The sequence below is a fragment of the Hypanus sabinus genome, unplaced genomic scaffold (genome assembly GCF_030144855.1).
Source record: "Hypanus sabinus isolate sHypSab1 unplaced genomic scaffold, sHypSab1.hap1 scaffold_440, whole genome shotgun sequence".
Taxonomy (NCBI): domain Eukaryota; kingdom Metazoa; phylum Chordata; class Chondrichthyes; order Myliobatiformes; family Dasyatidae; genus Hypanus; species Hypanus sabinus.
In genome coordinates this window covers 131,218-203,306 of record NW_026781314.1, presented here as the reverse complement: position 1 = coordinate 203,306, position 72,089 = coordinate 131,218, and the positions used below count along the sequence as shown (strand labels likewise).

Below are 72,089 nucleotides of genomic sequence, written 5' to 3'. Positions count from 1 at the left end.
GGAGAGAGAGGGGGGGGAGAGAGAGGGGGGGGAGAGAGAGGGGGGGGAGAGAGAGGGGGGGGAGAGAGAGGGGGGGGAGAGAGAGGGGGGGGAGAGAGAGGGGGGGAGAGAGAGGGGGGGAGAGAGAGGGGGGGAGAGAGAGGGGGGGAGAGAGAGGGGGGGGAGAGAGAGGGGGGGAGAGAGAGGGGGGGGAGAGAGAGGGGGGGGAGAGAGAGGGGGGGGAGAGAGAGGGGGGGGAGAGAGAGGGGGGAGAGAGAGAGGGGGGAGAGAGAGAGGGGGGAGAGAGAGAGGGGGGAGAGAGAGAGGGGGGAGAGAGAGAGGGGGGAGAGAGAGAGGGGGGAGAGAGAGAGGGGGGAGAGAGAGAGGGGGAGAGAGAGAGAGGGGGAGAGAGAGAGGGGGGAGAGAGAGAGTCAAAACCACAGTGAGCTCATCGTCTTGTTCAGCCCGGAGAAAATCATGCAGGAAATTCATGCAGGTGGATAAGATGATGAGAGGCATTGGTCGTGTGGATAGCCAGAGGCTTTTTCCCAGGGCTGAAACCGCTAACACGAGGGGGAATAGATTTAACCTGCTTGGAAGTACATACAGAGGAGATGTCAGAGCCAAGTTTTTTAAGCAAAGAATGCTGTGTGTGCGGAATGCACTGCCAGCGACGGTGGTAGAAGCGGATACAATAGGGTCTTTTAAGAGACTCTTAGATAGGCACATGGGGCTTAGGAAAATAGGTGGCTATGCGGTAGGGTAATTCTAAGCAGTTTCTAGAGTAAGATAAATGGTCAGACCAGCAATGTGGGACAAAGTATCTGTAACGTGTTATCGATTTCTATGTTTCGATGAAATTTATGGGAAACCTATCCCACGGAGTGGTGATTAATTGCAACCTGTCATCTCAGGGAGAGTGAGAGGGGAACGGGAGGGGTAGATTTTGATATACTGATATGGAACAGAAACATGAGCAGGGACCAGATGGGCCAAGTGGCCTTTCTAGTGTACATTGTGAATGTGGTAGAGACAATAAGTACCTGAGACACGGGATTTGATACAGAACTGATTTATCTTTCACAGATACACAATATTAAACCGCAGTCTAGTATAAGGCTAACATCAGCAGAACAGACTCCCCCAATGCTCAGTGACCAGGGGTCAGTCCTGGGTGTGATGAGCAACCGCAAGAACTGCAGACTCTGACAGTAACAGTCCCTCATGGAACCTGCAGCTGCCTTCAGTCACCGTGATGGTTAAACATTTAACACGGAGCTGATTTGAACTTCCTCCCTGATGTAGGAGCGCTCAGACCGAAGATGTAGGGGAGAAGGAAAAAAAAGAGATAATAAAGTTGTTCGCACAGATAAGGATAAACAGAGAGGAAGAGGTGGAGAGTTTCTTAAATGCATCTATTTTAATGCTAGGAGCATTGTAAGAAAGGTAGATGAGCTTAGAGCATGGATTGATAACTGGAAATATGATGTTGTATTTATTAGAGAAACATGATTGCAGGAGTGGTGTGATGGGCAACTAAATATTCCTGGATTTCATTGCTTCAGGTGTGATTGGATTGGAGGGGCAGGTGTTGCATTGCTTGTCTGAGAAAATATTATAGCAGTGCTTTGACAGGACAGATTAGAGGGCTCGTCTAGGGAGCATTTTTCGGTGGAATTTTGGAATGGGAAAGGAGTAGTGGGGTTGTATCATAGACCACCTAATCGGGAGTGAGAATTGGAGGAGCAAATTTGTAAGGAGATAGCAGATACTTGCAGTAAGCACAAGGTTGTGATTGTGGGAGATTTTAATATTCCACACATAGAAACATAAAAAATAGATGCAGGCGTAGGCCAAAGTGAATAATGTCACATTTATCCACGTTAAATTGCATCTGCCTTGAATTTGGCCACTCATCTAACCTATCCAAGTCACCCTGCATCCTCCTTGCAGCTAACACTGCCGCCCAGCTTCGTGTCATCTGCAATCTTGGAGATCTTGCATTTAATTCCCTCGTCTAAATCAGTAATATATATTGTAAACAACTGGGGTCCCAGCACTGAGCCTTGCAGTACCCCACTGCTGACTGCCTGCCAATCTGAAAAGGTCCTGTTTATTCCCACTCTTTGCTTCCTGTTTGCCAACCAATTCTCTATCCACATCAATACCACACCCCCAATACCGTGTGCTTAAGTTTGCACTTTAATCTCCTGTGTGGGACCTTGTCAAAAGCCATTTGAAAATCCCAATATACCACATCCACTGGTTCTCCCCTATCCACTCTACTAGTTACATCTTCAAAAAATTCTATAAGATTCATCAGACATGATTTTCCTTTCATAAATCCATGCTGACTTTGTCGGATGATTTCACCTCTTTCCAAATGTGCTATTATCACATCTTTGATAACCGACTCTAGCACTTTCCCCACAACCGATGTCAGGTGAACCGGTCTATAATTCCCCGGTTTCTCTCTCCCTGCTTTTTTAAAAAGTGGGGTTACATTAGCCACCCTCCAATCCTCAGGAACTAATCCAGAATCTAAGGAGTTTTGAAAAATTATCACTACTGCATTCACTATTTCTTGGGCTACTTCCTTAAGCACTCTGGAATGCAGACCATCTTGCCCTGGGGATTTATCTGCCTTTAATCCCTTCAATTTACCTAACACCACTTCCCTACTAACATGTATTTCCCTCAGTTCCTCCATCTCGTTCCGCTACTATTTCCATGTGATTATTTATGTCCTCCTTAGTGAAGACAGAACCAAAGTAATTATTCACTTGGTCTGCCATGTGCTTGTTCCCCATGATCAATTCACCTTGTTTCTGACTAAGGGACCTACATTTGTCTTAACCAATCTTTTACTTTTCACATATCTATAAAAGATTTACAGTCAGTTTTTATGTTCTCTGCCAGCTTTCTTTTATAATCTTTTTTCCCTTTCCTAATTTGGCCCTTTGATCTCCTCTGCTGGTCTCTGAATTTCTCCCAGTCCTCAGGAATGCCACTTTTTCTGGCTATTTTACTACCCCTAATTTCCCTTGTCAGCCACGGGTGCACTACCTTCCCTGGTTTATTCTTTTGCCAAACTGGGATGAACACTTGTTGTAGTTCATCCATGCAATCTTTAAATGCTTGCCATTGCATATCCACAATCAACCCTTTAAGTATCATTTGCCAGTCTATCTTTGCTAATTCACATCTCATACCTTCAAAGTTACCCTTCTTTAAGTTCAGAACCTTTGTTTCTGAATTAACTATGTCACTCTCCATCTTAATGAAGAATTCCACCATACTATGGTCACTCTTACCCAAGGGGCCTCGCACGACAAGATTGCTAATTAACCCTTCCTCATTGCTCAATACCCAATCTAGAATGGCTGGCTCTCTAGTTGGTTCCTCGACATGTTGGTGCCGAAAACCATCCCACACACATTCCAAGAAATCCTCTTCCTCAGCACCCTTACCAATTCAGTTCACCCAATCTATATGTAGATTAAAGCCACCCATTACAACTGCTGTTCCTTTATTTTACGCATCTCTAATTTCCTGTTTGATGCCATCCCCAACCTCACTAGTACTGTTAGGTGGCCTGTAAACTAATCCCACCTGCGTTTTATGCCCCTTAGTGTTATGCAGCTCTACCCATATCGATTTCACATCCTCCAGGCTAATGTCCTTCCTTTCTATTGCGTTAATCTCCTCTCTAACCAGCAACGCTACCCCACCCCCTTTTCTTTCCTGTCTGTCGCTTCTGCATATTGAATATCCCTGGATGTTGAGCTCCCATCCTTGGTCACCCTGGAGCCATGTCTCTGTGATCCCAACTATATCATATACATTAATAAGTATCTGCACATTCAATTCATCCACCTTGTTACAAATGCTCCTCGCAGTGACACACAAAACCTTCAGGCTTGTTTTTACAACACTCTTAGCCCTTATACAATTATGTTGAAAAGTAGCCCATTTGATTTTTGCCCTGGACTTGCCTGCCTGCCACTTTTACTTTTCACCTTACAACTTTTTGCTTCTACTTTCATTTTGCACCCCTGTCTCTCTGCAGTTGTTCACATCCCCCTGCCACATTAGTTTAAACCCTCCTGAACAGCATTAGCAAACGCTCCCCCTAGGACTTGGAGGAGGGACAGCCCTCAGTGATTCCTGTGTATGCTCCCTGGAAGCCTCAAGAAATGATAATGATCATGAATCAGGCCCCAGATAGAAAAGAAAAACCAGCACAGTTTGCTCAGTGTGTCCACAGTACTATGCATATGTTTAATGCGACTCGGCAAGATTTAATCAGTCTCTGCTGCATGATTCTCTCAGCTGATAAAGGGCAGAAATGGAAGGCAGAATTGAGATACCAAACCTATCAGGAGTTACATGCAGGAAACCATAATGAGAATGAACAGACCGACCAGATCATTCAAGCCTTGGAAAGGGCTCTCCAGCAACCTGTAAACATCACTAAAGTACCTGGATGCAAACCTAACCCTGGGGAATCGGGACCAGACTATTGGGAGTGATTTGTGGCCTGCTACGGCACCTTCGTAGGAGACCAAGCCTTTAATGATGGGAATCTGTCCCCCCAGTTCAATGCCCTACTGCTCCAATGCTGACCAACTGAGTTAGCCAACATCATTAAAACAAATAATTTGGATTGGCTTGACAATGACCGAAATCAAACATGACGAGCTTTGACATATTACTGAGACCTGACTTTTGAACCTCGATCAACACCGAAGGGAACTAATACTAAAGGTGAATATTTTCAGTGGGAAGAAGGATGCGAACGGGCTACATCTGGGGATCAGAAATGGGAATAAAAACCTACCAAGGGACAGGTGGGGACAACAACTCGTTTAGAAATGGACAAGCAAGGATGCTTCCTACCGTGAGTACCACCCCTCAGGAAGAGCCCAGTGTAATATTGACAGGTGCTGGAATTTCAATTCCGTTTATGATTGATATGGGGCAAACACAACCACTCTCAAACAGGAAACAGTTTCGGAAAAGGGATTCCAGCTATCAGACGCTACAATCACTCTGTCTGGGTTCAGAGGCACGGAACGTACGTATTCACGTACCCAGCCATTGCAGGTGGAATTCCAGGGGAACCAGCGTGAGGTTTCAGTTACTGTCACCACCAGACGGGGGTTTAATCTTGCAGGGAGAGACTTGTTCTGTCCTTCGGAAGTTGAGATTCTATGCTCGGACAAGGATATCATGTTGGAACTGTGAACAACTGATAGCTTCCTCTGATCACCCAGTGGTGGGCACTTTATCTGGACTCCAGTGTATTTGAACCCCTTCTGCCAGTGGCCAGCTCTCATGTGACTCTGTGTTATGACCCTTCGTGGTGCTCAACTGAGGAAAGCCAATATTATGCACCCCGAGGGACAGAAATTCCCAGTCACGGTGATTGGAGAGGATAAAGGAAGAGACCGTACTGCATTTCTGGCCAAAGTTCCAGATTTCTTTTGGCGACAGACAGGACTGGTGGTTCCCAATACCACCGTTAGGGTTTGCCCTGGGTTCAAGCCAAAGAGCCTAGAGTCCATTGCCTACACCTTGCTGAAACAAGCCTCCAGCACCGAGGGAGACTGGCAAGACTTGGCTGTGGTCCAACTCCGATACTGGAAGGAGTCTGAGGTGAAGGCGGGACATCTGGTGAGACACACTTTTAATATTGACCGATCCCAAGACGCTATACCCCATCTCTGAGCAAATTCAGGCCATGAAGTCGGTCGCACCAACTGTCCCCCTGTCCAGATCACTGTGAAAGAAGGACAGACTCTCCCATCCATTCCACAATACCCCGTCTAGCCCATCCGGATCACAGTGAAAGGACATACTCTCCCATCCATTTCACAATACCCCCTCTAGCCCGTCCGGATCACAGTGAAAGGACAGACTCTCCCATCCATTCCACAATACCCCCTCTGGCCCGTCTGGATCACTGTGAAAGGACAGACTCTCCCATCCATTCCATAATACCCCCTCTAGCCCGTCCGGATCACAGTGAAAGGACAGACTCTCCTATCCATTCCACAATACCCCCTCTAGCCCGAATCAATTTTATGAGGATGGAAGCTCTTTTGTGGATCCAGCAGGGAAACGATGCGATAGTGACGGACAGTGAAGTAATTGAACAGGCCTCTTTTGAAGCAGCTGTCTCCGCGCAGAAGGCTGAGCTGTTTGCTCTGACTCGTGCTCTGTTGCTGGGGCAACAGACGAAAGTGGGAACGTTTACACAGATTCCCGTTATGCATTTGGGATTGTACATGACTACAGGGCTCTCTGGGAACATGGGGATTCCTGACTTCCTCTGGCCACCCCATTAGTAATGCCACCTTTGTAAACAACTTACTCACCGCTCTACAGCTACCTCGAGTTTTGGCTATTATGAAATGTGCGGCCCACACACGCATGTCCGACTGTGTCACTAAACACAATGCTCTAGCAGATCAAACAGTGAAAAGTGCGGCACTATCCTCAGTAGTTGTAGCTTCCTCGGGTTCCCCGTCAAGCAACCCTCCATGACTAAAGCAGAACGGGTTTGCCAGACATGTGGGAGGTAAATAATTTTCAGGGGGACGCCTCTGAGGAAGAGCGCAAACTGTGGTCCCAAATGGGGTGCCAGAAAGACCCTGACCTAGCTTTTTGGATTACCCCAGCGGGACAGGTTTGTGTTCCTACACAGTTTTTACCAATATTGGCTGATTATATACATGATTTACCACCCCTGGGAAAGGAGGGAATGGTTGGTAGCCTGCACCATGCACACCGGGTACGAGTCCCTTGACAGGTGGACGTTTTTCTGTCTACAATTTGATTTTATTGAATTACCAATGGCCCACACTTTGTGGTGAAAATATACGAAGGGGTATGTAACGAATTAGCTATCAAGCAACAATTCCACTGTGTACACCACCCACGGGCCGCTGGCAGAGTGGAAAGAGCCAACAGCATTCTGAAGACTAAACTGGCCAGACTAACGGTGGAGGCTGGACTCACTTGGTCGAAGGTCCTACCGTTAGCCCTATTCCACGTGGGTTACCCCATAGGGGAAAGCAGGGTTGTCACCAGTTTAAAACATCTATGAACGGCCCATGAGGATATCCTGGGGACCAAGACCTTGTGCACCATTGTTCCCAGAAAGCCTACCAGCAAAATTAGATATTGGAAGAGATGCGGAAATAAATATGCCAACTAACCAAAATTTTCCAAGCGTTACATTCACAGGTATGACAGGCTTACAAGGAAGAGAACTACCCAGCAGAGAGGAGTGACTATCCCACCATAGAACCTGGGAATTTATCCTGATCAGGAACTGGGATTGAGGGAAACTCAGACCTCGCTGGAGAGGACCATATGAAGTGTTACTGACCACTCCGACACTGTGAAACTGAAGGGGCAATACATTGAACAGACTGCAAAGATGTTACTGAAGGAACTGAGTAGAAGGACTCTCTCGGATTAAAGGAAATTGTATTGATTGATAGCGGAGAGTGATGAACCTCTAGGTTTCTTGCCGTGGATTGTCATTTTAAGAGATAGTGCCTGAGTGACATCAGTCGCCAGCTTTCTGGGGAAGAGAGGGGGGGAGAGAGGGGGGGGAGAGAGAGAGAGAGCACGAACGCGCGCTGGAACTATTTGACCACACATCGTGTTTACACTTCCCAGTTTGTTTCATTGAAGCAAGGATTATTCATCCTTGTCACTTTGTTTGATCCATTGGAGTGGATCTGTTGGTTTGGGAGTATCCTGTGAGGACCACTTGTGCTAGCCCTTGCCTGGGTGTGGTAATTCACTTGAAGAGGTACCCTTGTGACCAATCACTGTTGGTGATAATTCGTATAATCCAAATGGGAATGTTGTTGGAGTATCTCATGGCTACCACTTTTGTTAACCCTTAGCAGGATTCGGGTGTGTTCTGTGGTAAACACTTGTGAGAAGGGATATTCTGTGGAAATCACTGTCAGTAATACTTTGTGTGTTGGATCTGGATTGGGAGTACCTTGCGGAATCTAGCTGTGCGTTAACCCTTGCTTGGGTGGTCATTCCCTTTGAAGACTTATCCCTGTGAAAAGCTAATTTTGGTGATATTTTGTATGTGGATTTAGAGCAACGATGGATAAGACCTACAGCGACTGTTATCCTGTTTTACCACAGTGGAATTTGTGGAATTCAGTGTAGTTGCCTTCTCTCGACATTCACCTTGGATTAAAAATATCTCTCTCGTCATTTATTCCATGGCTTAACTGAACTTTTATACTTCACCATCTCAAGACTTTGAGCTTGGTATTCCCTGAGCTCATTGGTTTGGGAGTTATATTTACACATATGTGTACTCATAACACCTTTAACTTTAGATTATTTTGCTTAAGTTGTTATACAAGTAGATACTAATAAAGACAGCGCTTTTAACATCAAAACTAGACTCCAGGTGTTGTCTATAGCTGCTGGTTCATTTAAACCATTACGGGTGCGTAACAGTGGTGTTTGTGTTTATGTCTTTGAGAGGGCTCACCCCAGCATCCAGTTAAGATTTTCCTGTCTCTGTCACACTTATGCCAAATGGGTAGAACTAGGGGCCCTGACAGACACAGTGTTTTGACAGATGTATCTCAGGCCCCCAGCAAACAGAACTTCCTATACTGGGAAACATGCTTCCTGGTCATAACTGCAGGTGCCCAGCAGAGGAGAGGAATAACTGAGACTGAGCGATCTTTGATGATAGTTTTTCTCTCCTATGGAGTAGCCGGGAATTCGCAAGAGATAATCAATTTGGCTACAGCACTTGAGGAGCTGGCCACAACACTGCAGGGGCCCTGACAGAAACACAGGCCCAAGTAACAGAAATACCCACTGAAATGATTGCAATCTGGCAAACAGTCGTATAGAATCGTACAACTTTAGATTTTATCAAGCTGAGAAGGGGAAACCTGTGCTATTATTGACACAGAATGCTGCACCTCTATCCCTGATGTGTCTAATAACACTACATCTCTCTCCGAGCACACTGCTTAGGAGACTGACAGCATCAAGAAAGTAGGGCAGGATTTACACGGGTTCACGGAAGGGTCGAAATGGTGAGGTGATCTTCGAAGGCCTGTTTGTAATATGTGGGGCATGATATTGCATTATGTCCTAATAGTTGTACATCTCATTGTTATAGTTATTGTTGTATGCTGTTTTTCCCACTGAGAAGTCAAAGCTGTACTTGGTTGCTTACTCTGTAAAAAATTACTGTTTTGTTGCTCATGTAATGATCAAAAAGGAGGGAATAATGAAGTATGGTTTAACACTTCGTTAAACAATAGCAGCCTGTTTTTCTGAAAGAAACTGCTGATGATCAACAGATGTACTAAGCCATGCTGAGCCATATTTCTTCTTGAGGGTAGCTAGCTAGGGTTTCAGGACACTCATCACCTTGTGTGATCATGCACAGAGATAGGACAGATTCAGTCTGTTCTGTGTGTGTAAACCATTATGACTATTTTGTCATTTGTCTTTAGGGGCTCCAGCCTGTCATGTAGTAAATAACTTTGGTTCCAGCCTGTCTAGTGTGGGGAGTATCTGGATGGATATATCTGTGGTGAAGGGGAATTGCTAGTCAGTTAGTGGATAGGGTGGGAACAGTAATTGACTGTTCCTGTTTGAGTGACTAACTGAGTAGGTACTTGAAATAAAGAGTTTGTACTATTACAGTCTCTGAGAGACTCTCTCCGGATTCGATTTGGGAGTGGTTTTAAAGGGCTGGGCTGCTGGAAGAACAGTACCAGACCTGGACTAATTGCAACTGGGTCTGACAGAGGCATAACTGGTTCTTCAGTCTCACTCCAGCTGTTTCCTACCTTCCCTTGTACAGGTATGTAATGTCTAAAGGACTAGTGTTTGAATGAATGAGACTCACCAAACTTTCTCCTGACTGAATCACTGGAATCTCCAAGTCAGATGGGTCCTCTCCAGTTGATGCTCTCAATCCTGGGGCTGGTTCACATGTTGCTGTTCCCTTGTCTTCAGTCGTGGGTTTTCTTCCAATAAATCTCTCACTGCAGGTCTAACTTTAACATGAAAGATAATGAAGCACATTAACAATAAAAAGCAGAACCAAACATTTCTGCTTAATGTTACTAAGAACAAAACTCACTGAAATTTAAACGTTGAAGGCAGATATAATGATCTCAGTGAAGAATCTTTTATTGTCCCTCACATGATACAAAAGAATATGGGATAAAAAGGAGCCATCATTCAGACATGGTAAGACATAAGGTACAGAATTAGGTGATTTGATCCATCTGGTCTGTCCCACCATTTAACCACGGCTGATTTTTATTCCAACACCATATTCCTGCCTTCCTCCTGTAACCCTGAAGCCACTTAGCAATCATGAATATATTAATCTCTGTCATAAATATACCCAAATCGCAGCCTCAACCAACCTCTGTGGAAACAAATTCCACACTTCGGACACCTAATGGCAAAAAAAAATTCGCAACTGAATTTTAACGAGAAGCATCTTTATTCTGAGACTGTGCTGTCAGATCACAGACTCTCCGTCTAATGGAAACATCCTCTCCATGTCCACTGTATCCAGGCTGTTCAGCATTCGGTAGGTTTACTTAACCAAAGCTCGCCTCCACAAACCCCACCGTCCCTCTGAACTCCATCCAGCACAGGTCCAGAACCATCAAATGCTCCTCATACATAAAGCCGATCATTCCTGAGATTATTCATGTGAACCTCATTAGCAACAACTGTACTGAACACATTTCCAGCAATAACAGACAAACTGGTTCCAGGATAATTGACAGGGAAAAGTTGTGCTTTCTTTACTGTTCTACTATCACAGATCGAGTCATTTCCATTTCCAGGTTAAATGTAATAAAAAGAAAGTGGAATTACCAGAAACACTCAGCAGGTAAGGAACAGCTGCGGGGAGGGGAACAAACTTTACAATTCAGGTTAATGACGTTTCGTCAGAATGACTTCAAACATTTAGCAACTTGAGATTCTGCCTGATTTCCACCGAGTGACAAACTGGTGACAGTGAGGGGTCCCCTCACACAGTTTGAACACCAGACTCACGGGTCTATTTCTACTGTTGTAAACACGGAAAAGCCGGTCCGGAGACGTCAGAACACACCGCAGCTACTGAATTAATTATACAAAAATGACAAAGATAGAAGAAACAACAAGCACTTTGTTATATATACTTTGATCCTCACCAAATTTTTATCAACACACTATAGAGAATTTCCCATCCGGACACTTCACGCTTTGCATGGTAACTGCGAGGATCTGCACAGTCCTTTGGATCCAGATCAGTCCTCGGTAAAGCAGGCAGTGAAATCAAAGATTCCCACAACCTGGGACGTTCTCCTTTCTCACCCAGCACAGTCCGGGAGAAGACACAACAGCCAGAAAGCTCCAGGACAAATGCGAGGAGCCTCTGGAAGCGGGGCGAGTTCGGGAAGTTAATGGGACTCGGTGGGCAAAATCACACCACGTGACCTTGCATCACAAAGCGGAGGGCGGGGCGAATCTGCGGCACACAGTCTCAGGTGACCTGTCGGCGGGACTTCCATTTCAATTCTGCGGAAACAGACAGCCTGGGCTCCTGGTTTGGATCGTTCAATGCAGATTAAGTGAAGTCGACACATTTCTGACGAGCCCAGATAGTTGGGAAACAAATGAATTCCTGGCCCTCAGTTCGGGGCTCACGGCCAACATCGGATCTCCCCGCTCGGGATCGGTCTCAATAGTCACTGATGGGAAAGTGATATCTTCAGCCCGCAGACAGTGATCCCGACGGAAGAGACGAAAGTCTTTCCCGATAACACAGCCGACCTACTTCAACTCTGAGCGGAGAGGATAACACCGTCCAGCCGGAGACTGTGAACATGCGCGGAGAGATTGTTACATCATCGGGAGGCGGGGCCTCTGAAACAGACGCGCGGCATCTGCGGTTAAATGGGAGGGGCAAACGGGATCACGTGTCGGGATTGGTGACACCTCCCGCCCCCCCCCCCCCCACCCCCAGGCAGAGACTCCAACTACTCATTAGTCTGTGGAAAGAAGCAAACTTGCCGCTCACATCTCCTCTCACCTTAAATTTATTAGACATTTCAACCCCCAGGAAAAATATATCGTCTGTCCACTCTATCTATTCCTCTCGTAATCTTATAAACGTCAATCCAGTCTCACCCCAGCCTGCGCCGCTCTGGAGAAAACAACACGTTTGTCCAGCCTCTCGTTATAGCTCATGCCCTCTAATCCAGGCAGTGTCCTGGTATACCTCTTCTGCGCCCTGTCCAAAGCCCCGACATCCTCCCGAGAATGGGGGAGACCAGAACTGTATGAAACACTCCAGATGTGGTCTAACTAGTTTTATAAAACTGTGTTACGAGCTGCAACGTTTTAGAAACGAACCAGCAGCAATAGAGTTCACAGCGGAGTCTGGTTTTGATGTTAAAACCATTCTCTTTATTAGTGTATAGTAACTTAATGAAATAAAGGAAAGTTGACAGTGTTAAGTGTATATATGTGTAAATGTAATTCCCAGACTATCGAGCCTGAGGGGACAAAGCTTAGATTCCTGAGATGGTAAAGTAGGAATGTTCAGTAATACACGGAATGATGGGACAGAGATATTTGTGATCCAGGGTGAAACGTAGAGAAAAGGCCATTACTTCAAAATAATCGCCGTCGAAGTTTTTATCCGTTGAATCCGTCCACGTACGAGTTATCAGCGAAAGTGACCTGTCACAGGAATACCGTCTTCCCGGGGTTACCACACAACATACCCAGGCAAGGGTTAACACAAGATATTCCATAACCCACTCCTATTGATTATACGAAGTGACAGCCACAGACGTTCGTTGTGTTTCCGTGTACCGATGATCAACCCACTCTTGTGGGCAGAGGAGAGTTCCAATCCTCAGCTGCGACTAACTGAAGCGATCAGCTTTTCCAGTCTCTCTCTCTCTCTCTTTAGACTGGCCGACTGCCTGTCTGCAGATCGCTCTCTCTCTCTCTCTTTTATGGTTCAGTCCACAGTCAGCGCTGTCAGCCTGTGACTGACGTCATAGTCCCGCCTCCTTGGAGTCTAAGATCCCTCTGATCATCGACACTGTTCATAGTTTTACATTTAACAGTGTACTGTCGCATACATTCGACCTACCGATCTGCCAAGATGATCATCACTAATCAAATCTCACTGAGATTTCTCAGGTCCTGTTGAATTTATTGACAAGTGCACCAATACGGGAAGGTACAGGTACAGAGAAACATTGACTTATGGCAGCATCACAGGCAAATACATTCAGATAACACACGGAACATAAGTTATACGATTCTCTGCCAGTAACAATCTGTAAATATGTTTTAAGTCATTAGCGATGTATAAAATACATTGTGTCATGACAAATATTAAAATGTGCATTTTGTCTCAATAACAGACTTGGAAATGTTGAATTTGGTCCCTGTCTCCATTCCTCCTGTAATCCACAACCAGCTCCTTTGTTTTTGTCATAATGAGGGAGAAATTGTTTTCTTGACACCACTGTGTCGGGGTGATGACTTCTTCTCTGTAGGCTGCCTCATTATTATTTGAGATTAGGCCAGTCAGTGTAGTGTCGTCAGCAAATTTAGTTAGCAGATTGGAGCTGTGGGTGGCGACACAACTCATGGGTGCACAGAGTAAAGGAGGGAGGAAGAAGACAACCCTGTGGGGTATGTGTGCTGAGGGTCAGAGAGAGAGAGAGAGAGGTGAGAGAGCCCACACTTACCACCTGCCGGCTATCTGACAGGAAATCCAGGATCCAGCTACACAAGGCAGGGTGAAGGCCGAGGTCTCTGAGCTTCTTGTCGATACTTCACGCCTTGGTATGGCTACTGCTCTGCCCATGACTGCAAGGAACTGCAGAGAACTTTGGAGAGCAGTGAACATCAGAGAAACAAGCCTCCACTCCATGGACTCTCCCTACACTCCCCCTCCCTCGGAAAAGCTGGCCACGTACTCAAAGACCCTCACAACCTGGACATCCTCGCTGCAAATCCGCTCCCACATCGGGGAAGAGATACAAAAGCCTTAAAGCGCGAACCACCAGGCTCAAGGACGATTTCCTGTCTGTGGTTATAAGCCAAATGAATGATAAAATGGACTCGGCCTCACAATGTAACTCGACGTGACCCTGCACCATATGTCTATCTGCACTGCACTTTCTCTGCAGCTATAATGCTTTGTTACATTGTTGTCTTGTCATTTTCATTTTTAGAATTACTAGTACATAATCTTCTACAGCTACAGAATGAAACAAGACTTCAATAGATTAATATGTATATAATTAATAAAGTTGAAGGAAAAAACTAATCGTAAAATATAAAAATGGAAAATATATATAGGAAAAGGAAGGAAATAAAGAACCCCATCTAACTTGGGGTGAACCCACTAACAACAAAAAAGGGAAAAAACCCATTAGGAATCAACCCCCCGGAGCAATACGTTTAACCATCATCTAAATATAAAAATAGAATCATCAACCGCCATTTCATATTTATAATAAAATAAAATTGGAAGGAAACCATATAGCATATTACAAATTAAATGATAATATTTGGCAAAGAACTCTATCTTCTCTCAAAATCGAATCGAGGATCAAAAGTTCTCCTATTTTTTTTTCAAACTAAGACATAAGATTCCTTGAGAAAACCATTCAATTAATGCAAGGGAAGAAGTATCTTTGTATCTTAATAAAATAGCTCTTCTTGTCAATAGTGTAACAAATGCAATTACATGTTGATCTGAAGATGAAATACCCTGAATATGATGTGGAACTATACCAAATAGAACAGTCAACCTATTAGGTTGTAAATTCATTTTCAGAGCTTTAGATCTTATTGGAAATAAAGACTTCCAAAACGATTTTAATGATGAACATGCCAGAACATATGTGACAAAGTAGCTACTTCAGTTTTATATATATATCACAGCATTTGTCTATACTAGGAAATATTTTCGATAGTCTCTCCTTTGTTAAATAATAACGGTGAACAATTTTAAATTGAATTAAACAATGGAATATAGAAGAACAATTTCCGTTTTTCAAAACTTGAAGCCAATCTTCATTAACAAAGATCATATGAAGTTCTCTCTCCCAATCTTGTTTAATCTTTAGTGATATGTTCTCATTTGTAACAAAAATAAGTTATACATTCTGCCAATGGAAACTTTCTCTAAGGGATTCAATTTCAAAATGGTATCTAACAAATCAGATTCTTGTAAATATGGAAACTTAGGTAAGCATTGTTGTAAAAAATGTCGAAACTGAACATATTCCAGAAAAATGTGTATGAGCGAGAGAAATTTTGTCAATTAGCCCTTCAAAGGTCATCAATCGACCATCACAAAATAAATCTCTAAAAGAATGGATCCCTTTATTGTTCCATAGGAGAAAAATGGGGTCAGTTGTTGAAGGTTTAAATGAAAAGTTTCGATATAAAAAACTAGACAACTAAATTGTTTCAAATTTAAAAAATTACGAAACTGAACCCAAATCCGTAGGAATAGTTTAATAACCGGGTAAAGATTTAAATTTGGAATTTTGGAGAGCTGTAAAGGTAATGGAGCTGCTAATATTGAAGTTAAATGAAATTGTTTAACAGCTTTTAATTCCAAATCAACCCATAATGATTTTTGTTTCTTATCAAGCCAATATAACCAAAAACATAATTGTCTAATATTCACAGCCCAATAATACAGTCTTAAATTAGGAAGTGCAAGTCCACCATCTTGTTTAGATCTTTGTAAATTATACTTATTAATTCGTGGTCTCTTATTGTTCCAAATAAAGGAAGAAATAAGAGAGTCAATTTGATCGAAAAAAAATTTAGTTAAAATGATAGGTATACCAAACAAGGCAGTAAGGGGATTTGGGTCAAATTGGACCCAAAAAAGTTGTGAAAAGGTATGGAATACTTCCCGCCAAATCTTTTCAATTGTAGGGCCAAACCAAATGATATGAATTAAAGAGGCATCAGCAGAGTTGCATTTATTACAAAGTGGAGAAACATTCGGGTAAAAACTGGAGAGCTTCTGTTCAGAATCGTAAGCTCTATGAACCACTTTAAATTGTAGAAGAGAATGACGAGCACAGAAAGATGATTTATTAACCCGTTTAAGAATTTTATTCCATCTATCATCAGAAATCTGACAATTTACGTCATCCACCCAAGCTCTTTTTATTTTATCAAAGAAGTCTTGTCTAGACTCAATCAACAAGTTATAGATACCGGTAATAGAACCATTTACAAAGGTGTCCTGGTAAACCTCTTCTGCGCCCTCTCCAAAGCCCCGACATCCTTCCGAGAATGGGGGCGGCCAGAACTGTATGAAACACTCCAGATGTGATCTAACTAGTTTTATAAAACTGTGTTACGAACTGTAACGTTGTAGAAACGAACCACCAGCAATAGAGTTCACGGTGCAGTCTGGTTTTGATGTTAAACCCATTCTCTTTATTAGTATCTACTTATAACATAGTAATTTAACGAAATAAAGCAAAGTTAGCAGTGTTATAGATGTGTAAATATAACTCCCAGACTATCGAGCCTGAGGGAACAAAGCTTGAGTCTTGAGATGGTAAAGTAGGAAAGTTCAGTAATCCACGGAATAAATGATGGGAGAGAGATATTTGTAATCCAGGGTGAAACGTAGAGAAAAGGCCGTTACTTCAAAATAACCGTCGGCGAAGTTCTTATCCGTTGAATCCTTCCACATACGAGTTATCAGCGAAAGTAACCTGTCACAGGAATACCGTCTTCCAGAGGTTGCCACACAACATGCCCAGGCAAGGGTTAACACAAGATATTCCACAATCCACTCCTATGGATTATACGAAGTGACAGCCACACACATTCGTTGTGGTTCCGTGTACCGATGATCAACCCACTCTTGTGGGCATAGGAGAGTTCCAAGCCTCAGCTGCGACGAACTGAAGCGATCAGCTTTTCCAGTCTCTCTCTCTCTCTCTCTCCCTCTCCCCCTCTCCCCCTCTCTCCCTCTCTCCCTCTCTCCCTCTCTCTCTCTCTCTCTCTCTCTCTTTAGACTGGCCGACTGCCTGTCTGCAAATCTCTCTCTCTCTCTCTCTCTCTCTCTCTCTCTCTCTCTCTCTCTCTCTTTAGACTGGCCTGTCTGCAGATCGCTCTCTCTCTCTCTCTCTCTCTCTCATGGTTCAGTCCTCAGTCAGCGCTGTCAGCCTGTGACATGACGTCATAGTCCCGCCTCCTCACGCCGGCGCTCTTAAAGAAACAGTCACAGTACGACTGCAGGCTCGTAACAGGCGCAACACAACTTCCCGACTTCTGAACTCAATGCTTCAACTAATAAAGACAACCATGCCATTTGCCTTCTTAACCACCCGATCAATCTGTGCAGTCTCTTTCAGGGAGCGATGAACTTGGAGTCTAACATCCCTCTGATCATCGACCCTGTTCAGGGTTTTGCATTTAACAGTGTACTGTCTCATTCATTCGACCTACCGAGCTGCCAAGATGATCATCACTAATCAAATCTCACTGAGATTTCTCAGGTCCTGTTGAATTTATTGCCAAGTGCACACGTACGGGAAGGTACATGTACAGAGAAACACTGACTTGTGGCAACATCACAGGTAAGTACATTCATATAACACACAGAACACAAATTATACGGTTCTCGGTCAGTAACGATTTGTAAATATGTTTCATATTATTAACGTTATATAAAATACACTGTGTCATGATCAATATTAAAAGGTACATTTTGTGTCAATAACAGACTTTGAAATGTTGAGTTTGGTACCTGTCTCCATTCCTCCTGTAATCCACAACCAGCTCCTGTGTTTTTGTCACAATGAGGGAGAGGTTGTTTTCTTGACACCACTGTGTCGGGGTGATGACTTCTTCTCTGTCGGCTGCCTCGTTATTATTTGAGATTAGGCCAGTCAGAGTAGTGTCGTCAGTAAATTTAATTAGCAGATTGGAGCTGTGGGTGGCGACACGTCATGGGAATACAGAGATTAAAGGAGGGGGCAAGGAGACACCCCTGTGGGATATGTGTGCTGAGGGTCAGCGAGACCGAGGTGAGGGAGCCCACTCTTACCACCTGGCGGCGATCTGACAGGAAGTCCAGGATCCAGCGTTACAAGGCAGGGTGAAGACCGAGGTCTCTGAGCTTCTTGTCGATACTTCACGCCTTTGTATGGCTACTGCTCTGACCATGACAGCAAGGAACTGCAGTGAACTTTGGAGAGCAGAGAACATCGGGGAAACAAGCCTCCCCTCCATGGACTCTTCCTACACTTACCCTCCCTCTGAAAAGCAGGCCATGTACTCAAAGACCCTCACAACCTGGACATTCTCGCTGCAAACCCGCTCCCCCATCGGGGCGAGATACAAAAGCCTTAAAGCGCGAACCACCCGGCTCAAGGACGGCTTCCTGTCTGTGGTCATAATCCAAAAGAATGATGAAATGGACTCGGCCTCACAATGTAACTCGACGTGACCCTGCACCATATGTCTATCTGTACTGCACTTTCTCTGTAGCCATAATGCTTTGTTACATTGTTGTTTTGTCATTTTCATTTTTCATTTTTATAATCTTTTTTACCAGTACATAATCTTCTACAGCTATAGAATGAAACAAGACTTCAATGGATTAATATGTATAAAATTAATAAAGCTGAAGAAAAAAAAACTAATCGTAAAATATAAAAATGGAAATTATATATAGGAAAAAGAAGGAAATAAAGAACCCCATCTAACTCGGGGGGAACCCACTAACAACAAAAAAGGGAAAAACCCTTTAGGAATCAACCCCCCGGGGCAATCCGTTTAACCATCATCTACATATAAAAATAGAATCGTCAACCGCCATTTCATATTTATAAAAAAATAAAATTGGAAGGAAACCATATAGCATAATTCAAATTAAATGATAATATTTGACAAAGAACCCCATCTTCTCTCAAAATCGAATCGAGGATCAAAAGTTCTACTATTTTTTTTCAAACTAAGACATGAGATTCCTTGAGAAAACCAACCAATTAATGCAAGGGAAAAAGTATCTTTGTATTTTAATAAAATGGCCCTTCTTGTCAATAGTGTAACAAATGCAATTACAACTAGATCTGAAGATGAAATACCCTAAATATGATGTGGAACTATACCAAATAGAAAAGTCCATCCATTAGGTTGTAAATTCATTTTCAGAGCTTTAGAACTTGTTGGAAATAAAGATTTCCAAAACGATTTTAATGATAAACATGCCGGAACTTATGTGACAAAGTAGCTACTTCAGTTTTACATCTATCACAGCATTTGTCTATACTACGAAATATTTTAGATAGTCTCTCCTTTGTTAAATAATAACAGTGAACAGTTTTAAATTGAATTAAACTATGATTGGCACATATAGAAGAAGAATTTCCGTTTTTCAAAACTCGAAGCCAATCTTCATTAACAAAGGTCATAATAAGTTCTCTCTCCCAATCTTGTTTAATCTTTAGTGATATGTTCTCTTTTTGTAACAAAAATAAGTTATACATTCTGCCAATGGAAACTTTCTCTAAGGGATTCAATTTCAAAATGGTATCTAACAAATCAGATTCTTGTAAATATGGAAACTTAAGTAAGCATTGTTGTCAAAAATGTCGAAACTGAACATATTCCAAAAAATATGTATGAGCGAGAGAAAATTTGTTAATTAAATCTTCAAAGGTCATCAATCGACCATCACAAAATGAATCTGTAAAAGAACGGATCCCTTTATTTTTTCCATAGGAGAAAAATGGGGTCAGTTGTTGAAGGTTTAAATGAAAAGTTTCGATATAAAAATCTAGACAACTGAATTGTTTCAAATATAAAAAATTACGTAACTGAACCCAAATCCGTGGGGATTGTTTAATAACCGGGTAAAGATTTAAATTTGGAATTTTAGAGAGCTGTAAAGCTAATGGAGCTCCTAATATTGAAGTTAAATGAAATTGTTTAAAAGCTTTTAATTCCAAATCAACCCATAATGGTTTTTGTTTCTTATCAAGCCAATATAACCAAAAACATAATTGTCTAATATTCACAGCCCAATAATACTGTCTTAAATTAGGTAGAGCAAGTCCACCATCTTTTTTAGATCTCTATAAATTATACTTATTAATTCTTGGTCTCTTATTGTTCTAAATAAAGGAAGAATTAAGAGAGTCAATTTGATCGAAAATTTTTTTTAGTTAAAAAGATAGCTATATCAACCAAGGCAGTAAGGGGATTTGGGTCAAATTGGACCCTAAGAAGTTGTGTAAAGGTATGGAATACTTCCCGCCAAATCTTTTCAATTGTAGGGCCAAACCAAATCATATGAATTAAAAAGGCATCACCAGAGTTGCATTTATTACAAAGTGGAGTAAAAACTGGAGAGATTCTGTTTAGAAACGTAAGCTCTATGAACCACTTTAAATTGTAGAAGAGAATGACGAACACAGAAAGATGATGTATTAACCCGTTTAAGAATTCTATTCCATCTATCATCAGTAATCTGACAATTTAGGTCATCCTCCCAAGCTTTTTTTATTTTATCAAAGAAGTCTTGTCTAGAATCAATCAACAAGTTATACATACCGGTAATAGAACCATTTACAAAAGTGTCCTGGTAAACCTGTTCTGCACCCTCTCCAAAGCCCCGATATCCTTCCGAGAATGGGGGCGGCCAGAACTGTATGAAACACTCCAGATTTGGTCTAACTAGTTTTATAAAACTGTGTTACGAACTGAAACGTTTTAGAAACGAACCAGTAGCAATAGAGTTCACACCGGAGTCTGGTTTTAATGTTAAACCCATTCTCTTCACTAGTATCTACTTATGACATAGTAATTTAACGAAATAAAGAAAAGTTAGCAGTGTTTAGTGTATAGATGTGTAAATATAACTCCCAGACTATCGAGCCTGAAAGAGCAAAGCCCAGAGTCTTGATATGGTAAAGCAGGAAAGTTCAGTAACCCACGGAATAAATGATAGGAGAGAGATATTTGTGATCTATGGTGAAACGTAGAGAAAAGGCCGTTACATCAAAATAACTGTCGACGAAGTTCTTATCCGTTGAATCCGTCCACATACGAGTTATCAGCGAAAGTGACCTGTCACAGGAATACCGTCTTCCAGGGGTTACCACACAACACACCCAGGCAAGGGTTAACACAAGATATTCCAAAACCCACTCCTATGGATTATACGAAGTGACAGCCACACACATTCGTTGTGGTTCCGTGTACCGATGATCAACCCACTCTTGTGGGCATAGGAGAGTTCCAAGCATCTGCTGCGACTAACTGAAGCGATCAGCTTTTTCAGTCTCTCTCTCTCTCTTTAGACTGGCCGACTGCCTGTCTGCAGATCGCTCTCTCTCTCTCTTATGGTTCAGTCCACAGTCAGCGCTGTCAGCCTGTGACATGACGTCATAATCCCGCCTCCTCACGCCGGCGCTCTTAAAGAAACAGTCACGGTACGACCACAGGCTCGTAACAGCCGCAACACAACTTCCCGACTTCTGAACTCAATGCTTCAACTAATAAAAACAACCATGTCATTTGCCTTCTTAACCACCCGATCAATCTGTGCAGTTTCTTTCAGGGAGCGATGAACTTGGAGTCTAAGATCCCTCTGATCATCGACACTGTTCAGGGTTTTGCATTTAACAGTGTACTGTCCCATACAGTCGAACTACCGAGCTGCCAAGATGATCATCACTAATCAAATCTCACTGAGATTTCTCAGGTCCTGTTGAATTTATTGCCAAGTGCACAAGTACGGGAAGGTACAGGTACAGAGAAACACTGACTTGTGGCAGCATCACAGGGCAAGTACATTCAGATAACACACGGAACACAAGTTATATGAGTCTCTGTCAGTAACAATCTATAAATATGTTTTATGTCATTAACGATATTTAAAATACATTATGTCATGATCAATATTAAAATGTGCATTTTGTGTCAATAACAGACTTGGAAATGTTGAATTTGTTCTCTGTCTCCATTCCTCCTGTAATCCACAACCAGCTTCTTTGTTTTTGTAACAATGAGGGAGAGGTTGTTTTCTTGACACCACTGTGTCGGGGTGATGAATTCGTCTCTGTCGGCTGCCTCGTTATTATTTGGGTTCCGGCGGATCAATGTACCGTGGTCAGCAAATCTACCTAGCAGATTGGAACCCGCCACTGCAGCCCCAGAGTGCACTATGTACTGATTGCAAAGCCACGAAATTGCATGTGAATAGCCTCCCCTCCCCCAACTCCACTCTTTCTGCGTCACCAGCAGACTGGGGCATCTCACATCTCGCTGCCTCCGCCAGGACATTAAACTGTGAACAACTGTGATCAGGGACTGCTCTCTGGGGTACTCCAAACGCTCACTCCTTCCAGTCTGAAAACGACCCACTCATCCAGACACACACTACCGGCAGTTTGTCGATCTCCAACGAAAAAGCCTAATCACCTACTCCCGATGTTCAATACCATTGCTGACTCTGAGTTTGCCACCGTCAAATGCCGGGAGGAACATAATAATCAGAAAGTCTCTGGTCACAGCCGTGTAAATAAAATGTGATCTCAGTGGGTGTGTGGCGCATGCTCAGAATGCGAAGGAGTCAGACAAACTGAGCCACGTCACAGACTGATGAAGGGGAGGAATGATCAATTTTGATACAGAGAGGGAAGCGGAGAGTTTGATGTTGTGCCTGATGCCGGAACTGTGGCCAGTTAGAAGATGAAGTCTTCTCCCCTCAAATTGTTTTGAGTTGCGACATTGTTTTTCTCAGAAGGCACCATGGAGAATAAAATTATCTTAACTGAAATGTTCTCCTTTACGCACTGACGTGGTTTGTAAACTTTTAACAGTTTAGAAAAGTCAAAGGATTTGTGTATGGGAATCACAAACACAACAGCACGTTCGTTCCGTTGTATCTGTCAGTTCACCAGCGCTTGAATGCCGCCGATCCTTGAATGTGGAGGCGGAAATGCGGGAGAAGACAGCGCTCCCAGCGCTACAGGGAGAGCACGATCACGTATCCATGTCCGTGACCTGATTGGATACACCGCCATGACTTTCAGAGCACTGTGGCGTCATTCTCTGGCTCTCATTTTGGAGCGAAGTGGCCGTTCACCTGCTCCGTGTGTGCGAAGGGGCTCATTGTGACACCTTGTGATGCTCCGGTGAGTTCACAATAAATAGAGGCCACATTTCTGTCCGGAGTGAGCAAAGAGTTTTACTCAATCATCCCAGCTGCTGCAACACCAGCAACTTCACATCAGGGAGGAAGTTCAAATCAGCTTCGTGTTAAATGTTTAACCATCACGGTGACTGAAGGCAGCTGCAGGTTCATGAGGGACTGTTACTGTCAGATTCTGCAGTTCTTGCGGCTGCTCATCGCACCCAGGACTGAACCCTGGTCACTGAGCATTGGAGGAGTCTGTTCTGCTGATGTTAGCCTTAGACCGGACTGGTGCTTAATATTGTGGATCTATGAAAGGTAAATCAGTTTGTATCAAATCCCGTGCCTCAGGTACTTACTGTCTCTACCACAATCACTATGTACACTAGAGAGGCCACTCAGCCCATCTGGTCCCTGGCCATGTTTCTGTTCCATATCAGTTTATGAAAATCTACCCCTGCCGTTCCCCTCTCACTCTCCCTGAGATGACAGGTTGCAAATAGTCACGACTCCGTGGGATAGGAGATTTCCCTTGAATCCCAGAGAATCACAGAAATCTTGAACACATTACAGACTTTTGGCCCACAATGTTGGCCCGACCATGTAACTTTGTCTCTAACCTGCCTAGAATTACCCTACCGCATAGCCACCTATTTTCCTAAGCTCCATGTTGTACCTATCAAAGTACCTCTTAAAAGACCCTGTTGTCTTAAAAGACACTGTTGCTGGCAGTGCATTCCATACACCACCACTCTTTGTTTAAAAAATCTTTGCTCTGACATCTCCTCTGTACCTACTTCCAAGCAGCTTAAACCTATTCCCCCTCGTGTTAGCCGTTTCTGCCCTGGGAAAAAGCCTCTGACTATCCACACGACCAATGCCTCTCATCATCTTATACACCTGCATGAATTTCCTGCATGATTTTCTCCGGCTGAACAAGACGATGAGCTCACTGTGGTTGTGACGTTGTTCAGGGCTCCGGACGAAGTTGGTTAAACTCCTTCTTCCCCGCTCTTTTCAAAGTTTTGGGTCATTCTCACTAATTTCAAAGGTCTTCGCTTCGAACTGCTGGGTTGTTCCAATGAACCTCTGAAGCCTGACAGCAGACTAGCGAGTGAATGGAGCAGAGTCAGAGACTTCGCTTCGAACTGCTGGGTTGTTCCAATGAACCTCTGAAGTCTGACGGCAGACTAGCGAGTGAATGGAGCAGAGTCAGAGACTTCGCTTCGAACTGCTGGGTTGTTCCAATGAACCTCTGAAGCCTGACAGCAGACTAGCGAGTGAATGGAGCAGATTCAGAAACCAAGATGCTAGTCAGGGATTTGGGGCTCCAGAAAGAGATGGGGCCTGGAGTTTACAAGGAGGAGGAAGAAGACAAACCGAACCTGCAGGATGTGGCTACAAATGAAAGATCAGACACATTTAAAAACTGCTTGATTGAGAAAAAAAAGGTGGTTAATTTCTGCAAAATACTGGAAATCAACAGATCAGGAAGCAATTGTGGAGAGGAATAAATGCACAACGTTTAGGCTGAGCCCCTTCAGCATGCCTAGACTGTGTACTCCTCTGCTTAGTTGCTAGCTGAACTGCACAGTTCCTCCAGCATCGTGTGTGTGTGTGTGTGTGTGTGTGTGTGTGTGTGTGTGTGTGTGTGTGTGTCTGTGTGTGTGTGTGTGTGTGTGTGTGTGTGTGTGTGTGTGTCTGTGTGTGTGTGTGTGTGTGTGTGTGTGTGTGTGTGTGTGTGTGTGTGTGTGTGTGTGTGTGTATTTCTAGCAACTGCAGAATCTCTTGTGTTTTATATCTGCCTTTGAAAGAGGGTTGTCCGAGAGGCTTTAGTTAAATGGAATGCCTGTTGATATTGAGTACATTGTTTTTGGGAGCTGCTTTCTACTTTAAAACAGCTACTGAGTTTTCTACACAGAAAAAACCCTGCGGTGTGGACATGAAACCGGTGCTAGCAGGAATGTTTAATGGCACCTCGCTTACCCATGAACCCCTCGGTTTAAAATTTCGCTGCTTCAGAAGCAACGATCATATGCGCAGGCATCAAGGTCGATGACGTCACCAAATAGCACGCATGCGCGCTGTACACAAAGGCGCTCCGGAGGATCGGTAAAGGTAGGAATGATTTTTCGGGTTGATATCTTAAATACCCACTGAGGGACATTTGCTGTGAACTCCGGATATCGTAGTCCGCAATCCTGGGACTCGCCTGCTCTCCTCCCTCTCTCTCAGCCCCACGATCCGTACACGGGCCCCGGGGAGCTTCCGGCTGAAGAGGAAATGGGAACCGATGGACAGGTGATGGACAGAGCTGAGCTCCAGCTATCTAAATGCAAGGATTAGGAACTCGGAGAAAGGGAACAAAATCTTTTGCATCACCAGTTGAGAAAATCACCTTTGTTCTTTCTCCAATCGTAAACAAGTGAAAATCTGCAGATGTTTGAAATCCAAGCAACACGCACAAAATGCCGGAGGAACTCAGCATTAGTACTCTTTTCTGTAGATGCTGCCTGGCCTGCTGAGTTCCTCCAGCATTTTGTGTGTGTTGCTTCTTCTACCTCCTCTCGTTCTGCACTTTTCTACCGGTGAGGACATGTTTTGTCCCATTCTCTCTGGGTACATAATGATATCAAACACCTTTGTCCTGGGCAACAAGCAGCTTTCACATAACAAATGTGCCAGACCAGTGAGACAGAAAGACTACTGCCCTTCCCTTTATGTTCACTGGCATTGCCACATTGAGTTCAACACCATCTCTCACTTGGGGGAGGGTTCAGGGGAAATATGTATATACAATACAGAAACTGGTGTTACCTGTGTGTATTGTGGCGATGCAAAAGTTGTTGGAGAATTGACAAGTGGGAAGAAGTGGAGTGATATTTGGAAATCTGACATTTTAAAGTATCATTTAGCAAGCAAATCACATCTGGACGGTGTGCAAAAGCTCTAGTGAGAAAATCCTTCATAACCTGCAACAGGCCTGCTACATAGTTTGTGTGAGAGTGCAGATAACTCGATCAAACCCAGAGGAGATCAAAGGTTCTATCAACGGTGATTTGCTAGTTGTTAAAATAAATAACTCCCTGTGTAAAATTCAGTATGCTCGTCTTGTTGTCAGTGGGTAAAAATTGCACAGCACAAGGTGTTTCGGCACACCGGTCATTACAAATTAGACGGGACATTGGTGGGAAGGAGGGGAGACTTCCAATGTCCCTGATACCATCACCTACAAGATGTGCATCCAGCTGCAGCTTGTAACCCTGAGCTTTAAGGAGCTGAAGCTGGAAATGGATGAATTCTGGATCATCTGGGAGTCAGAGGGGTTGATAGTTATGACATCAAGAGAGGTGAGTTACACCCAAGGTGTAGGACACATTAAACGAGTGAGAGTCAGGAAGGGGAATGGGGTTAAATAGCCATCACAGAGTACTCTTGGGGTCATCTCATACAACAACAGGTAGAACACTTTCTAAACTGTAGGGGGGATTACCAGGCAGAGAAAAGTCAAATGGTTGATAGGGGATTTGTTAGTTTGGGAATTAAAACTAGGCAAGATCTAATATCCTAGTGGTAAGGCTTGCTGTTGCTACTGTGTGGTGGAGAGGGTGTGTGGTGAAACCAAATTTGCAGGGGGAATTGGAGTCAGAATGCCAGAACAGATAGTGAAGTGGGTGAAATGAATTGACTTATATCATTCATATACATGAGGAGTAGAAAAGTTTATGTTACTTCTCCATCTAAATGTGTAATGTTTGTCCATAGGACAGTCATTATATCAGTAACACAATTGTATCAGCATAAATTAAATTGTTGGCCTGGTGGAAGGAGTGGTCCAGGAGCCTGCTGGTCCTGGCTTGTACGCTGCCGTACCGTTTCCCGGTTGGTAGAAGCTGGAACAGTTTGTGGTTGGGGTGACTCAGGTCCACAATGATCATTCAGGACTTTTTACGCACCTGCCTTTGTAAATGTCCTGAATCATGGGAAGTTCACAACTGCAGATGTACCGGGCTGTCCACACCACTCTCTGCAGAGTCCTGCAATTGAGGGAAGTAAAGTACCCATACCAGGCAGCGATGCAGCCAGTCAGGACGCTCTTAATTGTGCCCCTGTAGAAAGTTCTTAGGATTTTGGACCCATACCAAACTTCTTCAACCATCTGAGGTGAAAGAGGTTTACGGACACGTACCACACAGCCGATATGTACAGACCACATGAGATCCTCGGTGATGTTAATGCCGAGGAACTTAAAGCTGTTCACTCTCTCAACCCCAGATCCATTGATACCAATAGGGGTTAGCCTATCTCCATTCCTTCTGTAGTTCACAACCAGTTCCATTGTTTTTGTGACTTTGAGCTCTAGTGAGAAAATCCTTCATAACCTGCTACAGGCCTGCTGCATAGTTTGTGTGAGAGTGCAGCACTGGCTGCTTTCTTGACACCCAGACAGACGTTGCTCAGACCTCAGATAGAGTCAGCAGACGAAAGGTTGAGCATGGTGCAATGACTGTGCTGAGCTGTGTATATCACAATGCACAAAGCATCGTAGGAAAGCCCGATGAGCTCAGGACAGGGAATTGTGATATTGTAGCCATTATTGGGACTTGGTTGCACCCAACACTCAGAGATTTAGAGGAACGAACTTTGCAGAGATTGCCGTCAATGCCAAGAAACAAAGTTTGATAGAGGAAGTGATTTTAACTTTTCATATATTGAGTGGGACTCCCATATGTAAAAGAACTAGATGGGGTAGCGTTTATCAAATGTGCCCTTAATCAGTACGTAAAATTCCCAACATAGAAGTGTGCAATAAACTTTTAGGAAATGATCCAGTGTAAGTGACAGAAATTAGTGTATGGGAACACTTTGTAATGACATAAGGTTCCAAGTAAATATGGAAAAAGAGAGGTCTGGACCATGGGTTGATATTCTAAACTGAAGAAAGTTCAATTTTGATGGTATCAGAAAGGATCTGACAAGTGTGGTTTGGGACTGGCTGTTTCCTGGCAATGGAGTTGATCACAAGTGAAGATTTGAGGGTGCGGAGTTTGCATGTGCCTGCCAAAATAAAAGTTGAATGTTAACTGGTGCAGGTAACCATGGTTTTCAAGAGATACTGAGGCCGCTGAAATCTTGTTCCTCTAAATGGCTCAGGCTTTTGGGTGCTACCAAGAGTCATTAATGACTAGAATATCATAATGCCATGCCCTGAGCTCATCCAACTTTTTTTTCAGTCATCTTCTGCTGGCTTTTAAAAGCTTCCCAATAATTTCCTCTATGATTTTCTCTCTCTATTGATTTTATGGCCACGGTTGTGTTCTCCTGCCGTTCCAATGCTTCCACTTCTTTGGGATGTGTCTACCATTCATCTCTCAAATTGCTCCAGAAACTCCAGCCATTGCTGCTACGTTGTCACTCCTACCTTTTCCCTTCCAAACAAGCTTCAACAGCTTCTCTGTCACAGAAACATGGAGGAGTTCCGTACAGAAACAGGCTATTTGGCCCATCTAGTCAATGCCATTAAAAAACACTTAAGCTGTCTAATGCAACTACCTGCAACGGGACTATTGCCCTCCATACCCCTACCATCCAGGCTCCCATCCAAACTTCTGTTAAATGGTGAAATCGAGCTCATATTCACCACTTGTGCTGTGATCTCATTCCACACTCTCACAACCATTTCAGTAAAGAGCTTTTCCACATGTTCCTGTTAAATATTCACCTTCTCCACTTACCCATGACCTCTTCTTATCATCCCACCCAGACTCAGTGGAAAAAGCTCCTTGCATTTACCCTATCTATACCCTCATAATTTTGAACCCTTCTAACAAATCCTCAAGGCAGTGTTTAATTTCCTTGTTTATGTTTCAAGCCTTTTTCAGGTGTATAAGATGATGAGGGGCATTCAGCGTGTGGATCGCTAGAGGTTTTTTTCCCAGGGCTGAAATGACTAGCATGAGGGGGCATAGTTTTAAGGTGGTTGGAAATAGGAACCGAGGGGATGTCGGGGTAAGTGTTTTACACAGAGAGTGGTGGGTGCGTGGAGTGCACTGCCGGCTATTTGTGTGAGAGTGCTTCAGTTACTGTGGGAACAGGGAATCATACCAATGGAGATAGTCAAACTGAGCCAGGTAACAGATTGGAGATGGGAGAAATGCCCCATTCTTATAGAGACAGGATGAGCATCAGAGAGTCATTCCAGATGCCAGCACTGTGCCCATTTAGAAGATGATTTCACGATCCAGCTTGGGTTGAACTTTACTGTAACAGTGTGATGCCAGATCACACCTTGACAAATCAAGTAATCTCATCTGAAATGTTATCCTACACTCATTTATGGACTTTGTTAATTTTTTTACAGGTTAAAAGTGACAAGGAAGTTGTCTATGGGAATCTTGAACACAACAGCCAGTTTTGCTGTCTCTGTCCAGATATTTAAGAAGTGGAACAAGGGATTCACTCTGTCATCCTTCCTGTTCAGACTGTGGGGAGTGATTCACTGGATCATCTGACTGATTGGTCTTCCTATCATTTTACACAGGGGAAAGGCCGTTCACCTGCTCAGACAGTGTGGAGGGATTCACTCGGTCATCTCAACTGAAGGTACATCAGCGAGTTCACACTGGGACAAGGCCATTCACCTGTTCTGTATGTGAAAAGGGTTTCAGACGGTCTTCCCACCTGTGGACATACCAGTCAGTTCACACTGGGCAGAGGCTGGTCACCTGCTGAATTTGTGGGAAAGGATTCACTTAGTCATCTGTTCTAATGGCTCACCAGCGAGTTTACACTGGGGAGAGGCCATTCACCTGTTCAGTCTGTGGGAAGGGATTCACTCAGTCATCTGACCTAATGGATCACCAGCGAGTTCACACTGGGGAGAGGCCGTTCACCTGTTGGGACTGTCATAAGGGATTCACTTGTTCATCTAAACTGAATGTTCACCAGCGAGTTCACACTGGGGAGAGGCCATTCACCTGCTCAGACTGTGGTAAGGGATTCACTCGGTCATCCGACCTACTCACACACCAGTCAGTTCACACTGGGGAGTGGCTGTTCACCTGCTCCGACTGTGGGAAGGGATTCACTAGGTCATCCGACCTGCTGGCACACCAGTCAGTTCACAGTGGGGAGAGGCCATTCACCTGCTCAGACTGTGGGAAGGGATTCAGTCGGTCACCCGACCTGCTGGCGCACCAGTCAGTTCACACTGGGGAGTGGCCATTCACCTGCTTAGACTGTGGGAAAGGATTCACTCGGTCATCTAAACTGAAGGAACATCAGAGAGTTCACACTGGAGACAGGCCGTTCACCTGCTCAGACTGTGGGAAGGGATTCACTCGGTCATCTAAGCTGAAGGAACATCAGAGAGTTCACAATGGGGAGAGACCGTTCACATGCTCAGAGTGTGGGAAGGGATTCATTCAGTCATCCCACCTACTGGTACACCAGTTAGTTCACACTGGGGAGCAGCCGTTCACCTGCTCAGACTGTGGGAAGGGATTCACTTGCCCATCTAAACTGAAAGTACATCAACGAGGTCACACTGGGGAGAGGCCATTCACCTGCACAGAGTGTGGGAAAGGATTCACTCAGTCATCACATCTACAAGTACATAGGTCAGTTCACACTGGGGAGAGGCCATTCACCTGCTCAGACTGTGGGAAGGGATTCAAATCGTCATCTCATCTGAAGGTACATCAGCGACTTCATACTGGGGAGAGGCCATTCACCTGTTCAGACTGTGGGAAAGGATTCATACAGTCATTCCACCTACAAACACACCAGTCAGTTCACACTGGGGAGAGTCCATTCACCTGCTCAGACTGTGGGAAAGGATTCACTTTTCCATCTCAAGTGAAGGTACATCAGCAAATTCACACTGGGGAGAGGCCATTCACCTGCTCAGACTGTGGGAAAGGATTCACTCAGTCATCTCATCTACAGAGACATCAGCGAGTTCACACTGGGGAGAGGCCATTCACCTGCTCAGACTGTGGGAAAGGATTCACTCAGTCATCTCATCTACAGAGACACCAGCGAGTTCACACTGGGTAGAGACCGTGCCTGGCCAAACTTAATAAATCTCGCTGGGTGAATACTGCGTGATATGTCCCCTGTTACATTTTAGTACTCTGACATAAACAGTACACAATATGTGATCAAACAATTGAGCTTTATAATTCCAACTTTGACCATAGTGTTAGTAAAGAAAACAATAATAAAAGAAAAAGGGCATGCTCTCTTCATTCGCATCTTCTCATCACTCCCCAGCAAAAGACCACGAAAAACTCTCTTCCAGACACACATGTTTTGTCGTTGGACAGCCCCACACTCCAAAAACCTGTCCTCCCCAGTCATAAGAGAAACATTGCTGCTACAGAGAAACCATTACCTCAGCAGTGAAACATTACTGAGAAGCCATTACATTAGCAGTGTTACACTTGTGACACACTGCTGAGTTCACACTGGGGAGACAGTTTCAGGAAACTGCATGCTGGATATTTGTCCATCACCGTTGCTGAATGCTATTTTGAGAGTGACTATCGGTGCTGAACTCTGCAATTATTGCTGCTGTTCACCACACCCAGTTCTGCACTCTGGTCACTGGGCATTGGAGGAGTTTCTTCGGCTGCATATTCACCTCTAATGTAACTGGAGTTTAATACTGTATTCTGGATCTGTGATAAATAAACCAGTTCTCTTTTAAACTCTGTCTCCAGAACTTAGTGAACTTATAACACAACTAGTGTACAATAGAGAGTCAACTCAGGCCTGCTGAACCCTGCAAGTGATTCTCTTACATGGCAGTCCTTTTATATCCTCCCTTGTTGATCACCTCTTGCTCTCCCTGTGGGATGGGTTCCAAACAGTCACCACTCTGTGGGTGAAGAGGTTTCCCTTGAATTTCCTGCAGACTGAAGTGGAGTTGACTGCAGTTCTGTCTGAGATGTTCTTTGCCCCTCCAATCTCTGGGCTGAGGAAGAAAGACTTTGGGAGTTAACCTCCTTATTTAGGGCTCATTTCACCATTATGGGTCATTTTCCATGCTTCTGAAGGGTTGTTGAAAACTCTACTGTACTCTAAAGACAGAAAGCAGAATGGAAAACCATTTGTTGGATGTCCAATGAAGCTGGGTCAGAAACCAGAGGCAGGTCCGCTCAGGGCAGAGTTTGGGGCTCTGGATGATGGTCGGGGTCAGAACGTATGATGAGGAGAAGGGAATCAGCAACGAGGTGTGGCAATGAATGACAGAGTAGCAACACATGGAAGCTGATTGACAGAAAAAGTCATTTATTTGTCTAACTGGTGACATAAACAATATCTCTTGTAAGGTGCTCCACTGGTCGAGGAACACGTGTGTTTTGGGAATTGTTATATCTATTGAGGGAGTTGTTCCTGCTTGGTAATCCTGAAATATTATATCCAGATGTTTATTATGGATTGTCCTATCTGAAATAATAATATATTCATTATCATATAAATTGTACTTTTTGACTAAAAATGTATTGGGCTTGAATTTATGGTGCCTTTATGAAGTGATGGAGGGCATTCATGAGTTTGTAGTTTAAAGCAAGATTTTGGTGAATGATATTTGCCACTGGATTGTACCTTTTTAAGCAATCCGATTGAGTTAAACTGCTGCAGGATCCTGGAATGTGTTGGATTGTGTCTGGTTTCTCTTTGCCTTTTCTGCACTTACTGCTTTGTTTGTTTGTATTTCATGAAGTTTCGATTTGTTTTCCCTTTGTTACCCACCTCGTCCTGTATTTCCGCAAGGAACCCCTCTGCTTCTGGGAAGAGGTGTCCTAACTCTCAGTCAGGAACTGGAGTTTAATATTCTGGATCTCGGACAAATAAACCAGTTCTATTTTAAACTCTGTGTTTGGTGCTTAGTGAATTTACAACACAACTATTGTCCTCAGGCCTGCTGAACCCGGCCAGTGAATCTGTTCTACATCAGTCCATTTAAATCTTGCCCTTTTGTTCATCTCTCACTCTCCCTGTAATGATGGGTTCCAAACAGTCACCACTCTCTCGGTGAAGAGGTTTCCCTTGAATTCTTTGCAGACTGAAGAAGTCGAGATGACTGCAGTTATAATCTCTGGGCTGATGAAGAATGACATTGTTCGTTAACCTCCTTAATCACAACTTATTTCCACATTATGACTCATTTTCCCTGCTTCTAAAGGGTTGTTGGAAACACCACTGTCCTCGAAAGACTTAAATTGGCATGGGAAGCCTAGTTGGATGTTCAAAGGAGCAGGGTCAGAAACCGGAGGTGCACAGAGCAGAGTTTGGGACTCTGGACGGGGTAAGAACGTATGATGAGGAAAAAGGAATCAACAGTGGGGCGTGGCAACGAATGACAGAGTAGCAACATTTTGACGCTAATTGGCAGACGAAATAATTTGGTTATCTGACTCACGAACAATGCCTGTGGTGGAGGCACATGTGTGAGTTGAGAATGGTTATACCTATTGAGGGAGTTATTCCAGCTTGTTTATCCTGTAATATTATATCCAAATGGTTACTTGAGATTTTCCTATCCGAAATAATGTATTGATTATCATGTAAGTTGTGAGATTATGTCCTTTACTGAATCAGGCTTGAATTTATTGTGCCTCAGTGAAGTTACCGTGGTCATTCATCAGTTTGTATTTAAAGCAAGATTTAGGTGAGCGATATTTGCCACTTGATTGTACCTGCGTAAGTAATCAGATTGAGTTAAACTGCTGCAGGATCCAAGGAATGTGTTGGATTGTGTCTCGTTTCTCTTGGCATTTTCTGCACTTACTGCCTTGTTTGTTTGTATTTCATGAAGTTTCAATTTGTTTTCGTTTTGTTACCCACCTTGTCCTGTATTTCCGCAAGGAATCCCTCTGTTTCTGGGAAGAGGACTCCAACTCTCAGTCATGTGCTCGATGCTTCCTTGTCACCATCGAGTCTGCTCAGATTGTTGGGATGTGTCCCATGGAGGGTCATACTCATTCCACTGGTTAACGTTTTCTTGCATAATGATGATTCATTATTCTGAGTTGGCCTCTCATGTACAGTGGCGTGCAAACGTTTGGGCACCAGTGGTCAATATTTCTGTTACTGTGAATAGCTAGGCGAGGAAAAGATGACCTGATTTCCAAAAAGCATAAGGTTAAAGATGACACATTTCTTAAATATTTTAAACAAGATTACTTTTCTTTATTTCCATATTTTACAGTTTCAAAATAACAAAAAAGGAAAAGGGCCTAAAGCAAAATTTTGGCACCCTGCATGGCAAGTAACACTTCCTTTGGCAAATATCACAGCTTGTAAACGCTTTTTGTAGCCAGCTAAGAGACTTTCAATTCTTGTTTGGGGGATTTCTGCCCATTCTTCCTTGCAAAAGGTGTCTGCTTCTCTAAGATTCTTGGGCTGTCTTGCATGTATTGCTCTTTTGAGGTCTATCCACAGATTTTCGATGATGTTTAGGTCGGAGGATTGTGACGGCCATGGAATGATGAAGTTAAAATGGAACTTTGGAGTTCTCTAGATTTCTAGCATTTGCAGGTCCTCCTGTTTCCCAGATATTTATATGTTTCCTAAAAGAACAAGCTGGTAGTGGGTTTGTGCTGCTCAGTTGGTAAAATGTCAAATAAAATCATTAGAAATAGGTGGCATAGTGTTGGGCGGTGTAGAATTAAGCAACAGCAAATGTATGAAAAAAAACCCTGATGGGAATTGTATAGAGAACTCCAAACAGTAGTAAGTATGTGGTCCACAAATTACAATGGGAGATAGAAAATGCGTGCCAAACGGGCGACGTTATAACAGCCATGGGGGATTGTCATGTAGGTGATTACGAAAATTAGGATGGTGTTGGTCTCAAGAGGAGAAATTCCTAGAATGCCTACAAGATGTTTTTTTGTAGCAGCTCATGGCTGAGCCCACTTGGGGATCAGCTATTCTGGATTGGGTGTTGTAATGAACAGGAATTAATTAGGTTACTTAAGTTTAAATAACCCTTAGGGGCAAGTGATCTTTACATGATCAAATTCACCCTGACATGAGGGAAGGAGAAAATAAACTCAGATGTGGAAGAAAGAGAATTGGAGAGGCATGAGAGTGGAATTGGTCAAAATTGATTTGGAAAGAACACGGGCAGGAATGAAAACAGAACAGCAATGACTGGAATTTCTGGAAGCAATTCAGAAGGCACAGGATATATACATCACAAAGAGGAAGTTGTATTCTAAAGGTAAGTTTACAAAACCGTGGCTGATTCGAGAAACCAAAGACAACATAAAAGCCAAAGAGAAGGCATAGAGCAAAAATTACTGGGAATTTAAGAGGATTGGAAAGCTTTTAAAAACCAGCAGAATGCAACTAAAATAATTAAGAAGGAAAAAATAGAATACATAGGTGCGCTAGCCAGTAATATTCAAGAGTGTCGCAGAAAAGTACTACGGATCAGTCGGACTCAGAAAGCATCTGCTTTAGAAATCTTTATTGGCACATGATATCTGGAGAGTACAGGCTCCTAAAAGTGGAGCTCCGCGGCTCTGCCCAACGGAAGATTACACTCACATTTATACCCCAAGCATACGTGACAAGAAGCCGTTAAACCTGAAGGAGGAACTCCCGCAATTCTACCGAATAGCGAAATAGCAAAAATATGTCCTTGAGCAGCTAGACATTTTACTTAAACGTTGGTTCTCAAAAAAATATGTCAGGCAAACTGGCTCAACCGCAGACATATGAACATTCTCAGAACAAAGAAGTGCAAATACATTTATTTTTACCTCTTGGTTGCGAGGCATATTTCAGTCACACAGAGTACATTAGTTACAGATAAATAAATGCAGACTTCGAATTCACATTTTAAAACAAATCATTAGTCCCTCAATGCCCATTCCAATGTAAGGCCTTGATATTTTCTTCCACAGTTCCCTCCTTTTTAATCAAAATCAGACATACTTTATTGATCCCGAGGGAAATTGGGTTTCGTTATAGTCACACTGTTATATATTTCGCTATAAATAAATAAATAAATAAATAAATAATAGGTAAATTATTACAAGTGGAAATGTCCAGGACCAGCCTATTGGCTCAGGGTGTCTGACCCTCCGAGGGAGGAGTTGTAAAGTTTAATGGCCACAGGCGTGAATGACTTCCTATGAAGCTCTATGTGCATCTCGGTGGAATGAGTCTCTGGCTGAACATACTCCTGTACTTAACCAGTACATTATGAAGTGGATGGGATACATTGTCCAAGATGGCATGCAACTTGGACAGCATCCTCCTTTCAGACACCACCGTCAGAGAGTCCAGTTCCACCCCAACAACATCACTGGCCTTACGAATGTTGATTCTGTTCGTGTCTGCTACCCTCAACCTGCTGCCCCAGCACACAACAGAAAACATGATAACACTGGCCACCACCGACTCTTAGAACATCTTCAGCATCGTCCAGCAGATGTTAAAGGACCTCAGTCTCCTCAGAAAGTAGAGACGGCTGTGACCCTTCTTGTAGACAGCCTCAGTGTTCTTTGACCAGTCCTGTTTATTGTCCATTCATATCTTCTAAATTAACATTTCTTACCGGGGTATTTCCTCCTCCTTCTCATAAGGGGGTTAATATCCATGGGGAAATAGTCTCTCCTTCCCTGGGTACACCTCTTCACTCCACCAGTGCTCCTTGCTGGCTGCGTCATTCATTATTTGAGGTACCATAGGGACACCTTTAGAGACAGACCAGGCTCTTTTCATTAATTGATAACAGCACAATCGCAATGCTTCACATACACATAACCCTAAAATACATATCATCGCCACTATAATTGTTCCATGCGTTATCCAGCTTCCCCAGCCAGAAAACCATCCCTCTATTATTTCCCACGATTTTCTTACTAGGGCAATGAGGCCATAAAAGAGGGGCTGTAGCCAGGAAAATATTCCTTCTCCTAACACTGACTTAACCCACTTAAAGAAATCCCAGCCAACTGGAGGGGCTTGAGAGTTCAGTTTGTGCATTCCATCTCGCAGCTGGGTCATATGTTCTAACACGTGGGTCATATTTTCTGAAGCATCGGGTATGTAGGTGCAGCATTCTTTCCCTACTAACGCACAGACCCCTCCTTCCCAGGCTAGTGCTTCCTCTCCACTTTCCTTTTTCTTTGTACTTGCCCTTCGACGCTGTTAGATAATCAATCAATCCCACCCCCATTATGATTATTACCCCTACTTCTTTCACGTTAGTCCTCTGCTGAGAATATATTTTGTTCATAACCACTCACTATGTATATAACATGAGGTGCTGGTAAGAATAGATTTATGTTCCAGTCTCCCATTAGCACTTGGTTCCTGGTTCTCAGCACCGTTCCTCTCTCTCCCGGGGAAGATGTCACTCGTTCAGTGTTTTGTTTCGTCCTCGTCGTGGTGCAACTTGCACCTGCTGGTATGTGTTTAATCAGGTTTTTTCCTTCATCTTAATGGCTGTACGGGTCGTCAGCAGCGCTAGGAGGTGGCCTTTCCACCCGGGAGATAAAAAATCTTTAATCATTGATCTCACATATCTGCCGGCTTAACGCAGGATGTTACCTTCAGTTAAAGGTGGCTGGGCTTGACGGACACTCTCATACAATTTCTCTGCCTCCTGACACAAGGCCTGTGCGTATTTCAGTGTCTTCTCATCACATCATATTAGGGCTACCATCACTGGTGTGTCATAGGCCGCCCCATCAAAATTTCATGAGGGGCAAGTCCTGTATTTCTGTTCTTCTGATTTTGCAGAGTGTACGTTACTAAGAGCACTGCCTCTGGCCATCCGAGACCGTTTTTCTGACAACTTTTGTCAAAGCCCCTTTTATTCCCCCGTTTGCTGCATCCACCATACCCAAGGACTGAGGCTGGTAGGGGATACGCAATTTCTTCTGGAACCCCAAGGCTTTCTTCAGTCCCTGTACTAATTTATTTGTAAAATGGGTTCCCCTGTCGCTATTTATCCCTGGGGAAATTCCAAACCTAGGTATATATTTTTTTCATCAATATGCTCACCGCAGTTCTTACATCATTCCTCCTAGTTGGATCGGCCTCCGCCCATCTGAAAAACACGTCTATTATTCGCAGTATATATTTAAACCTCCTTTCACAGGCATATGTACAGGTCAATTTGCAGGGGCGTGCCACTGTTAAGTGATGACATGCTGCATCCCTCCTCTGGCCATGTGCCAGGCGAGCCGGGGGCAAAAATAAACTATGCGGGCACAATACTCGGCCGTCTGGGTGACGCCATAGCCCAGTATTCCGGTAACGTGCAGATCGGCTCCAGGCACATTTCTCTTGCTGTGAGGCAAGATTTTGGGCTTCCTGTAACTGCTGGACGTCGATACACACAGGGAGCTCCTTCCCTCCCGATCCAACCCGAGGGGTCTGTACCGCAGGTTGTCCCTGAAGGGCCACCTGTTTAGCTGCCATGTCTGCATTTCTCTTGGAGACCTCATTCTGGGATGAGGTGTGCGCCTCGCACTTAATTATCACTAAAGTCTGTGGCAAGTGTACAGCTTCTGAAGCGAGGGAGGCGTGTTGAATCGCTTTCCCCGAGGAGCTGATGAATGCTTTATTTTCCCACAATTGTTCAAAGTCATGTGCTTCCCAAACGCATAACGTGAGTCGGAATAAACATCGGCAGCTTTTCCTTCGGCCAAAACGCAAGCGAGCTCGGGTAACGGCAGAGAGTTCCGCCGCCTGCGCTGATGATCCTGTTGTCAAGGCGGAAGCTTCTGTTACCTCGTGGGGAGTTACTACAGCATACCCTGCCAGCAACAGATCATCTCTAGGGCGGTGCAAAGAGCCGTCTGTGAAAAGAATTAAATCAGGATTATCAATAGGGTCGCTTTTCCGGTCTGGTGGGGGAGTAGTAGTCGCTTCCACTGCGAACAGAGAGTTAATGCCATCCCCATCCTGTTGTGCAGATGGTGACATAACAAAAGTAGCTGGATTAATAGCCGGAGATCTTTTGTACGTTCAGTTGCATCGAGAGAGAAGAATCAGCTCATAACCTGTCCTTCTAGCCGTGGTAAAATGCTGAGTAGCCGCTGAATTCAACAGCATTACAGCAAGAGGTACCATCACAGTACACGGGCGATCCAATGCAAAAGGAATAGAGTTTTCTACTATTGCATTAAGGTCATGGTTGGCTTTGTCCCTTTCGGGTGGCCATTCCACGATGAGGCTCTCCGTTTTCAATGTACCCCCCCCCCCCAGACAAGTTGTTGCTTAACTTCGACAGAAGCACAATTGAAACCATCCTGGCCAAAAGCGCCACGGTGTGGGTATGACAGCTGCACAGCCGCTGAGCGACAAAACCTGCATCGCGTGGTGAAGGCGGCCCAGAGAATTGTCAGGATGGAGCTCCCAGGACTGGACACCGTCTATTCCAGCAGACTCAGGAGGAAAGCAATCAGGTTAACCGGAGACACCACACACCCCGGCCACTCCCTGTTTGACCCGCTGCCGTCCGGCAAAAGGTTCAGTACAGTAAAAACCAGCACAAATAGACTGAGAAGCAGCTTCTACCCCAGAGCCGTGGCCTCCGTCACACCAGTTCCACAGAGCAATGACTGAAACTATGAGCACGCACAAGGAATCAAATACTTGCACTAACGGCACTTTGTGCATTACTGTGACATTCTGCTGCTGCTGCAACTTATTTTCTGCTACTTAACCATTTAATACTGTTTTTATATTACTGCCTTGTTTTTATCTACCGCTTTGTTTGCCGGAGAGGAAGCCAGAGTTTCAGTGTACCTATGTATAATGACAATAAAGATCATTCAATGCAGCAGAACGCACTACTGCATCCCTCTCCCGGTATTCGGGAATCCACTGTCGACAGCGCCCTACTATGCCCAGGAAACAAGGAACGTCATTTTTGTTTTGTTTTGGGGACCGGGATCTTCTTTATTGCTTTTATTCGATCCCTTCCCAAACTTCGCCAAACTTCACTGAGCAGGAATCCAAGGTATTGGACAGTCTTTTGGCAAAACTGCATTTTCTCCACAGCCACCCTGTGCCCTCTTCCCGCCAAAAGTTCAAGGGGTGTTAAAGAATCTGTCAGACATTGTGGCCCTGTAGCAGATGCTGTCAGGATGTTGTCGGCATACTGAATCAGCGTGGAATATTCAGACAGCTTCCATTCGGCAAAATTATTTTTAACTGCTGCAGCATAATCTGCGGGGCTTTCGGTATATCCCTGGGGCAGACGTGTCCACGTGTATTGCGCATTCCTATAAGTAAAGGCAAATAAATGCTGGCTATCCTCGTGCAAATGTGTGGATAAAAATGCTGAGCACCGATCGACTACAGTAAAGGTAATCGCTCCCACAGGTATTGACGTAAGCATAATGTTGGTGTGCGGCTCCAGCGGAGCAATAGGGATGAATATCTTGTTAATGGCTCTGAGGTCCTGCACAAAATGGCACTCATTACTCCTGCCCGTTTTTTTTTTGAATAGGTAATATAGGGTTACACAGGCTTTATGTTTTCACTAGCACCCCTTGCTGAGATGAGTCAGTTACTGGAACGAAACCTTCTTCAGCTTCAGTCGCCATACGGTACTGTTTAATACAGAACAGTGGCACATTCTTTTTTTTAGGTTAACTTTATGCGCCGGAGCGGTTTGGGTCTTTCCCACATGATGTTTTATGTTGGGCTCAGAGGTTCCCTACACCCGCTCTGAGGCTCTAGCGGGAAGTACAGGGTCTTCTGCTGGTGGTGGTTGCTTTTCAAAAGATGTTTCCCAGCTCTCGGACTTTATCATTTTTCTGCCCTCCTTTTCGTTATAGAATTCTATTCGCGATTCTTGTCCCAATACCGGCAGAGTTATAATATAAACAGCATTGTTTTTTTTTTCTGGCCAATCGTTTTATCATCCTCCCGATATCTTTAGGCTTTGCTGGTGGCTTTATGGCCACTGTCAAATGAGGCATTGAGGTCGGAATCATTTCTCCTAATCTTCCACTAAAACTACTAGGAGCCTTAATCCCTCGGGACCAATATACACACACGGTATTGCCTTCGCCTTTACCGTTTACATAAGCGTGCACAGTTTGGGTCAGTCTGTAAACAGTAATAGACGGTGCAATGGAGCTGCTTCTTTTCCCGGCTGCTGTTAATCAAGAATTGCAGATTTTACATGTAGGGGTTGGCCCGTCCTATCAATGTGTCAGACAGTCTCTGAACCTGACAAGCATAGGGATTGCTATCTAGCTGCCGACAGTAGAGTATGGGTCCTGAACTGTCCTTTTCTCGCCCGTTCATTAATTTTAGCATTTCAGGGATCCTAATTTGAGGGAGCTCCGTGTAAATACCTTCAGCTGTACAGTGCAGCGTTGCCCCTAATTTATAAATGGCCTGTGGTCCCAGCAGGGGAAACGGGGCTGTTTTAGATACAATGAAGGTGTCTGTTAAAAGCGCATCCTTCATTCTGTTTTTCTCTCTTCCTGCTTTTTTTTTGCTTTTTCTGGCGTTTTTCCCCCTCTGGTCCTGCTGACACTTCCTTCAATTCCTCTTTCCTGAGACCCTACTCTCGTCAGGGTGATGTCTGCCCCGCTGGGGGGTGTCAGCTGCCTGAATCTCTGGCATGGGGGCTGCAGGGAGTGGGTACGGGTCGTCCCAAGGCCGTCGTCGTCATTATTAAATTGTCTATTTCACTATTGGGTGCCAATGGGGCATTGGCCGGTACGGGGAGTTGTGGATAAAGTCCAGAGGCAGGTTTCTTTTCAGCCCTTTTAATCTCCTTTTCTTTGGAGGTTGGTGTCGTTTTAACAACCTCCTTCAATCGTTTAAATCGTCTTAACATGTAATCAGCATCCCAATTTGGGTCGCCGTCCCCATTTCGGGTGGCGTCCTCCCAGAACTGGATTAGTCTCAAATTAAAATTTCCCCCAGAAGGCCAATCTCCATGTGACCACACATGCAAACCACTACCGAATGTAACCGCATGAGGATCAACTCAGGTCTCTCTGATTACCAGTTCCGCTGGGGATCCAGGAACCGCCGACGAAGCTCTTATCCGCTGAATCCGACAACATACGAGTTATCAGCGAAAGTGACCTGTCACAGGAATGCCGTTTTCCAGGGGTTACCACACAACATAGCCAGGCAAGGGTTAACACAAGATATTCCAAAACCCACTCCTATGGAATATACGAAGTGACAGCCACACATTCGTTGTGGTTCCGTGTACCGATGATCAACACACTCTTGTGGGCATAGGAGAGTTCCAAGCCTCAGCTGCGACTAACTGAAGCGATCAGCTTTTCCAGTCTCTCTCTCTCTCTCTTTAGACTGGCCGACTGCCTGTCTGCAGATCGCTCTCTCTCTCTCTCTTTTATGGATCAGTCCACAGTCAGCGCTGTCAGCCTGTGACTGACGTCATAGTCCCGCCTCCTTGGAGTCTGAGATCCCTCTGATCATCGACACTGTTCAGGGTTTGGCATTTAACAGTGTACTGTCTCATACATTCGACCTACCGAGCTGCCAAGATGATAATCACTAATCAAATCTCACTGAGATTTCTCAGATCCTGTTGAATTTATTGCCAAGTGTACAAGTACGGGAAGGTACAGGTGCAGACAAACACTGACTTATGGCAGCATCACAGGCAAGTACATTCAGATAACACACGGAACACAAATTAAACGATTCTCTGTCAGTAACAATCTGTAAATATGTTTTAAATCATTAACGATATGTAAAATACATTGTGTCATGATCAATTGTAAAATGTGCATTTTGTGTCAATAACAGACTTGGAAATGTTGAATTTGCTCCCTGTCTCCATTCCTCCTGTAATCTACAACCAGCTCCTTTGTTTTTGTCACAATGAGGGAGAGGTTGTTTTCTTGACACCACTGTGTCGGGGTGATGACTTCTTCTCTGTAGGCTGCCTCGTTATTATTTGAGATTAGGCCAGTCAATGTAGTGTCGTCAGCAAATTTAATTAGCAGATTGGAGCTGTGGGTGGCGACACAAGTCATGGGTGCACAGAGAGTAAAGTAGGGGGCAAGAAGTCAACGCTGTGGCGTATAAGTGCTGAGGGTCAGAGAGACAGAGGTGAGGGAGCCCACTCTTACCACCTGCCGGCGATCTGACAGCAAGTCCAGGATCCAGCTACACAAGGCAGGGTGAAGGCCGAGGTCTCTGAGCTTCTTGTCGATACTTCACGCCTTCGTATGGCTACTGCTCTGCCCATGACTGCAAGGAACTGCAGAGAACTTTGGAGAGCAGAGAACATCAGAGAAACAAGCCTCCATTCCATGGACTCTTCCTACAGTTCCCCTGCCTCGGAAAAGCAGGCCACGTACTCAAAGATCCTCACAACCTGGACATTCTCGCTGCAAACCCGCTCCCCCATCGGGGAAGAGATACAAAAGCCTTAAAGCGCGAACCACCCAGCTCAAGGTCGGCTTCCTGTCTGTGGTCATAAGCCAAATGAATGATAAAATGGACTCGACCTCACAATGTAACACGACGTGATCCTGCACCATTTGTCTATCTGCACTGCACTATCTCTGCAGCCATAATGCTTTGTTATAGTGAGTGTTTTGTCATTATCATTTTTCATTTTTAGAATCTTTTTTACTAGTACATAATCTTCTACAGCTATAGAATGATACAAAACTTCAATAGATTAATATTTATAAAATTAATAAAGCTGAAAAAAACTAATCGTAAAATATAAAAATGGAAAGTATATATAGGAAAAAGAAGGAAATAAAGAACCCCATCTAACTAGGGGGGAACCCACTAACAACAAAAAAGGGAAAAAACCCATTAGGAATCAACCCCCCGGAGCAATACGTTTAACCATCATCTACATATGAAAATAGAATCATCAACCGTCAGTTCATATTTATAAAAAAATAAAATCAGACGGAAACCATATAGCATAATTAAAATTAAATGATAATATTTGGCAAAGAACCCCATCTTCTCTCAAAATCGAATCGAGGATCAAAAGTTCTACTAATTTTTTTCAAACTAAGACATAAGATTCCTTGTGAAAACCATTCAATTAATGTAGGGGAAGAAATATCTTTGTATTTTAATAAAATAGCCCTTCTTGTCAGTAGTGTAACAAATGCAATTACATGTTGATCTGAAGATGAAATACCCTGAATATGATGCGGAACTATTCCAAATAGACCAGTCAACCTATTAGGTTGTAAATTAATTTTCAGAGCTTTAGAACTTGTTGAAAATAAAGATTTCCAAAACGATTTTAATGATGAACATGACCAGAACATATGTAATAAAGTAGCTACTTCAGTTTTATATGTATCACAGCATTTGTCTATACAAGGAAATATTTTAGATAGTCTCTCTTTTGTTAGATAATAAAGATGAACAATTTTAAATCGAATTAAACAATGGTTGGCACATATAGAAGAAGAATTTCCGTTTTTCAAAACTCGAAGCCAATCTTCATTAACAGAGGTCATAGTAAGTTCTCTCTCCCAATCTTGTTTAATCTTTAGTGATAAGTTCTCTTTTTGTAACAAAAATAAATTATACATTCTGCTAATGGAACCTTTCACTAAGGGATTCAATTTCAAAATGGTATCTAAGAAATCAGATTCTTGTAAATATGGAAACTTGGGTAAGCATTGTTGTAAAAAATGTTCCATCTGAACATATTGCAAAAAATGTGTATGAGCGAGAGAAAATTTGTTATTTAACTCTTCAAAGGATCCCTTCATTTTTCCATAGGAGACAAAATGTGGTCAGGTGTTGAAGGTATAAATGAAAAGTTTCGATATAAAAACAAGACAACTTAATTTGTTGTTTTTTTTTGAAAAAACGAAACTAAACCCAAATCCGTAGGGATTGTTTAATAACCAGGTAATAATTTAAATTTGGAATTTTAGAGAGCTGTAGAAGTAATGGAGGTCCTAATATTGAAGTTAAATGAAATTGTTTAACAGCTTTTAATTCCAAATCAACCCATAATGGTTTTTGGTTCTTATTGTAAAGGGGGTTTCTTCTTTTTTCTTTGTTACTGTTGTGAAAGGGTTTCTTTTTGTTAACTAGCAGGAATGCTAATTTACTGATACCGAGAATGGTATTCCTTTGTAAACCAAATGGGGATTAATGTTCTTTCTTCTGAGTCTGTAAGCTTTTGTTGACGGGCTTTTGGGCAGATCGGCGCGAGGGGGTCGAGAGAGAGGACGCAATGCTCTAAGCTGGGCGAGGATCGGACCCCAAAGGGGAGTCCGCGGCCGGGAGATTCGAGGAGGGGGGGGGGTGAAGCTAGATGTGCTTGGTTGACCACTTGGATGGTCCTGAGCTGTTTGGAGAGTCGAGGAGTTCGGAGGGTCCTGAGCTGCGAGTCGAGGAGTTCGGAGGGGATCGAATGGTGGCCAGAAGACTTCAGAAATTGAGCTCCAACGGTTGTGCACGAAGTGGTTTGGACTTTGATAAGTTTGGCGCCTTTTCTTTAATTTTCTCTTCATATATACTGTATCGTTATTAATCACTTAGTTATAGTAACCTTTATAAATTGTACTCATTTAATCGCATATGGTGTACTGTCTTTTTTTGGGTGAGGCGGGGACATCACACAGCATCCACACCAGCTGATTACCCAGTTTGGCGGGGCCGAAGGCTGCTCCCCCTAGACGAAACGAGCTGAGCGAGCCTGAGGCGACCCAGGGGGTTACATTATCAAGACAATATAAACGAAAACATGATTGTCTAATATTCACAGCCCAATAATACAGTCTTAAATTAGGAAGTGCAAGTCCACCATCTTTTGTAAATGATACTTATTAATTCTTGGTCTCTTATTGTTCCAAATAAAGGAAGAAATAAGAGAGTCAATTTGATCGAAATTTTTTTTAGTTAAAATGATAGGTATACCAAACAAGGCAGTAAGGGGATTTGGATCAAATTGGAGCCTAAAAAGCTGTGAAAAGGTATGGAATACTTCCCGCCAAAACTTTTCAATTGTAGGGCAAAACCAAAAGATATGGATTAAAGAGGCATCAGCAGAGTTGCATTTATTACAAAGTGGAGAAACATTCGGGTAAAAACTTGAGGGCTTCTGTTTAGAAATGTAAGCTCTATGAACCACTTTAACTTGTAGAAGAGAATGACGAGCACAGAAAGATGATTTATTAACCCGTTTAGGAATTTTATTCCATCTATCATCAGAAATCTGACAATTTAGGTCATCCACCCAAGCTTTTTTTATTTAAACTAAAAAGTCTTGTCTGGAATCAATCAACAATTTATAGATACCTGTAATAGAACCATTAACAAAAGGTTTTACATTTAAAAGATCGTCCAGTAAATTTTTATGAGGACCTAGCGGAAAAGTAACTAATTGGAAACGTAGAAAATCTCTAATTTGAAGATATCTGTAAAAATGTGATTTTGGGAGTGCAAATTTATTTAACAATTGGTCAAATGACCAATTACTGCCTTGCCCCTTACTGCCTTGTTTGGTATTATTGCAAATGAACATATAACTTTAAATATTCCTAACGTACAGGTTTTATTTTTTCCCTCTCCTTTAGCAAGGAGAGCAATCTTGCTTAAATGGAAGGAGTCTACCCCTCCTACACATCTTCAATGGCTACGTGATATTATGTGGTATTTAAATTTAGAAAAGATCCGCTGCTTAGTCTTAAATTCGAAACAATCTTTTTATGATATCTGGGGACCTTTCCTAAATTACTTTTCCAATTTATAAAGTTTAACAGTGCACAGAATGTTATGTATATTTTTATCTTCTCTTCTTAAGTGATTTTTTTTTTCTTTTTTCTAATTATCCATTGTCATCTATCAATTTTTTTCCTTCGGTAGTTATTAGGGGGTTGATTTTTTATATATAAAAAATTTCTTTTATGATGTATGACACATCTTTAAATTTTTGATCACAGAGTGGTATACCTTTATGTGTTATGCTATAACATTTTGATCAAGTTTATTACAATATATGAAAGTACACATGTTGAGACGTATCTATGTGTTGCACTGTGTACATCTTTTTTTTCTGAATAAAAATATTGTAAGAAGAAAGAAAAAGACAGGCATATTTTAGAAAATATATAAAAAAATTAGGTACAATCATCATTTTCACAGCATGAATACGACCTATTAAAGAAAGAGTAAGTGGATTACATCTAGAAAATAGTTGTTTCATGGAGTCGATTAAAGGAACTACATTCGCTTTATAGAGTTCTTTATATTTTTTAGTAATTACAATACCTGCATATCTAAATGTATTAACAATTCTAAAAGGAATATCATTATATATACTAACATGGACAGTTAATGGAAACAATTCACTTTTATTCAAGTTAAGTTTATATCCTGAAAATTCACCAAAATCTTTGTGCTTCCAAACGATTAGGAATTGATTCCTCAAGATTTGAAATAGAAACCAAAAGATCATCTGCATAAAGGGAAATCTTATGTATAGTTCCATTCATAGAGATACCGAGAATATTTTTAGCTTCACGTAGTGTTATAGCTAAAGGCTCCAATACAAGTTTAAAAAATAAAGGGCCTAATGGACATCCCTGTCTAGTGCCACGAGAAAGTGAGAAAAAAAGGAAGGCCTGCAGTTATTAGTCATGACGAGCTCAAGGACGGCTTCCTGTCTACAGATACAAGCCAAATGAATGATAAAATGTACCCGACCTCACAATGTAACTCGACGTGACCCTGCACCATGTGTCTATCTGCACTGCACTTTCTCTGCAGCCATAATGCTTCGTTGCAGTTATTGTTTTGCCGTATATCAGCTCAATGCACTGTTGTAATGTATCGATCTGTGTGGATGGTCTGTCAGGCAAGATATTCACTGTATCTCAGTACGTGATAAGAATAAACAAATTACACATTTTAATTTTGTGGAAATATTAGACAGACTGAGCTTCTGCTCTGGAACCACAGAAGGAAACTGAACTGTTGTCATTTCTGTGGAAAGCAAATAAATGGAAAAGGCTTCAATCTCACATTACGATCTGCGGTAACTGGGATCAGGTGACCTGTGGTGGGTCTCCCATATCAATATCAGAATCAGGTTTAATAACACCGGCATATGTCATGAAATTCGTTGTCTCTGCGACAGCAGTAGAACCTAATTCACAACAATAGATTTTAACAATTGTGATTTAAAATAAGAATATAAATATTACATAGTTAAATGATATATATATAGTACAAAATGAAAAATGATTTAATAAACTATTTTAATTGTTTGCAACTATTTGACTGACTGGGTTGTTGCTTTGGAAGTAGTGGAGTGAAGCTTAACTGAACTGTACACATTTATGAGAAGCTCAGAGAAATAGAAAAGGCTAAATTCTCACATAAATGGGTCAGACACCCAAAAACATCGGCTACACTTCAGCAGGTAGAAACAGTGAAATGAAACATGCTGAAAATATTGCTGAAAAACATATTGTCCACCACAACGAGAGGACGTGACAGATCCGGATCTCACTGCCTTGTCTGAATGGGGAAAGATGAAGCTACACGGACACGCAGAGCAGTGACCCGCAGATGCTGCAGATCTGCAGAAAAAGGTGAACAGGAAATGGGATCACGTGATCGCTTTGGTCTCCCACTGCAGGCAGTGACTCCAGTTACCCACTCCAGCTACTCATTAGGCTGTGTAAAGAAGGAAACTTGCCGCTCACATCTCCTCTCACCTTAAATGTATTATACATTTCAACTCCCAGGAAAAATATATCCTCTGTCCACTCTATCTATTCCTCTCGTAATCTTATAAACGTCCATCCAGTCTCACCCCAGCCTGCGCCGCTCTGGAGAAAACAACACAAGTTTGTCCAGCCTCTCGTTATAGCTCATGCCCTCTAATCCAGGCAGTGTCCTGGTAAACCTCTTCTGCGCCCTTGTCCAAAGCCCCGACATCCTTCCGAGAATGGGGGCGACCAGAACTGTATGAAACACTCCAGATGTTTTATAAAACTGTGTTACGAACTGAAACGTTTTAGAAACGAACCAGCAGCAACAGAGTTCACACTGGAGTCTGGTTTGGATGTTAAAACCACTCTCTTTATTAGTGTCTACTTATAATATAGTAATTTAACGAAATAAAGTGTATATATGTGTAAATATAACCCCCAGTCTATCAAGTCTGAGGGAACAAAGCTCAGAGTCTTGAGATGGTAAAGTAGGAAAGTTCAGTAATCTACGGAATAAACGATGGGGGGGGGGGGAGATATTTGTAATCCAGGGTGAAACGTAGAGAAAAGGCCGTTACTTCAAAATAACCACCGACGAAGTTCTTATCCGTTGAATCCGTCCACATACGAGTTATCAGCGAAAGTGACCTGTCACAGGAACACCGTCTTCCAGGGGTTACCACACAACATACCCAGGCAAGCGTTAACACAAGATATTCCACAATCCACTCCTATGGATTATACGAAGTGACAGCCACACACATTCGTTGTGGTTCCGTGTACCGATGATCAACCCACTCTTGTGGGCATAGGAGAGTTCCAAGCCTCAGCTGCGACTAACTGAAGCGATCAGCTTTTCCAGTCTCTCTCTCTCTCTCTCTCTCTCTCTCTCTCTCTCTCTCTCTCTCTCTCTCTCTCTCTCTCTCTCTCTCTCTCTCTCTCTCTCTCTCTCTCTCTCTCTCTCTCTCTCTCTCTCTCTCTCTCTCTCTCTCTCTCTCTCTCTCTCTCTCTTTAGACTGGCCGACTGCCTGTCTGCAGATCGCTCTCTCTCTCTTATGGTTCAGTCCACAGTCAGCGCTGTCAGCCTGTGACTGGCGTCATAGTCCCGCCTCCTCACGCCGGCGCTCTTAAAGAAACAGTCACAGTACGACCGCAGGCTCGTAACAGCCGCAACACAACTTCCCGACTTTTGAACTCAGTGATTCAACTAATAAAGACAACCACGCCATTTGCCTTCTTAACCACCCGATCAATCTGTGCAGTCTCTTTCAGGGAGCGATGAACTTGGAGTCTAAGATCCCTCTGATCATCAACACTGTTCAGGGTTTTGCATTTAACAGTGTACTGTCTCATACATTCGACCTACCGAGCTGCCAAGATGATCATCACTAATCAAATCTCACTGAGATTTCTCAGGTCCTGTTGAATTTATTGCCAAGTGTACAAGTACGGGAAGGTACAGGTACAGAGAAACAGTGACTTGTGGCAGCATCACAGGCAAGTACATTCAGATAACACACGGAACACAAATTATACGATTCTCTGTCCGTAACAATCTATAAATATGTTTTATGTCATCAACAATATATAAAATACATTGTGTCATTATCACTAGTAAAATGTGCATTTTGTGTCAATAACAGGCTTGGAAATGTTGAATTTGCTCACTGTCTCCATTCCTCCTGTAATCCACAACCAGCTCCTGTGTTTTTGTCACAATGAGGGAGAGATTGTTTTCTTGACCCCACTGAGTCGGGGTGATGACTTCTTCTCTGTAGGCTGCCTCGTTATTATTTGGGATTCGGTCGATCAATGCAGTGCCGTCAGCAAATCTAATTAGCAGATTGGAACCCGCCACTGCAGCCCCACGTTGCACTATGTACTGATTGCAAAGCTACGAATTTGCATGTGAATAGCCTCCCCTCCCCCAACTCCACTCTTTCTGCCTCACCAGCAGACTGGGACATCTCACATCTCGCTGCCTCCTCCCGGACATTATACTGTGAACAACTGTGGTCAGGGACTGATCTCTGGGGTACTCCAAACGCTACCTCCTTCCAGTCTGAAAACGACCCACTGATCCAGCCACACAGTACCAGCATTTTATCGATCTCCAACGAAAAAGCCGAATCACCTACTCCTGAGGGTCAATACCATTGCTGACTCTGAGTTTACCACCGTCAAATGCCGGGAGGGACATAATAATCAGAAAGTCTCTAGTCACAGCCGTGTAAATAAAATGTGATCTCAGTGGGTGTGTGGCGCATGCTCAGAATGCGAAGGAGACAGACAGACTGAGCCAAGTCACAGACTGATGAAGGGGAGGAATGATCCATTTTGATACAGAGAGGGAAGCAGAGAGTTTGATGTTGTGCCTGATTCCGGAACTGTGGCCAGTTAGAAGATGAAGTCTTGTCCCCCCCAAATTGTTTTCAGTTGTGACAGTGTTTTTCTCAGAAGGCACCATGGAAACTAAATAATCTGAGTGGAAATGTTGTCCTTCACCCACCGACGTGGTTTGTAAACTTTTAACAGTTTAGAAAATACAAAGGATTTGTGTATGGGAATCACAAACACAACGGCACGATAGTTCCGCTGTATCTGTCAGTTCACCAGCGCTTGAATGTCGCCGATCCTTGAATGTGGAGGCGGAGATGCTGGAGAAGACAGCGCCCCACTCGCGACAAGGAGAGCCCGAACACGTGTCCATGTCCGTGATCTGATTGGATACATTGCCATGACGTTCCGAGCACTGTGACGTCATTCACTGGCTCTCATTTTGGAAGGGATTCAGTCGGGCATCGCAGATACACTAAAAGCTTCGCACTGGATAGCGGCCGTTCACCTGCTCCGTGTGTGCGAAGAGACTCATTCAGTTAACCCACCTTGTGATGCTCCGGTGAGTTCACAATAAATAGAGACTACATTTCTGTCCGGAGTGAGCAAAGAGTTTTACTCAATCATCCCAGCTGCTGTAGCACCAGCAACTTCACATCAGGGAGGAAGTTCAAATCAGCTCCGTGTTAAATGTTTCACCATCACGGTGACTGAAGGCAGCTGCAGGTCCATGAGGGACTGTTACTGTCAGATTCTGCAGTTCTTGCGGCTGCTCATCGCACCCAGGACTGAACCCTGGTCACTGAGCATTGGAGGAGTCTGTTCTGCTGATGTTAGCCTTAAACTGGACTGGTGTTTAATATTGTGGATCTGTGAAAGACAAAGCAGTTTGTATCAAATCCCGTGTCTCGCTTGAGAGGCCACTCGGCCCAGCTGGTCCCTGCCCATGTTTCTGTTCCATATCAGTATATGAAAATCTACCCCTGCCGTTCCCCTCTCACCCTCCCTGAGATGACAGATTGCAACTAGTCACCACTCCGTGGGATAGGAGATTCCCGTTGAATGTCATAGAATCACAGAAATCTACAACATATTATCGATAATTTGTCCCACAATGTTGTACCGACCATGTAACTTACTCTAGAAATTGCTTAGAATTACCCTACCGCATAGCCTCCTATTTTCCCAAGCTCCATGTACCTTTCTAAGAGTCTCTTGAAAGACCCTATTGTATCCGCCTCTACCACCGTCGCTGGCGGTGCATTCCACACACACACCACTCTTTGCTTATAAAAACTCAGCTCTGACATGTCCCCTGTACCTACTTCCAGGCAGCTTAAACCGATTCCCCCTCGTGTTAGCCGTTTCTACCCTGGGGAAAAAAAAGACTCTGGCTATCCACACGACCAATGCCTCCCATCATTTTATACACCTGCATGAATTCCCTGCATGATTTTCTCCGGTCTGAACAAGACGATGAGCTCACTGTGGTTGTGACGTTGTTCAGGGCTCCGGACGAAGTTGGTTAAACTCCTTCTTCCCCGCTCTTTTCAATGTTTCTACGTTAAAACCACTTTCTTCATTAGTATTGTGACGGGTGCCTGAATTACCCCTATGAACTGTGTTTTTGAAAAGAGAGAGGGAGATGTTCAACGAGAGAGAGAGAGAGAGAGAGAGAGAGAGAGAGAGAGAGAGAGAGAGAGAGAGAGAGAGAGAGAGAGAGAGAGAGAGAGAGAGAGAGAGAGAGAGAGAGAGAGAGAGAGAGAGAGAGAGAGAGAGAAAGAGAAAGACTAAGACTGCTCGGAGACGGTGTTATGGTTTATCTGTAAGCTTGTTTACACTTTTACAAGGACACTATCAGCTTCTGTGTTCTTACAGAGAGAGAAGGGAGGAACTGTTTGATGGACAGCTGGGGCTCAGCACGATGAGATAAGTACACGAACATGTAGATATAAGACAATTACGAAGAATTCCACACAGATTCCACGCTGGGTAAAGGAAGTATCAGTCGCCGAAGTTCTTATCCGTCGATTAGTTCCGAAATCCACATAGAAATATCAACTGGTGACAGTGACAGGAATATCGTCTTCAAGTGGTTACCACAGAACACCCCGATTCCGGGTAAGGGCCAACAAAAGTGATACCACCGGATACTCCAGCAAATCCACACATATGGATGATACGAAGTGACTGTCACATATCCGTTGTGCACTGCGTGCCGATGATCAGATCAACCCAACCTTTTGGGCATGGAAGAGTTGCAGCCTATAGCAGTCACACGCTGAAGTTCCAACAGCTTGTCTCCCTCTCCCGCTCCTGCTCCTGCAGCTTGTGTCTGACGTCACAGCCCCGCCTCACTCAGGCACTTAAAGCGACACTCACAGTAAACGAACCGGCGTCTCGTAACACAGTGCACCTCTAAAGTCTGACAGCAGACTCGCGAGTGAATCTTCGATGGTGCAGAGTCAGAAACCGAAGATTTGCCAGCCTGAGTCAGGGGCTCCAGAGAGAGATGGGTTCCAGAGGAGGAGGACGAATAAGACGAGCACGATGTGGTTAAAAGTGAAAGATTAGAAACATTTGGAAACTGGTTGATCGAAAAAAAGGTGGTTAATTTCTGCAAAACACAGGTGGAAATCAACAGATAAGGTAGAAATTTTGGAGAGGAATACATAGGAAATGTTTTCTCAGTATTTCCAGCAACTGCAGAATCTCCTATGTTTTATATCTGCATTTTACTTTGGCATTAGATACATGTTGATATTGAGTATATTGCTTATGGGAGCCGCTTTCTGCGTTAAAACAGCTGCAGATTTTTTCGATTCCCACGATAAAAAAAATGAGGTATGGACATTGAACGGGTGCTTGCAGAAATGTCTAATGGCACCGTGATTACCCATAGGGCAATTCGTTCAGAATTTCGCCGGCGCTGAAGCGCCGATGAAATGCGCAGGCGTCAGGCTGAGGACGTCCCTGAGTTTCACGCATGCGCGCAGTGCACAGAAGGCTTTGAAAATGTCGGTTGCAGGTAAGAGCGATTAACCGTGTTTTTATCTTAAATACCGACTTCAGGATAATTCCTCTGAATTTCGGACACCGTGGGCAGCAATCCCGGGACAGTCCTGCCCTCTTCCCTCTCTCTCAGCCCCACGATCCGTACACGGGCCCCGGGGAGCTTCCGGCTGATGAGGGAATGGGAATCGATGGATCTCTCAGACAGAGCTGAGCTCCAGCTATCTAAATGCAAGGATTAGGAACTCGGAGAAAGGGAACAAAATCTTTTACATCACAAGTTGAGAAAATCGCCTTTGTTCTACCTCCAATCACTAACAAGAGAAAATCTGCAGATGCTGGAATTCCAAGCAACACACACAAAATCCCGGAGGATATCAGCATTAGGACTCTTTTCCATAGATGCTGCCTGGCCTGCTGAGCTCCTCCAGTATTTTGTGTGTGTTGCTGCATTTACCTCCTCTTGCTCTGGACTTTTCTACCGGTGAGAACATGTTTTGTCCCATTCTCTCTGGGTACATAATGATATCAAACACCTTTGCCCTGGGCAACAGGTAGCTTTCACATCACAAATGTGCCTGATTCCAGTGAGACAGACTACTGCCCTTCCCTTCATATTCATAGGGATTTCATTTACTGAGTTCACCACCGTCAGTCATTGGGGGAGGGTTCAGGGGGAATATATATGTAGAACACAGAAACTAGTGATGCCTGTTTGCATTTTGGTGATGCAAAAGTTGCTGGAGAATTTGCAAGTGGGAAGAAGTGGAGTGATATTTGGAAATCTGACTTCTTAAAGCGTAATTTAGCAAGCAAACCACATATGGACAATGTGCAAAAGCTTTGGTGAGAAACTCCTGCATTTCCTGTTACAGGCCTGCTACATAGGTTGTGTGAGAGTGCAGATGAACTTGATCAAACCCAGAGGAGATTAAAGTTCCTATTGACAGTGATTTGCTAGCTGTCACTGGGTAAAAAATACACAGTCCAAGATTTATCTGCACACTGGTTATTACAAATTAGAGGGGTATTGGAGGGAAGGAGGGGAGACCTGCAGTGTCCCTGATGCCCTCCCCTACAAGATGTGCATCCAGCTGCAACTTGTAACCCTGCACTTCAATGAGCTGCTTGAAGTGGGTGAATTCCATATCATCCAGCAGTTGGAGGGGGTGATAGATATGACATGAAGAGAGGTGAGTTACTCCCAAGGTGCAGGACACAGGAAACTGGGTGAGAGTCAGGAAGGGGAATGAGGTTAAATAGGCATCGCAGAGTACTCTTGTGGCCATTTCACACAACAACAGGTGGACCAGAAGCTGTGGGGGTAATTACCTGGCAGATGAAAGTCAAAAGATAGGGGTTTCGTTAGTTAGAGGAACAGAACAAGAGGGGACAAATATCCTAGTGGTAAGACTTGCTAGTGGTAGTGAGCAGGGGAGGGGGTGATGTGGTTAAAATAAGTTGAAGAATGACAGAACAGATAGTGGAGAGGGTGAATTGAATTGACTTTATTAAATACATATTTCATAAACATGAGAAGTAATATTTACCTTACATCATCTAAATGGGCAATGTTTAATTTATAGTCATTTATAATAGATAGTTTGTACATAGGACAGTCAATACAACATCGAAATGCAATTGTATCAGCATGAATTAATCAGTCTGATGGCCTGGTGGAAGATGATGTCCCGGGGCCTGTTGCTCCTTTTGCTGTGGTACCGTTTCCTGGATGATAGCAGCAGGAACAGTTTGTGGTTGTGGTGAATTGGGCGTTTTTGTCGCTGATATTCGTTGGGCCCTTTTTACACACCTGTCTGTGTAAATGTACTGAATCATGGAAAGTAGATTGTGCAATGTATAATTTCCTTGTTTATATTTAGAGACATTTTTTGGTGTATAAAATGATGAGGGGTATTGAGCGTGTGAGTGGCCAGAGAAGTGTTTTTTCCCCCAGGGTTGAAATGGTTAATGCCGCTTTTCCACACTCCCACAGACCCTTTGTACATCTCCTGGGTAAATAGAGTTTGAAAAATATTTAAGATCTCCCCCATCTGCTTTGGTTCCACACGTGGATTGCCATTCTGGACTTCCAAAGGACCAACTTTGTGCCTTGCAATCCTTTTGCTCTTAATCTATCACTAGAATCCCTGAAGATTATCCTTCATCTCTTCTGTGACAGCAACCTCATGCCATCTTTTAGCCATCCTGATTGATTTCTTATGTGTTCTGTTGCATTTCTTATACTCCATAAGGAACTGACTGCCTATCCCTGTTATGTAATTCCATTTTGTGCTTTACCAGGGTCTGAATATCTCTTGCAATTCAAGTTTCCCTACAGTTTCTATCTTTAACTTTTATTCTGACATACCCGCTTACTAATTTCAAAATTTTGCTTTGAAGGCCTCCCATTTACCAAGCACACCTTTGCCATAAAGCAGCCTGTCCCAGTCCACAGTTGCCAGATCCTAGTGTTGATTCCAGGTATTGATCCATGCCCTGAACACATCCGCCTTTCCTACGCTGCTCCTTGTATTGAAATATACAGGGCTCAGCATATTCACTGCACCACGCTCAACTTTTTCATTCCTGACTTTGTCTGAGGCCTGAACAACATCTGTCTCCACAAATTCTCCACTCTCTGTTCTGTTATTCAGGCTCCCATTCCCCCTGCAACTTTAGTTTAACCCTCCTTACCCCCACCTCCCTCCATGCAGATCTATCACCCCTTTGTCTTTCCTCTCCCAGATCAATAAAAAGGAGGTGCATACCAGGTACAGGCAGATAGGAACAAATGGGGTACTTATGAAATACAGGAAATTCAAGTGAACACTTACGAAAGAAATAAAAGAAGGCATGAGGTTGCCCCAGCAGACAAGGTGAAGGAGAATCCTCAGGGATTCTGCAGATATGTTAAGAGCAAAAATATTGCAAGGGAAAAAATTAATTCTCTGGAAGATCAGAATGGTAATCCATATGAAGGATAGCATAGACTTGGGGAGATTTTTTTTGCATCCGTATTTACTCAGGAGATGAACACAGAGTCTATAGAAGTGAGGCAAAGCCGCATCAACTTCATGGACCCTGTACAGATTACAGAGGCCGAGGGGTTTGAGGCAAATTAGTGTGGATCAATCCCCAGGGCCTGACAAGTTGTTCACTAGGACCCGGCGGAAGACAAGTGCAGAAATTATCGGGGCCTAAACACAGATATTTGAATCATCCTTAGTGACAGGTGAGGTACTCGAAGATTGGAGGACAGACAATGTTGTTCTGATGTTCAAGAAAGGCTGTAAAAATAAACTAGGAAATTATGGTGGGCTTGACATCAGAACTGGGAAAGTTATTGGAATGTGTGCAGGAACCAGGTATATACTGTAAGTATTTGGATAGGTGTGGACTGGTAAAGGATAGGCAGCATGGCTCTTGCCAATCTTATAGAGTCTCTCAAGGAAGTTATCAGGGAAGTGGATGAAGGCAAGGCAGTGGATGTTGTCTACATGGACTTCAGCAAGGCACCTGACAAAGTCTCATATGGGAGGTTGGTCAAGAAGGTTCGGTCACTCAGCATTCGAGATTAAACAGTAAACTGGATGAGACACTGTCTTTGGGAGAAGCCAGAGTGTGGTTTCCGCTCTGGCTGGAGGCCTGTGTCTAGTGGCTGCCACAGGGATCAGTACTGGATCTGTTGTTGTTTGTCAGTCTATATCAGTAATCTGGATGATCGTGTGGTTAACTGAATCAGCAAATTTGTGGATGACAATAAGACAGGGGGTTCAGTGGAGTGCAAGAAGACTATCATGGCTTGCAGTGCAATCTGGACCAGGTGGGAAAATGGTTTTAGAAATGGAAAATGGAATTTAATGCAGTCCAGTGTGAGTTGTTGCACTTTGGTCTGACCTACCAAGGGAGGTCTTTCACAGTGACTGGTCAGGCACAGAGGAGTGTTGTAGAAGAAAGGGACCTGTGAATACAAGACCTTAATTCACTGAAAGTGGTATCACAGGTAGATAGGGATAGAAAGATTGATTTCAGCCCATTGCCCTTCATGAACCAAATTACTGATAACAATAGATGGATATTATGTTGACTTCTAGAAGACATTGGTGAGGCCTAATTTGGAGTATTGTGTACAGTTTTGGTCACCTACCTACAGGAAAGTTGTAAAAGAAGTTCATAGATTTCATAGAAAATTCACAAGGATGTTGCCATGTCTGGAGGACTTGGATAATAAAGAAATATTGAACAAATCCGGACTTTATTCCTTGGAATGCAGAAGATCGAGGGGAGATTTGATTGTGATAGAGAGGCACAGATAGTGTTAATGCAAGCTGGCTTGTTCCATGAAGATTGGGTGGGACAACAACCAGAGACCATGTGTTAAAGGTGAAAGGTGAAATATTAAGGGGAACATGAGGGGAAACTTCTTCACACAGACGGTCATCTGGCTGTGGAATGAGCAGCCAGCACAAGTGGTGCATGCGAGCTCAATTCCAACATTTAAGAGTTTTGTGTTGGTACCTGGATGGTAGGGGTATGGGAGTGGGCTGTTTAAATGGTTCAGCACAAACTGGATGGCCCAAAGGGCCTGTTTCTATGTTGAAATTTTCTAAGATTGTGACAAGAACCTGAAATAATACAAAAATTCACTCTAACCCCTTTTGACAGCTGTGTGAACCAACCAGTCATTTCAGCAGGAATTTTTATGTGGCGTTAAAACTGTGACACTTTAAGTTAATAATACATCAAAGAAGATCCCAGCTGCAAGTCAAGAAAAACTATTTGTGTGAGAGTGTTTCAGTTACTGAGGGGCCAGGAACCCATGCAGCTCAGTGGGAACAGGGAATAATACCAACGGAGAGAGTCAAACTGAGCCAGGTCACAGATTGGAGATGGCAGAAATGCCCCATTCTTATAGAGACAGGAAGAGCATCAGGGAATTGATGGTCATTCCAGATACCAGCACTCTGCCCAGTCAGAAGTTGATTTCTCTGTCCAACTTTCGTTGAACTTCACCGTAACAATGTGATACCAGATCAAACCTTGGCAACTCAAGTAATCTCATTTGAAATGTTGCACTAAACCCATTGATGGATTTTGTTAAATCTTTTTACAGGTTAAAAATGAGAAGGAATTTGTCGCCAGGAAGCTCAAACACGGCACATCAGTTTTGTTGTCTCTGTCTAGATGTTTAAAAAGTGGAGCAAGGGATGCAATTGACCACCCTTTCTGCTCGGACTGTGGGGAGGGATTCACTCGGACAGTTGACCAACTGGCACGCCTGTAATTTACACAGGAGAAAGGCCTTTCACCCGCTCAGACAGTGGGAATGGATTCACTCGATTATCACAATTGAAAGTACATCAGCAAGTTCACACTGGGCAAGGCCATTCACCTGTTCTGTGTGTGAGAAGGGGTTCAGTCGGTCATCCCACCTGTGAACACACCAATCAGTTCACACTGGGCAGAGGCTGGTCAACTGCTGAGTTTCTGGGAAAGGATTCACTTAGTCATCTGTTCTAATGGCACACCAGGGTGTTCACACCGGGGAGAAGCCGTTCACCTGCTCAGAGTGTGGGAAAGGATTTACACAGACATCTACCCTACTGGTACATCAGCGAGTTCACACTGGGGAGAGGCCATTCACCTGCTCAGTCTGTGGGAAAGGATTCACTCAGTCATCCCACCTACAGATACATCAGCGAGTTCACACTGGGGAGAGGCCATTTAACTGCTCAGTCTGTGGGAAGGGATTCATTCAGTTATCCCACCTGCAGAGACATCATCGAGTTCACACTGGGGAGAAGCCGTTCACCTGCTCAGAATGTGGGAAGGAATTCACTTGGTTATTCAGCCTACAGAAACATCAGCGAGTTCACACTGGGGAGAAGCCGTTCACCTGCTCAGTCTGTGGGAGGAGATTCACTGAGTCTTCCACCCTGCAGAATCATCAGCGAGTTCACACTGGGGAGAGGCCATTCACCTGCTCAGTCTGTGGGAAAGGATTCACTCAGTCATCCCACCTACAGATACATCAGCGAGTCCACACTGGAGAGAGGCCATTTAACTGCTCAGTCTGTGGGAAGGGATTCATTCAGTTATCCCACCTGCAGAGACATCATCGAGTTCACACTGGGGAGAAGCCATTCACCTGCTCAGAATGTGGGAAGGGATTCACTTGGTTATCCAGCCTACAGAAACATCAGCGAGTTCACACTGGGGAGAAGCCGTTCACCTGCTCAGTCTGTGGGAGGAGATTCACTGAGTCTTCCACCCTGCAGAATCATCAGCGAGTTCACACTGGGGAGAGGCTGTTCACCTGCTCAGAATGTGGGAAAGGATTCACTCTGTCATCTACCCTACTGATACATCAGCGAGTTCACACTGGGGAGAGGCCGTTCACCTGCTCAGTCTGTGGGAAAGGGTTCACTCTGTCATCTACCCTACTGGTACATCAGCGAGTTCACACTGGGGAGAGGCCGTTCACCTGCTCAGTCTGTGGGAAGGGATTCACTAATTTATCCAGCCTACAGAGACATCAGCGACTTCACACTGGGGAGAAGCCGTTCACCTGCTCAGAATGTGGGAAGAGATTCACTCAGTCATCCAACCTACTGAGTCACCAGCGAGTTCACACTGGGGAGAAGCCATTCACCTGCTCAGTCTGTGGGAAGGGATTCACTCAGTCATCCCACCTACGGAGTCACCAGCGAGTTCACACCGGGGAGAGGCCATTCACCTGTTCAGTCTGTGGGAAGGGATTCACTCAGTCATCCACCCTACAGAGTCACCAGTCAGTTCACACTGGGGAGAGGCCTCTCTCCTGCTCAGTCTGTGGGAAGGGATTCACTGTGTCATCCACCCTACAGAGACATCAGCGAGTTCACACTGGGGAGAAGCCGTTCACCTGCTCAGAATGTGGGAAGGGATTCTCTCAGTTATCCAGCCTACAGAAACATCAGTGAGTTCACACTGGGGAGAGGCCATTCACCTGCTCAGAATGTGGAAGGAGATTCACTGACTCTTCCACCCTGCAGAGTCATCAGCAAGTTTACAGTGGAGAGAGGCAGTTCTCCTGCTGAGAATGTGGGAAAGTATTCACTCTGTCATCCACCCTACTGGTACATCAGCAAGTTCACACTGGGGAGAAACCTTTCAACTGCTCAGTCTGGGAATGGATTCACTCAGTTATTCACCCTACAGAAACATCAACAAGTTCACACTGGAGAGAGGCCGTTCACCTGCTGAGAATGTGGGAAAGGATTCACTCAGTCATCCCACCTACTGACACACCTGTCAGCTCACAATGGGGAGTGGCCATTGTTATGAATCTCTAGGTTTTGTTTGCTGTGGAGAGAGAGAGAGAGAGAGAGATTAAGAAGGCAAATGTGTCTGACTTGCAGCTTGTTTACATTGTGTGCAGCTTGTTTAGTTTTAACTGAGGACACAGACACTCAGAGTCAGACGGAGACAAAGGAGGAAAAATGGAAAGAATCGAAACCAGGGAACTAGTGGCCAAGGGTCACTGTTTGGAACTTTCCTTTGCCCACAAGTGTGGGCAAATTATCGATTCTCCGTACATTGAATATGTGGATGTCACCTCATTTGATCCATTGGAGTGGATCTGATTTGGGGTATCCTGCGGTGACCACTAATGTGTTAACCCTTGTCTGGCTATGGTGTGGTAATTCTTTTGAAGACGATACCCTTCATGACAAGTCACTTTGGGTGATAATTAGTATGTGGATTTGGAAGGATGACAGATAAAATCTACAGCAACTGTTGGTCTTGTTTTACCACCATGTAACCTGTGGAATATGACATAATTGCCTTCTCTCAACATTTACCCTGGATTACAAATATCTCTCTCATCACCTATTCTGTGGTTGAACTGAACTTTCATACTTTACCAAATCAAGACTCCAAGTCTTGTTTCCCCCGAGCTCAATAGTTTGGGAATTTTATTTATACACATAACACTCACGAGGAAATCTGCAGATGCTGGAAATTCAAACAACACACACAAAATGCTGGTGGAACACAGCAGGCCAGACAGTATCTATAAGGAGAACTGTCGACGTTTCAGGCTGAGACCCTTCGTCAGGACTCACTGAAAGGAAAGATACTAAGAGATTTGTAAGTAGTGGGGGGAGGCTGAAATGCAAAATGATAGGAGAAGACCGGATGTGGTGGGATGAAGCTAAGAGCTGGAAAGGTGATTGGCGAAAGTGATACAGAGCTGGAGATGGGAGAGGACCATTGGACAGGAGGCCTCAGAGGAAAGAAAGGTGGGGGGGGGGGGAAGCACCAGAGAGACATGGAAAACAGGCAATTAAATATGTCAGTGATGGGGTAAGAAGGGGAAGAGGGGTATTAACGGAAGGTGGAGGAGTCAATGTTCACCCCATCAGGTTGGAGGCTACCCAGCTTGTATATACGGTGTTGTTCCTCCAACCTGAGTTTGGATTGATTTTGACAGTAAAGGAGGCCATGGATAGACATATCAGAATGGGAATGGGATGTGGAATTAAAATGCGTAGCCACTAGGTGGAGTCTGTTGCTGCTGGTTCGTTTCTAAAGCATTACGGTTTGTAACAAAATGGGGCCTGCGTCTGGGATATGAAGAAATTTAAGGATTGATGTATTATCGATTTCATTGGGGAAATCCCTTTTGATTTATTTGTGTGTGGAAAACCAGCAGCAATGGATGTTGATAGATATCTGGAAGTGTGAGCCTCTCGGGCATTAGAGAACAGCAGAAGGATTGAGTTGTTCAGTATTGCTATAATGTTAATACTTGCTAAGGTGAAATTGACAATGAGGAGGGCACAGATGCGGAGGATAATAGCTGAACATTATGTATCTGAGGGTGTGTTTAAAGTGGAGGAGTTGGAGGTGTTTCCTGAAAGTAAACCTAGTGAGCTTGAGATCCAGTGCAAGTGAGAAAAATTAAAGATGGAGACTGCGGAAAGGCAGAGGCAGTTTCAGGCTGGAGAGGCAGAAAAGCAGACAGAAATTTCTCTTACAAAGGGTAATTAAGGGGAATGCTTAGCAAGCCTATTCTGCTTTGACAGTTGCTGAAGCAGCTTATTATTTATTTATTTATGCTGCCCCAATCATCACCACTGGGCTATAAATCTGCAGGAGCTGTGTGTGGTTCAGTGCTTTGCTCAAGGACACACAAGCTGCCTCGGCTGAGGCTCGAACTCATGACATTCAGATCACGAGTCCAACACCTTAGCCACATGGTCATGACCTATTCATGACACATTATGATCTATTGAAGCAGGCTGTGCTCAAAGCTTGTGAGTTGGTCCCAGAAGCAGACAGGCAGAAGTTCAGAAATTTGAAGAAATCTGTGAACCAGACATACGGAATTTGCTTTTGAGAAAATTGTGTGTCTTGACCGCTGGTGCACATCTGAACATGTAAATGATAATTTTAACAGCTTCAAAGAGTTGGTTTTAATTGAAGAGTTCAGAGGGTGCGTTCCTGATGACATAAAGATGTATTTAGATGGAAATGATGCTGCCACTATGCAGGAATCTGCTAGATTAGCAGATCAATTTGCTTTAACTGATAAAGTTATGTTTACCCTGAATAAGAGTTTCCAAAAGGCAGTTGTCAAGTTGTGGGTAAACCTAATGAGGTCACCCCAGTGGCCTGTACCTGCATTCGGTGAACCCTTTTTCAAAGTTATAGTGGATTGTGTTGGCCCATTGCTAACAGACTAAAGCTGGCCATCAGTATCTGCTAACTATTATGTGTACTGCATCCAGATTCCCAGAGGCAATGCCTCTCAGAAATGTTAAAGCTAAAACTGTGGCGAAGGCTCTCACCAAGATTTTCACTTTATTCGATATGCCTAAAGAAGTCCAGTCTGATCAAGGATGTAATTTTACATCTGGATTATTCCAGCAGGTTGTTTCTGAACTGGGAGCAAAACAAATTGCATCATCTGCGTACCATACAGAATCACAAGGGGCTTTAGAAAGATTTAATTTTACCCTCAAAACAATGATTAAGACATATTGTGTTGAAAATGGAAAAGACTGGGATGAAGGAATACATTTGCTTTTTTCCACAGAAAGGGAGTCAGTACAGGAATCACTGGGCTTTACTCCGTATGAACTTGTATTTGGTCGCAGAGTGACCTTTGACCTTGTTAAAAGGAACGGTGGATTGATGGGGATGTACATGTTAACTCGTTAGACTATGTTTCGAAGTTCAAAAAGAAACTACACCAAGCCTGTAGTCTAGCGAGACAAAACTTAAAGATTTCTCAAAACAAAATGAAGTGTTGGTTTGATAACAGGGCTCACAAAGGAAAATACCAGGTTTGAGATAAGGTGCTTGTCTTATGTTGACGAATCCACTTCAGTCGAAATTCAATAGACAGTATGAAATAGTCTCCCAAATTAAATATGTGAATTATGTTATTAAAACACCCAACTGACTTGAACTAACGCAGGTGGTACACATAAAATTGATAAAGCCTTTTTTGACAAGCAGGCACCATCTGTGTGTGTTGTTCTCAAATCATATGAATCTGGCAACCCTGAGAATGAAACAATTGACTTGTCTGAGACTTTCCACAAGCCAAACGTGGTCCTAGTTAGGCTAATGAACTCGGTTGTCCTGGAAAACATTGCTAACATGTTGGCTCATCTGCAGCCAAAGCAACAACAACAGCTGAAGTAATTAATTCTGAAGTTTAAAGATTTATTTCCCGATGTTCCCAAGCAAACCATGGTCGCAGTACATGATGTAGATATTGGTCAAGCCAAACTGATTAAACAACACCCATATTGCATGAACGTACAAAAGTGTAAATTGGCTGACCAGGGAATTGAGTATATGCTGGAGAATGGTATTATTAGGCCATCAAAATGAGATTGGAGTCACCCTGCATTATTGTGCCCAAACCTGATATAACCATATAACAATCACAGCACGGAAACAGGCCATCTCGGCCCTCCTAGTCCGTGCTGAACTCATAATCTCACGTAGTCCCACCTACCCGCACTCAGCCCATAACCCTCCACTCCTTTCCTGTCCATATACCTATCCAATTTTACCTTAAATGACACAACTGAACTGGCCTCTACTACTTCTCCAGGAAGCTCATTCCACACAGCTATCACTCTCTGAGTAAAGAAATACCCCCTCCTGTTTCCCTTAAACATTTGCCCCCTAACTCTCAAATCATGTCCTCTCATTTGAAGCTCCCCTACTCTCAATGGAAACAGTCTATTCACGTCAACTCTATCTATCCCTCTCAAAATTTTAAATACCTTGATCAAATCCCCCCTCACTGATGGTAGTGTTAGATTTTGCACTGATTACAGAAAGGTAAATGCAGTAACAAAAACAGATGCCTGTCCTATCCCTAGGGTGGATGATTGCATCGATAAGGCTGGAAAAGCTGATTTCTTACAAAGATCGATCTGTTGAAAGGGTATTGGTGTGTTCCATTGACGGACAGAGGTAGAGAAATTTCTGCGTTTGTGACACCTTCTGGGTTGTATGAATACAATGTTTTGCCTTTTGGACGGAAAAATGCTCCAGGAACATCCCAGAGAATGATTGATTTTGTAATTCGAGGGTTAGAACACACAGATAACTATATTGATGACTTAGTTACAGGGAGTGGCACTTGGGAAGAGCATATCTCTGCAGTAGAAAAGCTATTTGACAGGCTTTCCTCGGACAACTTTACAGTTAATTGAGCTAAGAGTGAATTTGGCCATGCCAGTGTGACCTGTCTTGGCTATGTTGTAGGTCAAAGCAAGTTGGCTTCTGTTCGGGCAAGAGTCCAGGCAATTTCTCAAGTTCCTATTCTGACTGCTAAGAAGGCTCTTAGAAGGTTTCTGGGAATGGATGGATATTATCGTAAGTTCTGTAAGAACTTTGCTGCTATCGCTCTTCCTCTGACCAATCTCCTGAAGAAGGGTGAAAAGTTTGTTTGGACCGAGCCTTGTCAGAAGGCATTTGATTGATTGTTATCGGTATTTCAGATTAGGCCAATCAATGTACTGCTGTCAGCAAATTTAAATAGCAGATTGGAGCTGTGGGTGGCAACACAAGTCATGGGTGCGCAGAGAGTAAAGGAGAAGGCCAAAGAGACAACCCTGTGGGTTATGCATCCTGTGGGTCAGGGAGACAGAGGAGATGGAGCCCACTCTTACTACCTGCCGGCGATCTGACAGGAAGTCCAGGATCCAGCTACACAAGGCAGGGTGAAGGCCGAGGTCTCTGAGCTTCTTGTCGAAACTTCACGCCTTCGTATGGCTACTGCTCTGCCCATGACTGCAAGGAACTGCAGAGAACTTTGGAGAGCAGAGAACATCAGAGAAACAAGCCTCCACTCCATGGACTCTTCCTACACTTCCCCTCCCTCGGAAAAGCAGGCCATGGACACAAAGAACCTCATAACCTGGACAGTCTGGCTGCAAACCCACTCCCCCATCGGGGAAGGGATACAAAAGCCGTAAAGTGCGTAACACCAGGCTGAAGGACGGCTTCCTGTCTGTGGTTATAAGCCAAATGAATGATAAAATGGACTCGACCTCACAATGATTAAGACATATTGTGTTGAAAATTTATAAGAGTGGGATGAAGGAATACATTTGCTTTTGTCCACAGAAAGAGAGTCAGTACAGGAATCACTGGGCTTTACTCCGTTTGAACTTGTATTTGGTCGCAGTGTGACGTTTGAACTTGTTAAAAGGAACGGTGGATTGATGGAGATGTACATTTTGAAGTTCAAAAATAAACTACACCAAGCCTTTAGTTTAGCGAGTCAAAACTTAAAGGTTTCTCAAAACAAAATGAAGTGTTGGTTTGATAAGCGGGGTTGCGAAAGAAAATACCAGGTGGGGGATAAGGAGCTTGCCTTATGTTGACGAATCCACTTCAGGTGAAATTCAATAGACCGTATGAGATAGTCTCCCAAATTAATGATGTGAATTATGTTATTAAAACACCCAACTGACTTGAACTAACACAGGTGGTACACATAAACATGATACAGCCTTTTTTGACTAGTAGGTACCATTTGTGAGTGTCGTTGTCAAAACAAATGAAACTGGCAACCCTGAGAATGAAACAATTGACTCGTCTGAGAATTTTCACAAACCAAACGTGGTTCCAGTTAGGCTAGTGAACTCGGTTGTTCCAAAAAACACTGCTAATAGGTTGTCTCATCCCCAGCCAAAGCAACAACAGCTGAAGGAATTAATTCTGAAGTTTAAAGATTTATTTCCCGATGTTCCCAAGCAAACAACGGTCGCAGTACATGATGTAGATGTTGGTCAAGCCAAACTGATTAAACACCCATATTGCATGAACGTAGAAAAGTGTAAATTTGCCTGCCCAGGGAATTGAGTATATGCTGGAGAATGGTATTATTAGGCCTTCAAAATGAGATTGGAGTCACCCTGCATTATTATGCCCAAACCTGATGGTATTGTTAGATTTTGCACTGATTATAGAAAGGTAAATGCAGTAACAAAAACAGATGCCTATCCTATCCCCAGGGATTACATCGATAAGGCTGGAAAAGCAAATTTCTTACAAAGATTGATCTGTTGAAAGGGTATTGGTGTGTTCCATTGACGGACAGAGGTCGAGAAATTTCTGCATTTGTGACACCATCTAGGTTATATGAGTACAATGTTTTGCCTTTTGGAAGGAAAAATACTCCAGGAACATTTTAGAGAGTGACTGATTTTGTAATTCGAGGGTTAGAACACACAGATACCTATATTGATGACTTAGTTACAGGGAGTGACACTTGGGAAGAGCATATCTCTGCAGTAGAAAAGCTGTTTGACAGGCTTTCCTAGGGCAACCTTACAGTTAACTTGGCTAAGAGTGAATTTGGCCATGCCAGTATGACCTGTCTTGGCTATGTTGTAGGTCAAAGCAGGTTGGCTCCTGTTCGGGCAAAAGTCCAGACAATTTCTCAAGTTCCTATTCTGACTGCTAAGAAGGCTCTTAGCAGGTTTCTGGGAATGGATGGATATTATCGTAAGTTCTGTAAGAACTTTGCTGCTATCGTTCTTCCTCTGACCAACCTCCTGAAGAAGGGTGAAAAGTTTGTTTGGACCGAGCCTTGTCAGAAGGTATTTGATTGATTGTTAGCGGTTTTGAGATTAGGCCAATCAATCAGTACATGATGATAATAAACAAATTCCCCATTTCAATTGTGTGGAAATATTAGACAGACTGAGCTTCTGCTCAGGAACCTCAGAAGGAAACTGAACTGTTGTCATTTCTGTGGAAAGCAACTATATGGAAAATGCTTCAATCTCACATTACGATCTGCGGTAACTGGGAACAGGTGACCGGTGGTGGGTCTCCCATATCAATATCAGAATCAGGTTTAATAGCACCGGCATATGACATGAAATTCATTGTCCCTGCGGCAGCAGTAGAACCTAATTCATAACAATAGATTTTAACAATTGTGATTTTAAACAAGAAACATGCAGAAAGTATTGCAGAGAAAAAAACATTGTCCACGCACAACAGAGGACGTGACAGATCCGGATCTCACTGACTTGTCTGAACGGGGAAAGATGAAGCTACACGGACACATAGAACAGTGACCCGCAGATGCTGCAGATCTGCAGAGAAACGTGAACGGGAAACGGGATCAGGTGAAGGGTGGAGGGTTTCCCTTCTGATCTGGTGACTCTGCTCCTCGCCCCTCACACGCTGCCCGACTCATCCACTGCATTCCCCACATTATTCCATATTTACCCCAGAGACATGATTATTATTTCACACCATATCTTCCCCGATCCCTTTCCCTCCACCTCCAGGTCACAGAGTCAGCGGCTCATTCCCATCCAGGTCCAAAACATATCTCAGACCCAAACAGGAAATTTTCACGTTTCATTTAAATCAGTTCTGTGTTTATAAACACTAATTTGTATTCGCATTCCTCCGGAGCCTTGCTGGACAGGAACACTGAAATATCAAGTGAGAAACAGCAGGCCATTCAGCCCCTCTAACCATCAGCAAGATTGCGTCTGCTCTCCCATCTCAGCCACATGTTTCTGCCCAGTCCTCGTTTCCTCTATCCCTTCGGTCTCCACACATTTGCCGCCCTCTGTTTTACGTGGGGACGATCACTGAGTTTTCACCGCCCTCTGTGGAGGGGTTTTACAGACATTTACCACCCTCGGAATGGGGACATTTACTCTCATCTCAGTCCCGGACAGTCCATCCCTGTTTCAGACACTGAGATCCCTGGTTCAACCGGTCATGATGTTGTACATTTCAATGTGTTCACCTCTCAGTCCTCGGTTCTCAAAATGAAAGGGTTACCACATTTGATCTTTCTTCATATGGTGACCCCACCACTCCAGTGATCAGTCTGGTGAATCTTCATTGCACTCTCTATAACAAATGCTCTCTAACCTCTTTGATAATCCTCTGTGGAATTAATTTCCATCTTCTGCAGCCTCGTGTTGCCCCAACCACTCACCTCCCACCCCTGTTACTATTTCCACCTCCCCCTCACCTGGATCCACCTCTCTCTCCCCATCTCTTGCCCCATCCCCACCCCTCACCTCTTTTCTCTGACTATTTCCCGTCCACTCTCAGTCCAGAGGGAGAGTCTCGGCCCGAAATGTTGACGGTACATTTCCCTCCACAGATTCTGCCCGACCCACTGAGTTCCTCCGGCAGTTTGTTCTTCGGTCTGTATAACCCATGTTAGTACGGGGAACGGGATTTTACACCATATTCCAGGTACAATCTCAACAAAGCACAAATTATTGTCACTTTGCCCGGACCATTGTCCCCGCTTGAAGGGCAACAGTCTGCCGGTGTTTGCCCCCAATGTGGTGAATCCCTCTGCTCGACACCACCGTGTGCTCAGACATTTCCACAGATGAGCCCCTCCTGCCCCCACCGGGACAAACATCCTGTCCGCCCCCTCTCTCACCATCTTCATCCTGTCAATAAAATCCCTCCCCGGGGAACCGGCATCGAACCGACGGGCCGAGCGGTCTTCTCCTACCTCTCAGCGATACATCAGACTCCGGCCGCAGGAGACGCTTCACAAACGCCCCAACTGCCCTCGGAGGCAAATGGAAATAAATCAGAAAGCGGACATTTACTTTGAGGTTTTCTCCGCTCTGAGGAGGCTGTCGGCGCTTGAGCGGGAGATGGGCTCAGCGGGGTAACGCCCACTCGGCTTGTCCGCCTCCGTGACTGGTTGTAACCAGTGATTGACATCGCTTCGCACCAATGGGAATAACGTAGCCCCTGAATCCTCTGTTGACAGCGGTGGGGGAGGGGCTAGTCATGTGATTATTAGCCCAGCTGTTAAACCGATAAAACTCGAGCACAGCAGCGCGTGGGTGACGTAAGACACCGCGCACGTGAGGGCAGATCCCGGTGTGTGGAGTCCATGCCTGACATCAGGCGCGTGGGGGAGGAGCTGTGTGACGTCACATGTGGGAGTGCGTTGCCAGCGGGGTCCACACACGGTGTATTAGTCAACAGAAAACCTCCCGTCCCTGTAGTCTTTGTCTCCTGGTAAACTCATCACCCTGACAGTGTGGACCATAGATACCCCTTCCTCTCAGATTCAGGGGATCATTCAGACAGCTGATCGCTGAGAGGAATTATATTTATTGGTCATTAAAGATCACCCAGATTCGTTTGGACGGATTTGATGTGGAGTTCGGGGTGTCACAGTGAAAGGGCCGGACGGTCAAACTCTTTCCGTTGTCCAAACATCCTTCCAGGTGAGGCGACACTGCACCTGTGAATCTTCCGGGGTCGCCTGTTGTGTCCGCTGCTCCCGATGCGGCCGCCTCCACACTGGTGACACCGGCTCCTCCACAATTGTGCCGGGTAGTAGTGTTTATTTTTCGGGGGTGTTGATGTTATTGTTCCCTTTTGTACGGGAGGGGTGGGTTTTGAGGGTTGATGATCGGGATGCCGTTAGTTCTTATGCTGGGGTTGGTGTGGAAATTACATTTTTCTCTGTGAACGACATTTGTTTCGTGGCTCTCTGGAGAAGTAAAAAATTCAGAGTTGTTTATGGATACCTGCTTTGCTAATAGATTAACCTTTGAACTATCCGCTCCGAGCGGGACTTCCCGGTGTCCAAACATGTTAATTCCCATTCCCATTCCCATTCCCGTTCCCGTTCCGACGTGTGAAACATCGCCTCCTCTTGTGCCAAGATGAGGCCACCCTCAGTGTCCAGGATCAGTCCCTATATTCTATCCGAGTATCCCCCCCCCCTCCACCCGCCAACCCGTTTGCGCTGCATGGACCTCCGGCCACCGGCGGCGAGGTGCAGACCTCCGCATCTGTTGTTGGCGGTTCTCCCATTCGGGCGGCGATAATTAGGGGCTGATCCCGGACTTAACCCCTCGTACGTCGCACCCAATTTGTGTATCTGCTCATTAATTGTGTGTGTGTGTGTGTGTGTGCACGTATGTATATATATGTATACGTGTGTGTGTATGTATATAATAGGGCTTCTTATAATGTCAAGTAGTAAACCAAGATGAAAGAAATATATGAATTCCAGAGCTCCACAGAAATATAGTGATAGTTAAGACATTAACAAGATTATAGCCTATCACTACATTTCAGTGAATAACTGGTACAATAACACATATAATACTTAATTTAATAATATGACGAAGTATTACATGGTTGCACTCACTAATTATCATAAAATATAATTATCAAGCCGGTAAAGTAACGTTTTTGCTTAGAAGCCATAGGGTTGCTAGTGAGAAAATTTTACTTTTCTATCAGCGAGTTCACTGTCA

General features: G+C 43.9%; 2 protein-coding genes and 1 pseudogene across 4 annotated transcripts in view; 2 read left to right on the top strand and 1 right to left on the bottom strand.

The window, feature by feature from the left end:
• The window catches only part of LOC132388947 (zinc finger protein 229-like), a 15,570-nt gene extending 3,805 nt beyond the window's left edge, over positions 1–11,765 (bottom strand). The window contains exons 1-2 of one of the 2 annotated variants that reach the window (XM_059961365.1): positions 11,220–11,765; positions 9,905–10,055 (exon numbers count right to left, since the gene is read on the bottom strand). The gene's annotated coding sequence lies outside the window, so the exon portion shown is untranslated. The remainder of the gene's footprint in view (positions 1–9,904; positions 10,056–11,219) is intronic. The other variant, XM_059961366.1, reaches the window with a different exon arrangement.
• Positions 11,766–25,304: 13,539 nt separating this feature from the next.
• On the top strand, positions 25,305–32,462 carry LOC132388949 (zinc finger protein 229-like). 2 transcript variants are annotated; one of them, XM_059961368.1, is made up of 2 exons: positions 25,305–25,348; positions 29,592–32,462. In XM_059961368.1, the coding sequence occupies exon 2, from the start codon at positions 29,999–30,001 to the stop codon at positions 31,286–31,288; it is 1,290 nt and encodes a 429-aa protein (XP_059817351.1). In that variant the 5' UTR covers positions 25,305–25,348; positions 29,592–29,998; the 3' UTR covers positions 31,289–32,462. The 2 variants fall into 2 exon arrangements, with proteins under 2 accessions (XP_059817351.1, XP_059817352.1); XM_059961369.1 differs by having other exon boundaries at positions 25,338–25,348; positions 29,772–32,462.
• An 8,310-nt stretch (positions 32,463–40,772) lies between these two features.
• On the top strand, positions 40,773–64,745 carry LOC132388941 (gastrula zinc finger protein XlCGF26.1-like; annotated as a pseudogene).
• The last annotated feature ends 7,344 nt before the right edge of the window (positions 64,746–72,089 follow it).

Excerpts from the sequence above, each read along its gene's own strand:
- LOC132388949 (XM_059961368.1), top strand. The coding sequence starts at position 29,999 with ATGGCTCACCAGCGAGTTTACACTGGGGAGAGGCCATTCACCTGTTCA.